The sequence below is a fragment of the Cyrtonyx montezumae genome, unplaced genomic scaffold, assembly GCF_038088225.1.
Source record: "Cyrtonyx montezumae isolate F1298 unplaced genomic scaffold, pur_monq_1.0 scaffold_0, whole genome shotgun sequence".
NCBI lineage: Eukaryota > Metazoa > Chordata > Aves > Galliformes > Odontophoridae > Cyrtonyx > Cyrtonyx montezumae.
In genome coordinates, this window is record NW_027071824.1 from 4226651 (window position 1) to 4298739 (window position 72089).

At 38.7% G+C, this 72089-nt stretch overlaps 1 protein-coding gene across 2 annotated transcripts; it reads right to left on the minus strand.

The window, feature by feature from the left end:
* Positions 1-11290: 11290 nt before the first annotated feature.
* Positions 11291-53718, minus strand: CNIH3 (cornichon family AMPA receptor auxiliary protein 3). Of its 2 annotated transcripts, XM_065743416.1 has the most exons (6): positions 53638-53718; positions 27492-27560; positions 26284-26331; positions 14969-15081; positions 12823-12966; positions 11291-11958 (listed from the first exon to the last, which is right to left on the minus strand). In XM_065743416.1, exons 1-6 carry the CDS (start codon positions 53716-53718, stop codon positions 11931-11933), a joined length of 483 nt encoding a protein of 160 aa, XP_065599488.1. In that variant the 3' UTR covers positions 11291-11930. The 2 variants fall into 2 exon arrangements, with proteins under 2 accessions (XP_065599488.1, XP_065599566.1); XM_065743494.1 differs by lacking the exon at positions 26284-26331.
* Positions 53719-72089: the final 18371 nt, after the last annotated feature.

The following is a 72089-nucleotide window of genomic DNA, read 5'->3' on the forward strand; positions in this document are numbered from 1 at the left end:
TAAACCAGCAGAACATCCCAAATTCATTTTATAAGGTGAAAAATGAAAGCAAACTGTGCAGTTTGAGACAAGCTGATACATTTAGCCCAAAGCCTGGTTTAGAATGAAGCACTGGCATTGTATTCACATCCCTGTCAGCTGCTGCTATTTCTTCACAAGGGGTCACTTGATGAATAATCTGAGAGATTCCTGAACCTTCCAAGTGGAATTTTGAGTTCCTCTAGAGACCTATACAAAATTTGAACATCCTCTTCGACCCAGAAGGGAATCTAAGCTTTTTTATTCTAGAATTCTCACTTGGTGAATACCAGCATCAGTACATTGCCATGATACCAAACCAGTATTAATTCTGGGACCACCTGCAATAGTCAGATCTCACATGGAAGAAGTGCATCTATTTCAGGAGAAGGAAAAAATAATTAAGGAATGGGATGATCCCCTTAAATTGCATGGTATAAAAAATTTAAGAGTGCGTTGCATTGACATGGAAAGTTTTGAGGAAGTCCATAATTTCCTTGTGTGAGAACTGAGTCTGCAAAACAGACTGTTCCCTGATAAAAAATTCATCATTGTCCTTATGAAACATCAGCAGTACTATTCTGTACCCTTTTCCATATGAATTAAATACTTGTATTATTCCATTATTAATGTTTTAGACATATATCATTATTTCAGTGTGAATTTGATTTATGGATTCTTTCTTATTTGTGAAGGTGTCAGCAAAATGGGTAAAGCCTATCAGAATTGGCACTGAGGTAATTCCTCCTGTTGCTCAGTCTCTTCCATTCTCTAACCAAGTCAGGCTCCGTCGAGGTCAGTGCCAAAACAATAATGATAATACGAAGCTCAGGGAAGAGCAGCACCTCCCTCCCATCTCTGAATTGTTATTTTGCCCAACATTCTTCCACGCACAAGTTTCTCCCTGGTAGAGGAAGACATTGTGCGCTCCTTGTTACATTTGAAATCAGAGAGGATCCCAAAAGGCTGGGAATTCTGTGCTGCAACTCTCGTGTTCTTTCCAGTATACAAACACAATGCAACAGCAGCTGTCCCCATAGATAGCTCATTGGACTTGTTAAGCTTGACAAAAACAAGTCAAAATGTAAGCTGGTGTGGAACACTCAGCTGTTTGCTCAGGGCCTGAATGAGTCTGAAACAATAAAAATAGCAAATACAAATTGGTTGCTACAATAAAAATAGCAAATACAACTACCAGCAGCTTTCCAGAGAACAGCACATAACCAAGCAGCTTAGGCTTAGAAACTGATTGAACAGTGAAAGGAAATCAATTGGAAAACAACTTCACACTTTATCTACGTTACACAGTATGGAATTTCTAAGTAAACTTGATTTAAAAACAGATACCAAATGATCTGAATTCAGTTCTGATAGCAACAGGCTCCTACAATGCTTCTAATTACAAATAGGACAGCTCTGTTTGGACACTGAAGTCAGCAGATCAGCTTCAGGATCATACTCACCACCATCACTTTGCCCTAGTACTCCAGGTAACTGCAAGTTCCCCAGGCTCTGTACTCAGAAGCATGCTTTCTTGCAACTCAGAAACATATATAAAAAGACAGAACACATTTATTTTTTGTTTTAAATTCCTCTTCCCACTCACCTGTTCTCTCATTAAGTGGTCTTTTGCCTCTGTCCCATCATTTTTTTCTTGATTATCTGTCTGCTTTCCTTGACATCTTGATTCTTTCCTCCTAATTGCAGAGCACTGACCTTGCATTTATTTACACCTTAATCATCAGGTGCTCTTTAATTCAGACTCTCACTAAATGTCTGTGGGATGTGCTCATTATAGCACTACACAAGGCCAAGCACCTAACAAGCCCCTTTTTATACAATAGTAATTCACTCTCCCCATACATCATATTTACAGGAACTGTACAGCTGCATTTTGATATGTTGTTAACATAGAGTGTAAGCTAGAACTACTATTCTGACATAGCATTTACTAATTATTAGTATATAGTTAACAGTACTATTTCTCTAATAAAAAAACAAACATATTCTTAATTTTTGTTTAATTTTCCTTTGCTTTCATTTACAGTGTAAGAAAATAGCCAGGTTCGTGCAGCACTTGAAATCTTTTCTTACCCTTCTCCCTCCTGGAAGCCATCACTCAGTCTGGGATAAGAAGCACAACATCTGCATTAGCATTCAGCATGCATTGCGACAATGACTGACCGTCTCAAGAGGTTTTAGTAGAGACAGCAACTCTCTATTACAATCAACTAACAAAATTCTAGAGCTTGTAAACAAATAAAACCAAAAATTCAGTTGGAATAAAAGATTAGATGTTTGAGTATGTTTAAAATATGTTTATATATATATATATTTTTTTTTTAAATAGGAGTTGCAACTAATGCTTCAGGGATATTAACTTCAATCAGCAGAGGCTTATGCTAATCTCCTTCTGTACGAGGCCAAGATGAGACTTAACACACCAGATGGATCATAACACATCTATCAGCACTCTGATAGTTGTTCCTCTAAGGCTGTGGCCACTGTTGGAATTAGGTCACTCAGCCAGGTATGAACAGCTGGATCTGATCACCTACTGCTAAGATCATATCAGGTATTTGATAGGAATTGGGGTTGCTGAAGATCCATGTCTATTATAAAAGAGGCAAGACACAGAGCAGCTACCTTTTCCATACCTCAGTTTCCTGCAATTCTGCCACTGAAATGCTTGTTGAGAAGGAATTTCAAACAAGCCTTTTAGAAGTCACTGCAGTCCAGAAATACTGCTTCCTCTTCTCATATACTGTAATCCTGTAAGAAATAATGCTTAGACCTGCTGCAATATGAACCATCCGAACACAGAGATAACAAAAGAGCACTTTGTTCATTATATTAAGAGACAATAATTCAGTTTGCTTCTAGATAGCTTGTCTCTGCTTGTACATATGCAGGAACATGAAGTTAAAAAACAAAGCACCAAAAAGCTTAAAAACGGGGAATAAAAAGGATATAGAAAAAACCTTAACAGTTCATCCCATACTATCTCAGAAAATATAACCAGACCTGTAATAAATAAATAAATGGTGACTATTTCAGAACTCAGGAACCTAGAATGGAGATACAAAGTGGACAGTTCAAAGATTACATAAACTGTAGTGCAGGAAACAAGGGTTAAATCTATCCACTTTGCAGAAGTTTGGTATTTTTAATATACAATCTTCCCAGGTGGTTTTACTTCCCATACATACTTAAACCAGTGCACCCCCCTGCCTGAGTATACACACTGCTGTTTTACATCTGGCTTTTATCTATAAAAACATATCATCCTTTGCCAAACAGAGGTGACTTCTATGCTTCTCATCCAGTTATTAGATTTGTTCTACTGCAGATAAACACATTCAAATATTCTATTCTTTTATATAATATGTTTCGGAATAAAAAGGATTTATATCAAATTAGCTGATTTGTATTTGTACCTAGTTAAAACCAAATGAAGATGTTTGCCTTACCAAATAAATGCCCACAGGCAGACAGACATTGTAGGTACAGCCAGTGCCACCACTTCAGCCTGAGCTTGCACTGCATGTGCTCTCACTGCAGCACTGCAAGGTCAGTAAAAGGGAATGGCAGTTGTGTGATGAAGGCAGAAGATGAAAGGCGGTAGCAAAGAGCTATTAGAAGGGTGCAACATGCTAGAGTGGGCTGCATTTTGATTTTCTTTATTCTTTACGTTTGATCGCTTTCCAGCAGCATTGAGTTACAGCCTTACAGAGGGTAAAGAGCTGAAGTTTGTCAGCTAGCCCTAAGGCTCAGCAACATACCAGGTCAGCCATTGATCTTGGCGACAGTGGAACAAATGCATTTTGACTAATTCTACTGAATTCAGTTGCTTCCTCCCATGAGGAAAAGAAGTATTAATTATTTACATTATAATACCATCTAGTCCTGTAATTGACAAATCCAGCTGTGCAATGCTTGGCATTACTTAGAGAAAAGAGCAGCTCCATCTCACAGAAGTTCACAATCTAAATTGACAAACTAGACAATATGAGGGAGAAAAGGAGCGATATCTTCTCCGCTTAGAGATGACGAGCTGAGAGCCAAAGTGCCTGCCCAAAGTGACAAAAGAAGTCTGTGGAACAGGACAGAACTAAACTCTCACTTTCTCAGATCTGATACCTGACCCATGAAAACTTATTAAAAACAAAAAACCACATCAACAAAAACACCTGGTTTTGCCTTATTTTTATTTCCAGTAACATAAAGTACCTGAGCAACACATCAACTATTTTCTGCATTAACTGCCTCCCTGGGTGCTTCCAAGGCAAGCTGCTCCCAAAACAGCATGCTTTGCTTCATAAGGCTTTAGCATACAGAGCATCAATCACAGAATCACTCAAGAGCATGTGTTGGAAGGGACCTTAAAGCCCACCCAGCCCCACCCCAGCCGTGGGGCAGGGCTGACCCCCACCAGCTCAGGTTGCTCAGGACCCCATCCAACCTGGCCTGGAGTGCCTCCAGGGATGGGGCACCACAGCTTCTCTGGGCAAATATTCTGTGACAATTAAGTGTCAAAGTCATTCAGGAGCTTTTAAAAGTTTTATTCTCAGGGTAGAGAAGTTCATAATTTGAAACAATTTCTGGTTCAGTGGGTGGTTTGTATATTTGTGGTCATGTGAGAACAGGATCTGAATACTTGAATGAACAGAACAATGGTACACCTGGTTCCAGCTGCTATCTCTAATTGCAGGCCCCTGTAGTCATTTCAGAGCAAAGTAGGAAATACTTCATAACTGATAAGCTGGACAAAGAGTATACAGACTGCTGACCTGAATTCATGGACCGTTAAATGTCTCCTGAAATATTCAGGTTTGTATCTCTTCTACAGTTTTACTTTAAACAAGAATTTCCATAGTTAAATATATCTATAGAAGGGGACAGTTTCACTTGGAACAATACTATTTGGTCTCCTAGTACTTGTACGTTTTGTGGCAATACTTTCACCAATTAGGAAGCAGTTGATATTTCTTTTCACATGTTTCAGCTTTGTCTCTCAAGTTTCTTTCAGCGCTCCCATTGTTTTTGACGTTACGAGAAAAGATAAGTAAGAACCCTCCTCCTCCAGATATTTTATATAGCTTTATAATTCATTTATGTCCTGGCCAGCCATCCACTCAGCAAAGAAACAGCAGGAATGCTGAAAGTCAGACCTGAGGAGAAACCCATTTCGAAGAGATGGATTTAGTACACTTGAAAATGTACTAAAACACACCTTACAAAAGGACGGTAGGAAGGTTTTCAAAACCAATGTAGAGTCACTGTTTATTAGGCATAGAAAATAAATTTTCCTTACAGACAAAACAAACAAAAAAAGAACAAAGAAACAACAAATCACCTCAAAACAGCAAAACCTGAACCTCAAAAGCAAACAGGTCAGGGAAAATTGCTTTTGCCTTAAGGTATTTTTCAACTTGGTGACCAGTGTGTGCTTGTAAAGACAAGGTAGATCAACATCATTGGCTACAAATGGCAAAGAGTTCTGGACTGTGATGTCCTTATCTTCTAAAAGAACAAGTAATTCAAAGTGACAAAGGGAATGTCATCTGCTCTTTAGTAAGTGTGCCTACATGACAAGATTTCTTGGTGGCTGTGAAGACGTAACCAAACTCATATTTCCCCATATTGCAGAAATCTTCTCAACAGTGGCTGGATTCAAGCACTTAAAAGTCCAGAGACTCATAATAAGACCTAGAAATCACATTTAAACAGCAAAGCTATCTAGATCCTTGCTAAAGAATCAGTTATACTTGCTATATTATGTATTTGCATTTCTTTATTATCATTATTGTCTTAACATATTTATATTTGCCACATTGCGTCAGGTAAGGCCTAAAAATTCTTGTTTCAAAAGAAATAAATGTATGGATTGCTAAAGCTGCAATAAACAGCTCAATCTGCACCTCTAGTAACTCTGCTCTATCAATAACTCTGAAATAGTAATTATTTGAATTAACTATGGTCAAAATTTGCATTTCCATTAATGGTGGCAGCCTGATTACCTCACGTCTTGTGATTTATATTGTTTTATAAACTAAGCAAAATGGAAGTACTATATTGCAGCCAGGGCAGAAATTCGAGTGTGAGCTATCCTGCAAGACTACACTTCAGCTGCATAAACCTTGGCAAGGTTTGTAGGAACTATGTTTTCCTGGCAGTGTTTCATGCCAACGATCAGTATTTGGAAATCTGCTTAATAAGACTCAACTATCACAACACCAGGACCTTCAGATCTTTTCACAATAGTGATATTAGAGATATTTCATGGGGAAAAAAAAAAAAACAACAGCTATTCAAGCTTTGGACAAAATAAGTACTACTGGCTCTTAACATTTTGTTCTACTTCCATAATGTATGACCTATATACAATACTAGAAAAAATATTTTTAAACGGTACTTCATTTCCCCCACAGCTTTACTGAGAGTCTGACTACCCAGAAACTCATAGAACTAGGCCACAGAGCTATGCTTTCTCTTGCATGAGAAGCTGGCCACCAACTTATGTGTAAGAAAATCACTAATTGTATAAGCACTTAAAAATATTTATAGAACAGCAGCTTATTAATTTGCAGCACAGTATCATCTGCAGCTAATAGCTTCATTGCTGAGATGTATCACTGAAATCATTAGAATTTTGTCATAGCATACTCACACATTATCTAGGAGGAAAAAATAAAAGGGGGGTGGGGTGGGGTGGGAGGGAACACTGTCTTTCAGAGCAGAATTTTCCCTCCTTCCCACCTACAATTGCATTCCTGTGCAGAATAAATCAGAATAACGTGTTCATGATTAATGAATGATGAAAAATTATTAAATAACTCACCAGAAGAGGAATGGATTCAGATCACTGATGTGAAGCTTGGTGCTGCACTGATGGTAGACAGATAGTAACTGCTAAACAAAGATACTGTATTTTATTTTGACCTTTTTAAGTCCTGTTCTGTTCATAGTAATACAAGGTTTATCTAATGCCCAATAACATCCATGACCAACTGAAGTTATTTTGTTAAATTTTTTCCTTCCTATTTTTAATTTCCATTGTCATCTTGGTGGGAATTGTGCAGTGCTGAGAGGTACTCACATGAAATAAGAGACAAAAGTTCCATTAACTCCTTTGAAGCCAGATTTTTACCTAGTTGGTCTAACAGTCAGTGTCAGACTGGCACTGAAACATCCCTCTTACCCCTTTGAAGTGCATGTTCTTCTTCCATTAATATAATTAAAGCAAATGGATGTGACATCAAGATCTAAAAGACAAGATCTTTACCAGCAAAACTTCAGGGAGTTTCTAATGTGGATCTATTTCCCACTTAGCTCTAGAGCAATACAATCCTAAGTCCTTTGGAAATGAGGGAAAATCTCTGCTAAATTAAAGGACTTTGGACCATGCCCCATAGAATTGATATTATTTCAGTAACTGTGTGAAGACAGAAAGGAGGAAGAAAAGCAGAGTGCTAATATCCATACTAATGAATGAGCCAGTGTGATCCCACAGCAGTGTCAGATCATCGCAACCTCCATACAGTTTCTGTAGGAAGGTGTAGGTTGAATAACTTTCTTCAATTTTCAGTGCCTAAGTGCAAAAGGAAGCGTATGGCCCCAGGAACAGACAGAAAAACATTTATGACACTTTAAGTGCAGTTAATTACTTGTAGGCGGAGCATCCTGCTATCAGCATTGACTTACTGCATTTGAAACTGAAACAGAAAACATAGCAGCAGTGACTTCTTTCAGCATCACCGCGGTCATCTGGTATAAATAGGAAAAGAGAAGCACAGAGCAGCTTCTCCCCGACAGGAATTCTTTCCATCATTGCCAGGAGAAGGCAGATACAGGCTGGCATGCTGTGCAGCCACCCTCTCAGCTTCTTCAGGTTTTTTCCATTCACATTTTGTTTTTCCACCTCCTACCTTTTTCCTTTAAATATATTCAGCATTCATGAAAAGAAAAAGTATTATATGTGTGGAAAGAGTTCACAAGGTAGGTAGCACCATTCTCACTTTACAGATGGTACAAAGAAAATGAATGTGTGTGCTCACTGCACATCTCTTCAAGGGAGCAAGGGAAATAATGTGATTCCTTATGACCATTGTGGGGTTCACCTCTATCACCAGAGCATGTGAGAGAAGAAAACTGTTGCTCCTAAGCAACAGTATTTACTTTTTCAGGAGAAGAGGCAGGAAGCAAGAAGGCTTGAGGAAGAAATGTGCAACCTCCAGTCACCAAGAAGGGAACTGGTGACAAAAAGAGTGGCAGAGATTGCTTCCTACTGAAGTGTTACATGAGAAAGAGAAGATCTTGTAACTGAAAATCTCAGCACTTTCTCTGCTCTTCACTACTGTCTATGCAGATCCACTTGACTGGTTTTGGTCAAAGTATGCATTGCTCATGTTTAACAGCAAGATAGCCAGGTACCAAGAGAGCAACCTGTACCTTCTCCTTATCATTCTTCCTTCCTCTTTTCACACTTTCTCTCATAACCTATCTGGCAAGTTTAACAGGGAAAATGGAAAATCTGGTTATGAAGTCATCCACAATGCATGGATATAACTGTTCAGCAGAAGGCCCTTAGCCACGACACAAAAGAATACAGGATAAATTTATGGACCTTTTTGAGCAACGATTGATTTTCCATTACAAAATTATTAAAATCAACAAACAAAATCCATTGTGAGAAAATTATTAATCTGGACACAAGTATGAACGTGGAATTGAAGTACACCTGCCACAGCAGACACAACATATAATGGTGTAGCCCAAGCCTGCAGCCACGTGCTGTTGGTCTGCTGGGACAATCCAGCAAGATACTGCAACACATCTGGGCAACAACACCAGGCAAGGAAAATATCAAGGACTGTATCTTTTTCCATTGTCTGTGAGATCCACAGTATTAGCAGCTTCATGATACTGTCAGACGTCTTAGACACTGCTCTTGAGTTCTGGGCTGGAGGTACATCTGAAACATCCTCCAATTAATGCCTTGAACAAGTTTTGTAAGTTACTTCAACTCAGCAGGAGGTTAACTAAATTCTAGGAAAGGAAAAGTATCCTCAATTAAAAAGTTTTTTTTCCCCACAGACTCTGATTTTTCTATAATAGAAACAAATTTTTATTGAAAACAGTGGAATTACATTTTGAATAAGGATTATTGGTAAGAACTGAGAAAGCCAGCTTTCATCATCCACTCATAGCAAGGATAAATTATGGTAAGACAGACTCTAGTATACTCTGAATGGCTGTCATCATCCACTCTCAAGAAAGATTAATTTGGACAGAAAGACAGCAAATAAATCCTTTAAAGACAACACAGAAAATGGAGAGCTTTACTACAGCAGGATGGAAGAAGAGACAGGTCACCTCTAACAGCATGGAAGCTGAAAAGAACTTGTGCCTTTTCCTGAAAGACCTGATCAGAACTTCACCCATTCAGTCACACGAAAACCTGCCAGGATTTTTCATGAAACAGACCTCAAACCACTGGTCTAGAATGTTGGAAACTGGAATTTTGTTTTTTCCACCTCTGTTGCACCCTGGGAGATGTGGAAAGATTCAATCACCTCCTCAGAGTTTTATGAGGTAGCAAGATGCCTAGAAGTTGACAGCAGAGTTGATTTTCTCCTGTGGGGGTAGCTTCTATACTTCTGTAGAATGAGGTTTTTTCAGCTAGTACATGCAGAAGAAATCCAGTAACAGATCATCTTCATCTTTTTATGGATTAAGCATTAATTATACCATAACAGCTGTCAGAGTTAGCTCTGTAATCACTCAAAGTTCCTGAGCTTGAGTACACTCCAAAAAAATACATCCATACCAACTGCAAGGTCAAAGTGACTTGAAGAGAAGTTCAGACACTTCTGTAACATGTGCAATACAAACTTATGAACCATCAGGCAGAAATTACTTTCCCAGGTAACCTGATGTGGCAGCCTTGTGTGCTTCTACAAGTGGGAATGCTAGGTTGTAAGAATTTAAATTGTACAATGCAAGAATAATGATTATGTCTGTACTGCTAAAGTGTAGAATATCAGAGCAAGGCAGAACTTCATCTAAATATTATTATAATGACCTCAGTATACCTTTTACAGAAGCCAGTTAGCACACCTCTAAGCACTTCTCTATTTCGTCACAGGCCAAGAGCTGCCAGTTAGCATGCACCAATTGTGCTCTGCAGGTTAAGAGGATTTAATTTTGTCAATGTAGGCTGATCAAACCAGAAAAAGCTTTGGCACTGTACAAAACGCACTAACTCCAGCTCAGTTTTTACTTTGCCAGACATGAGATTACTGCATGCAGCCACTGCTTCTCCAACATGCTCTAAAATAGGGTTTATTAGCACAGGAGGAGTGCTCGGTGTGAGACTAGAGCTCTCTTTCTGATGTCTTGTGCCTTTAGTCCTTAGGAACAACCCCTTGGCTCTCAGTATCTAGACTAAATTTGGCAGGGTCAACAATGGGCCAGAGCTAGCGAGACCAGTTGTGAACAAGTTGTTTCCATACAGAACTCTCTGTGCTGCTCTCTCAGCATCTGTGCCAAAACCATACCACCTTAGCTCATTCACAGTGCAGGACCTGATCTTTATGCTGGTACTAGTCTCCTGAGCTTCCTACTGCCCACAGCACCAGTGACTGCTTTGGAATACCTTAGTGACTCTGAGGGAGTCAGCCCTGGTTTGTTAGTTTCCATGCTGAAATACATTTAGCTGCAGTTCTGAGCAGATGTTGCTTTTGACCTGGTAAATCAAACAGATTTATTATAAAATATGAATAGATTGTGACAGCTTACATAGATGTGTATTTGTATATCTTCATATATACATATATACAACTCACATATATATAAAATTAAATATTAATTATGTGATAAAATAATACAAATCTTAAATAATAAAAAAACTAACAACTTAAATACCCTCTTCATATGGAACAGAAACAATTTGTGACTTAGTTTTAGCATAAATTCAGCAGCAGAAATAAAATTGTACTATAGAATGCAATGTGGTCCAGTATTTCATTGTCCAGAATTCTAATGAATATAATATCTATATTACAATCCTCTTTAACTTATCAGTAGCTCTTATCAGTCTTTTTTGCAGTCAGAGGAACACTGCTCTAGTATGTGCTTGATATGGTTAGGCCAATCCCAATGTATTTATACTTATCACTATGTTATCAATGCATCACAAATGAAGTACAGAGACACACTGGAAATTTGTCTACAGTAACAACATGTCATTAAAAAACAGAACACCGCAAATTCTAAATTATTTTGTTGTCATTATTAAAGATGTTGGGGGGGGGAGAGGAAGCCACAGAAAACAATTCCCCAAGATCCAACACCCCTGTTTGATGTCACATGAACACCCCTGCAGAACAGTCACACCTCTTGTCTGAACCCCAGTTAGTGCTCATTTTCATGATGTATTGTGTAAATGTTCCTGCTGTTTATGATAATCTTGTCCTCTGCTTCCTCAGAACAGAAAAATCATTTAAAAATTAAAAAAAAAAAATTTTGCTCCCTGGAAGACAGTAGGGACTACAGTTGATGATGAATCCATTTAGCTGAGCAGCATTATCTTTGAAGAAAACAGTTCTGCAAATCAGTCTACTCAGTTGCATTTTTTTTGTTTTGTTTTTTTTTTGTTTCCCTTGGGTTTTGAAAGTCACTTACTGCAACACACAGAGATAGGAGATGAACACAGTTAACTCAGCCATTCTTCACGTTACTCTGCTTCTGTTCAATGTCTGTCACATAGTCTATTTACTTCTTGGGTTCAAAGTCTTGCTCTTTTTAATTTTCATTTACTTATTTATCTTTTAATCATGCATCACTCAGCTCACTCCTCCTTGCACCTCCACAGCTTTTGTTGTTTTCAGTCTTTAATGATGATCTTTTAGTTAAGAGCTCACCAAAGTGTAGATCATGCTGAATGAAAAGAAAGACACAATATGAAAGTATCCTTTTGAGGCATAAAGAACACTTTGATTTTTATAACTCTTTACTGTCTGCTCCTCAGGTCTGAAAGTAATGGCCAATGCCTTCCTTTGCATTCTTCCTGTCTCTCTAAAGTATCTTAATTATGGTGGATTCAAGATGGGTATCAAAAAGAATTCAAGAAATATAAAATTCATTAGTGATATCCTACCGCACCACAAGCTGTGTTTGAGCTTATTAAAGTGTGCTCTGATGTCTGAATTTCAACAGTGAAGAAACAAAACCATTTTGCTTTAGCACGTTTGATCTTTACAACTTCAACCAGCAGCTCTCAGCACGGCAAGCAAGGTTTACCATGAAACTACATATTTTCCTTCCTTTGGAGAAAAACCCATACAGTAGAAGAAATAAAATGCAGACAATCAGCTAGCATGAATCCATACATATTAAGTACAACTCTAAAAAATGAGAAAATTGCAGTATATTATCACTGCCCCATTTTACTGGGATTCTAGTTCTTAAAATACCCAGGAAAGCACAGCAGAAGTACTCTTTTAGTTAGGACCAGGCAGCAGACCTTGGCTTATGGCCACATTTTAGACTGAAGGAAAGCAGGGCTCAGCACAGTAGTTAAATTCCAGCAGAAATGCTTAGACAAATGCTTAATAATCTACATGTAATGAAGTGTCCACAGATTTAAGCACGTGCTGCTGTAAGTGGCTTTGCTTCCCTGAATCAAGATCAGAAGCGGTTTTGTAAGGAAACATGCACATTTGTTCCAGTCATTCCTAAATGAAATTTCACATGTTAAATGAGAAACAGCTACTATTCCCTCAGTAAAATTACCAGACTTACCAGTAAAGATAGTAGAAGAAAGAAAGGAGATAGAAAGCTAGCTTACACCAGGCCTCTTTTTGACAGTAACTCAAGGTATCTGCATTCATGACTGCAGGTGGATCATAAGCAAGTTCTGAACTATCTGCTGGGCAGCGAAAATACCTGAAAGAGAAGAACTTTAGAATAACTCCATAACATGCTGTATTAGATACGTGCTGCTATATACTGTCCTGGTCACCTTGTAAGAAAACATGGTATAGGAGAAATTTACCTCTCTTTTTCAAGCCTCACTTTCTAGACATGATTAAGTCAGAACACTAGTCTAGACTTATTGCAGAACCAAGCAATTCATGAATGTGAAATTTGTGCTCTATTAAATCTTTAGATTGAAACATTCCCTCTGCCTATGTAGTTCTTTCTGGCTTACTCACCAATAACTTGCATATTGTAAGTGGCAATATGTAGTGGTCTGTGATCACAGCATGGTGGAAGAATTACTGGGATTTTAACTGCATCTACACAACTGATTTCAGATATGATGAGAGGGGACAGTCTCAACCAGTTGATAGCTCAGTTTCTTCAACTCTGACAAGGAAAACTGCAATGGTATAACATAAGAATTGGCTGACTAGTGTTTTCTACACATAGCACTGCACAGAAATTTAGATGATAAATTTTTATCAGAAAATGTTTTCCTTCTTACAAAGGAGAAATTTCTTATTATTTTCACTAGAGACTGGATATTTGAGAAAACTACAGTGAAAGATTTTTTTGGCATAGGAACTTTAGTCTTAGTTACTCTGCAGCTTCATTGGGATGATAACTTTATGCAATTATCTTCCTATGGTTTTATGTAGTAATTTATACAATGAACTCAAGAGCAGCAAACAATATGTAGTAATTATAACAATACATAGGGAGAACCACAGAAACATATCCTCATCATTATTTCAATTATGACCATTTCCACTGTTTGTTTTTCCCTACTTTTCAGACCAGGATTATTGTCACACTTCAGTCATTATCCTTTGAAAGACAGCATTGTAAAACACTATGATTTTTATTATACCCAACAAAAAAGCACTCATAGCTTCACCTCATTAAACTTACTGAGAACTATGCTGTCACTCTAACTTCTGGATAATATAAATCTACCACATGATGTTGCTTTACTACCAAGTTTTGCAGAAAACAGAGTTAAAGAGCTATATTTAAATATTTTTTTAATCTTTTTAATTTGTAGTTAAGGTACTAGCAGTGCTTTTTTTTTTTTTTTTTTACAGAATTCTTCAAGCTACTTCACAACAGAAGCTTCTTGCTACTGTATGTATCTTTGTAACACAGAGAGAACCTGACAGACAAAAATCAACTGTGCTTTTCCAAACCTGGTGGGAATGAAAAACTAGGGAAAGACTGCAGACTGACAAAGAGAAAAATGAATGCCTCTTGGCTATCTTGAGAGGTGCCAGATCCTCTACTAGAATTCAGAGGAAAGTGCACTGCCAGCAGCTTCAGTCCAGAAAACGTTAAATCTGCTGCACAGCAGCTCCTATACAATCAACTCTTCAAGTGCTTGGGTGAGTACAAATGTAGCAGAGATCCAGATCTGAAAAACTCTGGAGAAGAGGCTGCTCAGGGAGGTGGTGGAACCATCATCCACAGAGGTGCTCAAGAACTGTGGCACTGAGGGACATGATTAGTGGGCATGGTGGAGATGGGTTGGTGGCTGGACACGATGATCTTAGTTGTCTTTTCCAACATTCATGATTCTGATATTAACTACCTGACTGCTCCTAGCCTGTACAGCATTTGGTTCTTCACCTTCAGACTCCTGGCCACTTCTCTTCAAATTTTCGTTTGGGTGAGGAGATTCCATCTTGCACTTGGAATATTCCAAGTGGTTATTTAAACCTGGCTACCTAAATGAGACTATTTGAAGCCACGTTTATGTATTATAGGCTTTCTTCCTCCTGAAACACTAAAAAAAAAAAACCAACTAAAAAAAATAGAATAAAACTTTTCAAACTTTTCCTCTCGAAACTTGGGTCTTAGCTGCTTTTAGGGCTTTCTTTTGTTGCTGTGCTTCATACTTCATACAATTTGCATGGCTGATGAGTTGGCACATATGACTAACAGGCAGTTAGTATATAAAAGATGGGCTTACCTCCAGAAGTGATAAAAAAGCAGAGGAACATTTAATCCCAGTGTGAGCCATTCCTGAGCACACAAAAACATTATGCAGAAAAGGCTATGGATGGAATACTCTGGCAACACCAGCTGAAAGGAACAGAAGTAACAGATATCAGTAAAATATCCTTGTGACTTCAGTCACTGATTTTTCAGAAGACAAATCATCTCTGGAAATCTGCAACACATCTGTCCCCAGATATACCTCAGGAGAGGGACAACAAAGAAGAAAGCAATGAGCACAAGGCACGGAGCCGTCCCAGTTCTGATCCTGGCTGTACACTGTTTTTTTTATATGTTACATACACCCTAAATATATTAAATCCGTTACTAAGTTAGCTTTTTGAGCTAAAATCTCCAAGACTTGAAACTCACACTCTTGGTAAATCCATGGCTTCTCACTCTGCTTGTTGCAGACCAGGATGATCCTTTCTATTAAAAGAGAGAGTGAGTAGGCAGCTGGGAAAAACAGAAATTTATGTGATGTTGATTCAGAATGGTTACTTCTAAAGGCTCTTTTTTATCCCCCATTCTTAGCTTATCTTCTCTCATTTTCTTATGCCTGTTCTCAGAAAGCTATTTCTTGCCTTCATTCAAAGAATAAAAGAATTTAATTCCAGTATATTATATTTCTCGAAACCAGACAATCCCACACACAGTTCATCTGCATCCCTTGCTGTGTCTCCAAGTCACATCAAGCAGAGTTAAAAGTAAATGAATAAATAAAATAAGCATTTGAGGGACTTCCTTTGATGCCAGTTCATCTTCATCAGTCAAATATTTCAAGTGAATCCTGTTTATGAAAGCAGTGAGAAGTCTACTACAGCTACTCCCTGCTCCTACCTGCTCCCATACAGCTGTGCTGCAGTGAATTCCATAGTTTTAGGGCTTCTTCCACTTCACAAGGTATGTATTTTTTCACTTTCATATCTGTAAGTCTATGCGCTCAATCTAAGGATTATCAAAATCATACCTTATGTGAATGACAACTCATGGTACCATTGCATAGCACAGATTCCAGATGGCAGTTATTTATCACTGCTGGATATATATATTTTTTTTTCTTTCATTTTTAGAATGTGATTTAGAACATGACTATAACCTTTACAAAGAGAATGATTCATCCTCATCACAAATTACAGACAAGAAAGGTCTTAATGATGAATAGCTACCAACTAAGCATCACAGCACTTTCAAGTGTATTACATTAATTATCACGTATTTGATTTCTGCTTCTAACACAGTTCACAAAAATCAGCAAAAAGACAACGCTGCTGCCTGATAACAACTGAGAAGGAAACCCAAGGTGGAAATTTATAAAGGAGATTTAAAAACAAACAAATTCAGCAGTGAAGCTAGAAAGGGAACATGGGAAGCTTCAGATTCCCTCTCCAGTCACAGTTTCTAGTGTCTACTAGGTCTACCTCAGCTTGTAATAGAATAACAGATGGGTCATCTTGTCTCTTCACCTTTTTCTTGGAGTAATATTTTTGCATCAGCATAAAAGAATGCAGGATCAATTCTGATCACACTTTCCAAAGAGAATTCATGGAAAGAAGCAAACAAACATCATCCTGTAAACAAATTACAGTTTATATCCAAATGATTTAGCCAAGAGACTAAATCTAAAAGTAAGTGAGGGAAGTAAAAGTGTAAAGGGAGTAACAGCAAGGCTTGAGAGGAATAATAAACTGAATAACTGAACAACTAGAAAAACAAAATGTAACACTGCCTCTGTTCCTGGCTGGAATAATCACCTTGCAGTCCCCTGAAACCAACGGAGACTCCAACACATTTCATCAAATACAGGACTGGGTTCCTGGAGGGAAGAAAGCTAGTTCAGGAACTAGCAACCATCAATCCTTGTCATTGCTGCCAAGCTACTCCATTGCAAAGGTAACTTCTGTGATATGGAGAGTTGTGCAACAGGAATCAAGCTAGGATCTTTAATTCATTTCTGGGACAGTGCATAAAGCTGTCAGATGGCAATCATTTTAGGATATAAACAGAATGCTTCTATTTTGAACCAGGAACACTCTGATTCAGATAATGAACTCTGCTTTCCGACACAGATCAAGAAGAAGTCTAGAGATGGTTACAGAATACAGAGCTGGAGGAGAAGCTGGCAAAGAAGCATAGCTTTTGAGAGCTGTAATTGGGTCACTTTGAGTCCCAAACTAATGAATGGCATTGCAAACATACCACAAGAAATTCTGCTGGCTGATGTTTACCTGTGGAAAACCACAAAAAAGCCTGAAAAGGAAGTCAAAGTTTCTAGATCAAAGTGATACTAATCAGAAACATCTCTTGCTATAATGTAAGCCCAGGAAAGAAACTACTTTATCTTTGTATGTATACTCTGATAGGTACATTTAAGTTAATACACGTACCAGCAAACATTCAAAGTGTTTTTTCATAAACCATTTGCATTTCAAATGTGAAATCTTTGCTAGGTATCATTATCATCCCACCATTAAAATTCAGTACACTCTAATACAAAGTAGTACACACATACATACATGTAGATAATTTCACTCTTATAGTTTCTAAACAAATAAAACAGCCTTTCTGCATGTAGACAGCAAGGTTTGGCTGAACTGAAGCATGGGAAAACAAGCACTGAAGCTAACTAAGAACCTGCCAGCAGCTTCTGTGTGCTTATTGGACTACAAAGTCATCTGAAATCAACTGTATCTCACATAAAGCTCAGTCCTTTATTCAGTTGCTTTTAATCAGCTTCCTCTTCCCTGATCGCATCCTGTTGTTCTTTTACAAAGGTCCCATCTTTTCCTGTTAGTACTTTTCCTCCTTACTGTGCTTATTACACATGATTACCTTCTTCTCAAATGTAGTTTTCCTCTTACAGAACATTATATTGTTTTCAAATGGAATGACTCTCACAGCTGGGCTCACCAGTGAACATGTACATGAAATACCTTTCTGAAACCAGAACAGGGAAGATATAGAAGAATGAAAAGCAATCTCCTTTCATCAATGCTATTAAATTCTCTTAAAAAAAGTAATGTAACAAGATAATCAAACTGTTTTCCCAGTCGCTGTTAAGTCACTAAACTGTCAAGAACTCATGTCCCTGTCAAGTACTTTGTTTAGGTGCAATACTCCTGAGTACAAGATAATAATAGTAATTCTTACAGAATCAGTTATTTTCCCTCAAGAAATCACCTTGGATGTAGCCCAGACCCCATTCTTTAACAACGAATGTGGCACTTAACCCATAAATAGGCAACCACCAGATACAGCAGTGCTGCATTAGCACAGCAGTTAATGCTGCTGCACCTGCTGCTAGCAAAGGATGTCTGCAGTTTGTCACTAAGGTGATCACTACACTGCTTTTTCCATAATATCCCTCACTAAAGCTGACACACAGGGAAGGAGGGGAGGGAGACATACCCAAGGTGTGAGAATGAAAGAGTTATTTTAATTACACTTTGAAGTTCACCCTAGTAGAGCCTTCCAGAACTAACCCAGCTTACTGAGGAGTATCAGCCACTGAGTTTAAGACATTATGAGATCCTTTGGAGCTGATTATTTAGTATCTCTGAAATCCTGCTAATTGAACAATGAAAAGAATCAGAAGCGTGGCATAAGCAAGTGAAAAAGAGAAAGGACAAGCAAACAGAAAAACTGCACTAGCATTTTAAGTTACTCAAAACCGTATAATTCAAACTGCTACAAGTATTCAGCAGTTTGCTATGTCGTATGAAACTAGCTGAAAAGAAAATGACTGGAAAATACGTTTCTGATCATATAAAGAACACCTGCAGTTGAACCAAAAAAATCACATCTATGTCTTTACATTTTATCAGGGGACAGCAATGTTGCACACACACAAGACAGTATCACGGACCAAACATAGAGCACAAATCAAAGAAAGGATTAAACACCTGTGCTTTCAGCTTTCCCCTTTTCTGGACCACAATGACACGAAGCAGTACAAAACATATGGTTCCAGAAAGGAAGTGTCCTTATAATATACTACTGGAATTTGTTTCAACAGTATCGAGTGAATACAAACAGAAGTCGCTCCACAGCACAAACAGCAGACAGTGAAACGAGTAACACAAAGAACCTAATTATCATTCTCACAAAGCACTCCATAACCATCTGTAACACAATACAGATCCAGTATTAGAATACCTGATCTTCTACAGCCTTTTCATTTTGAGTACTGAACAGATCTCTATTAAGGCCCATCATTTTAATTCTCATTACCTCATTTCTATCTTCTGTAACATAGAGATAATTATATTTTAAATCTAAGATTCTAATAGAGCCAGTTTATGACTGGCATATTTAAATTGCATATTACAAATAATAACTTTAACAACAGTGACAGAGGAAGATCAGGTCTTCATGGCTCATTTATCAAGAATGTCAATAAGATTTCTGTTCGGCAGAGCCTACAAGAGGTCATAAAATAATAATATTAATAAAAGGCTTCTCCACTGAGCACAGCCTGCAGGGTATCAACACCATTCAAAAAGTGCCTTATCCTTGGGTGGTACCTCATTAAGGCAGCAGCACTGTGATCTCAGAAGCAATCTCTTCACAACCTTTATTTATTTATGTTAATTCAGAACCAGTAACAAAAGCTGAGTTTGCATCCCTGGAGCTTGAACCTCTAATTTTTCCCAATACTGATATGGAATAGTCTTGCCCTACCACTCTCTTGTGTCCCAAACATAACCAGAGAGGAGCTGGATTATTCAAGAGCTCTTTCCATCACTGTCTGTTTCCTAGGACTGGTGAGAATGACAATTAGTACCACAGCTGCTCATTAGGGTCTAGAAAACCTGCATTGTGTTTCCCAGGCAAGTTGTTGGATGCAGAAATCTCGGTGACCAGTAAAACAAAGCTCAGCCATCTGTATAGTACAGGAAGGGCCCTTGGGCTTTCTCTCTGGGGTCTGCTTAAGACTGATGGCTTCATAAATATCAAAAACTAAGTGTTCACTAAAGGGCTACTTGCATATCTGGAGTTTAAAGGCTGTCAGTCTGAGGATGCAGTTTTGATACAATGCAGAACTGGTATAGCTGATTCCTGTCCTGCTATTCTAACAGGTTTTTGGAAACTTCAGCATTTGAGTGCAAGGTAGGACATTTAAATCCCACCAGAAACCATTTCCATTCATATAACAGATGCAATGTAAAATAATTTCACTCTATTTTTAGATATTGTATTGTTTTTTCGTAATAAGATGGAGGCAGTATAGGATCCAATCCTGACTTAAATCCACAATGAAAATTCTGCTAAACATAACAGCAACATTTGATTTAACCCCAGTTCCTTTAGTTTCATTAAAATGCAAATATATATTTTATTGCATACCAAATTAAAGCAAATACAGTCCATTAGCAAGTCAAATTTTGCCAATATCTTCAACACAGCTCTGAGGAGCAGATACATAAATTACATTACCCCAAGCAACTGAGAATTCTCATCTCAAGAGCGCATTACAGTTACTCATATGTATATTTTTTGTTGTGTCTCCAGGCTTATTCACTGCTTCTTGTGGTGTTCTGAGAATAAGGCCATATCCTCCAGAATAGCACTGGAGGGAAGCTGAACTGTAATGCAAAAGGTTGTCTTACAGGGTGATATTTCACTGTTTTGATTATTGAATAAACATTTAAAATATGAATTTAATGGCAAAATGCAGCTCATTAAACTGATATAGTCTTATATGTAAATATTTTCATGAGTAATAATATTATAAATAATAAACATGCATATCTCCTTCCTTTCCATTTCCATCAGGCATCACACTGGCAAATCTTACTTCCTCCCTGGAGTAAAAAAGAGGGTTAAGGACCAAACTGTGGCTGAGTCACAAGCTTGAACTCTTTAGGCTTGCAATAATTTCACAGCTTTCCTTATCTTTCACTGCTGCTATAAACACCTGCACAGGCACAGCAAGATACAGCTTTCCATGAAGCAAACAGATGTCTTTAGGAAATGATTCCTAAAAATAACAATTGTGATGTTCCAACTTTTGAGAATGCTGAACTCAGGAACTTGTGAGTTTGACTAAAAATAGTGCTGGTACAATGCACATAATAAGAGAATGCCACAGTGCATGTAACAAATGAATGTCAGTAGTGAATGGATTGCCTGCCAGAAATACTATACTTCCTATAAGTTCTTAAGTCCCATAAGTTCCCTTTCCCAAGTACCACACTCTATTCTAAGTCCTTTAAGATGCCACGATTAGCACGTTAACCAAAGCTGCAGTTTCATTTATTCATCAGCCTACATGAGGAAACACAAACAAAAAACACAAACTTCAACAGCGGTATTGTATGTTGACCGGTGTATGTAGAATAGGAGAAAAAAATAGAGAACAATTGTGACAATTGTTTCATCTATTATCAAATAGACAGGATCTATCATCTCAGACAAGAGCAAGTGACATCCTTTCAGTGCTTCAAGTCTTGGTAACTTCTTGTCTCTGGTGGTTCCTTTAGAGCAACAGTTGCAAACTGTTTCCAAAATTAATTGGAAGAAAGCACAACATGAATCCATTGAGTTAACAGAAGGTCTCATTCAAATTAATAAAATTTTAGTCTAAAGTCAAGTTCTGAAAGAAGTAGTTATTGAAGGAAACCTGACCTATGTTTGCTACAGAGTCATGGAGTCTGATTTATTGTAACTCTGAGCAAAGACACTTGAAAGCAGGAAAATAATCCAGGCACACTATTACAGAATTGCCTGGGAAACCTTTTGATTTAGTTTGATCATCTAAACATAGCTCTAATACACATTTGTGCAATGTTTTCTAAATTTTGTGCATTTTCTTATTCCTCAAGATGTTAAGAAAAGACTCATATAAACACATCCTCTTTGACTCAGAAATTAAAAATTTGCTTCACGTATTCAGCAGATTATAATGAAGTTGAGAACAGATAACTAGAAATTGATTGAACAGAACACAAAAGGCAGGATTCCTTAACTGTTATTTACATTTGACTCTGATTTCTGCAGTCATTTTTTTTTTTTTTTTTTTACATGTATTGCAGTCTTCATTTGGGCCTGCTTTTAAATTAATTTCCAGACTTGAGAAACGTGTTTTGCTTTACACTGTAAGAAAGGACTGATGCTGTTCTAGGGCACAGGAATGTAAGAGAAGCCCTCTTCAGTTCCCTTCAAATCCTATCTTCAAGATTTTTTTAATAATTATTATTATGTGGTATATAGAAGTAGACTGCAAGCCAAACAGTCTAGTAAAACAGAGAAAATAAAGGCAAGAGGATAAGGAATACCTTTAAGTAACTATGAGCCTGAGCACAATTTGTATAAGCACATCAATGCCTTACTTGGAAATGAAGATAAACAACACAACTACTGAAATGTACAATGGAAAGACAAAAGGGTTTGTGGTCAATTCCTTTTGAGTAATTATGAAAGTGAGATACTCACAATAAAAAGTGTGATGAGATGCCCTGTCTTTAGCCAAGCAATATTTATGACAGTACTTTTGTATAAAGTAAAAACATTGCCAGCTGTCTGGTCTCAATTCTACCATCATTTTTGCAAAACTACTACAGCTACTGTAGTCTCAATAACAGATCCTGAATTTAAACTTCTAAAGAAAGAAGGATTACTGAACTGTTTCATATTCATATATTATGTCAGTTAATTGAAGGTTTAGACCTTAATAAAACTAGAGATGAAATTGAGATAGATCAAAAGGCATCCCTGCTTCTTGGAAACACGTACCATTCACCTCCCTCTGTGAGGGTCTTCTCTCACTAATGAGAGAACTGACTCAGCTCAATACAGTATTTTTTTTACACTTGCAGTTTCATGGATTTTATGCTTAATTTACCTTAGCTCAAATGATTCCACTACAGTAGGAAAATGAATAGAAGTCTTTTATCTAATTTCCCTCTCAGGTACTGCAAGTTTCATGGATCAGAAATCACTTTTCAGATTAATGGTGTTTAAAAACAAATATTGGCTAATAATTTGAGAAAGGTCATTTACATTGTTAGCCAGCGAATGGCATGAGGAAATTCAAGTCTGAAATACATTCACTGAGAATGAAGCAAGTTTAATCAACTCTATTCCTTAGTAACAATTTATCAGCTTAAATCAAGTATTTCAGATGCTGTCACTTATAACTCTAATCACAAGTTAATTTAAATTTCCCTAAAGGTAAAGCAATGATATTACAATGCTTGATTAATGAAAGAGACCATGTTTTAATGTAGGAAATAATTGTCCTTAGTGTTAAAATAAGTAATTACAAGAGAAATCAACCATGTAGCTAGATCATTTGAAATACACCTGCAATTATAATTATACAATAATGCTGCCTTCGTTAATCAAATATGTTTTAATAACCTCACAAAATTTTTGAATGGTTTTAAACTGAAGGAGGGGAGTCTTATATTAGATGTCAGGGGGAAGTTTTTCATGGAGAGGGTGGTAAGGTGCTGGCACAGCTGCCCAGAGAGGTTGAGGATGCCCCATGCCTGGTGGTATTCAAGGCCAGATTGGATGGGGCCCTAGACGACCTGAGGTGGTACTAGCAGTTGGCAACCCTGCCTGCAGCATGGGTTGGTGAAACTGAATGATCTTTGATGTCCCTTCCAACCCAAATCATTCCACAATTCAATGACTTAATCACAAAATCATTTTGTGGATATATGGCATGCCCCGTTATCTCACTAGCAGGGCTAATGAGCCCTAAAATCCTGTACTGATGGTTGTACTCAATTATTTTGAAGGTCTTTTCCAACCTAAAGAATTCTACGATTTTGTTCTGCTAATGGTACTGCTTAATGGTACACTATCCAAGACAGCTCATTCACAACTAGTTGGTGCATCTCTGTGCAGCACTGTAGGGCAACATGTAATCATATCCTTAGAGAAACAAAGGCAATTTAGGAAAAAAAAGACAGCGCAGATACAGACTCCACAGCATTCAGCAATACCAGTATATGTCTGCATGAACGATGTAACACTTGTTTGAAACACTAATGTCTGGTCAATTAAACATTCTACAATTTAGATCACATGCATATAAACAGAAATATACAGTACAAACCCTTTTAAACACATACTTGAACAAAATGAGGTATCTGCATCCTCCTCACTTTGTGCTGGTTTCAGAAAGTAAGTCCTTCCTGTCACATACTTCAGAACAGAAGAGATATAACCATGGCTCTCCAACAGCTGGGAAACACAGAACTAATTCTAGCTCTCTAGCACCATAAAAGCATGGACACATCTCTACATGTGTGTATACATGCCAGCACCATATAAACACGCTCCTTAAATTATTTCTGATATGAAAACATTTTCCCCAAAGCAAATGTCTGAAAACATATGGGTGCTGAAGGATTCCATCCGTCATACTACTTTGAAATATATAACTAAATTATACAGTATTTGGTGACATATCATGTACCTGGTCACAGTTTGTTGATAACCTTTTCCATGTATTTTGGAGATAAAACCAAAAATCCTTCCTTAAAAACACTCTGCTCATTAGGACCACTCATACTGGGTTCTATATGCTACTCTATCATTTCCAAAAAGCAGGCTATAATGAAACAGCAGTTTTACAATCTGCCTATAATCTCTTTTAAAAACAGATTTACAACAGATTTTTATCATTAAGTTCTAAAGCCATAAATAGTAACATAGCACTATATTTGAAGCCATTTGAAATAATTATCCAACTTAATGACTTTGGGAAATGGATACGTTGCTGTTTCGTAGAAGGAGAAACAGATAGAAACCCAATAGAATGTTATAATGATGGACATATTTAGTGCTTGCTGATAACAACTTAACTGCCATTTTCCTGTATTTATACAACTGACACTCAATTCCTCAGTTTTTCCAGAATTTTTTTCAACAGTGAATCCCTTACGCTACACAGACTAAAGCTATTTTTAGCAAGTGTCAGCTTTAACCACTACAAATCTCTGTAGTTATTCCACCTTCTTCTTGCATATCACCTCTCAGTTAGAACAAGTGCATCCCTGAAGAACTTTGAATAGGCTGAATTAACAAACCATTTAAGTGAAGCAGAAGCAAGCCAATCCCTTATGAATACAGTCTGTAATTAGCCAAAATGCTCAGTCTTGTTGTTCACAAGACTGAGGCTCAATAAAAATTAAACACTTGTGTAGACAAAGCACTCTTATGGGGCTTACATATATTAATACATTATCACTCACCGGTTGCTTTATGTCAGATAAATAGGGACATAGCTTGAAAATGGCTTGCTATCAATTTGACAAAATGGAAAGCTATTGGTGATGAGTGTTGTTTCTTCTTGTCGTAGCCCCAGTGTCTTAACCATGCTAAATTAGTACTCGATTGTGGTTCTTAACAGCCATATGCTCATCATTGCGACAAGCAGGAATGACTCAAGTTCTGCCTGACCTCAGAATGACAATTCATAGATTCTGTGTGGTCACAGTTAGATTTCTGGATCATCCAAAGCAAATAAACCTTAGCACTGTTTTTCACCACACCTCTAAGGGTGGGGTCATCAGCTTATGAAAAAACACATGGATTTAATTCTTACCTTGATTAGGGGATGCAGTCCCTATTTCAATTATGACCATTTTTAAGCAAAAATGCAGAATAATTTAAGTGGCTCCATTACAACTCTGGTGGACTTATAGAAAATTTGAATATATAGAGTAAAATATTTTGCAGTGATGATTATTTTGACTTTATTAGTACAGAGTCAGGAGAACAATGAGTGCTAATGAGAGACTTCTTTCAAGCTACAGAGGAAATGTGCAATCCTACAGCTTATCAGCTCATTCAATTTCCTCAGAAACTAAGGCATCAGTATTTGCTTGGTTGAGTTAAAATAATTGTTCTATCAACTTTTGTACTCAGTCAATTAAAAAACTTATTAAATACATATCTAATAAAATGTTTAATTTATCAAAAAGCACGAACTATTCAAAAATTGTATTACAATGCTATGATCAGATAATAGGGTTATTAACATCTCAAGCTGCAACTGCAAAATAATTCACCACCTTCCAAAAGCATGTTCCAAAATGAATGGGCAGATGTTCTGAAACTTCAGTTCTCATTCAGAAACCCTCTACTTAGGTTAACTTTATATAATCTATTCTTAAGGTCATCATGAATTCTACCTCTACAGTAGAACTCAGCCTTTCAGTTGAGAGTGAGGAACATTAAAAAAAGAAAATGAATGCAGATAATAACTCAGCAGCTTTAATTTAATTTTTTTTTCTCATAAAATTAATAAATCCCAGGCTAGTTTATGCTCACCTTTCGTAGGAGGAAGCAAATACGTTCAATATTTCTCAGTCGCTCTCTCTGTCAAGAAAAAGTGGGGAAAGAGGTAGAAGATTAGCTGGTGCTATAAATTAAAGGTGTTACAAGTATAGCGGGTCAAAATTATAATTACTAGCTTTAGAGATGAAACATTATTCATCGGAACCAATAGTATTCACTTCTGATATACTACTTGTAAGTAAAACTGCTCATTTCCAAGTCCCAATATATTATTTTCTCTGTTACTGGGTGTAGCAGTAAAAACAGGGGTTTCAAGTCCACATTAGCTGTGATTCAGAGCCTCAAGTCAGTATTCATTACTCTAATCACTAGTGTCAATCTACACCACAGATACTTGGCCTTGCATTTTCAGGTACCTGAATTTTGGCCTCAAGACACCTTTGAATGGGAAAAATAACTGCAAAGTTCATGTGGCAGCTCTCCTATCACTAGTAGAGTACCTGAGCAACACGTGATATCAAAATTTAACTTCTGCAAATTCAGCATCTCTTGTAAATCCCAGCAGGTTTACTGGGGCAAGTTCTGCTGTCAGTTATGGTGATAGCATGTTTAATTGGAATCAGCTAAACCACTTTGGATTACAGATGAAAAAAAGAATTGTCTTCTGCTTAATCTGGGATGCATTTTGGATCATTAAGTAAAACTGAGTTTACAGTCTCATAGTGACATTTAAACTTTCACATAACAAATGCAACAGAATGTGTTATTTATTCTTCAAGCACAGGAGAACTTACAGCCCAGCTATGGGACAGGCACATCTAGGAATGCACCTCTTATTAAATCCCTTCAAAGATACTGACTGATTTTTACAGACAGTATTGGAAAAGGTCATCAAGCCATGCTTGAAAGCAGAGTAAGTAAATGGTTTTAAAAAGGAAAACTGGTGTCATAGAACCAAAAGATCAAAGACAGTTTTAGCATCACATTATGTATTTTTAGGTTTTGAACTTCCACATAATTTTCCCACCTCTTTCAACAAAGAGGAAAGCTATCAGGATGAAGAGCCACCATCTGGTTTCCTAAGTCTAGTCCAATACATCAGTTATACATCAGTTCATCAAACTACAGCTGACTTCACAACAGGCTCCACGTTCCCCTCCACACTCATACTTTGACATGTTGCTCAGCATATCTCCTCCTGTTTAGTAGCTGTTGCTTAGCACACCACTGGTTGTACTCACTGCGTGGGCTGGGTTGCACTGATCTATTGGGCTTTTGAAGTCTGTCCGGAGCTCATCAAAGGCAATTATCTGAAAAACATTTTTTTCAAACACTGTAATGAATGTTCAAACAAATGCTTATTTTTTCTATTAGCAGCTAGTTAGAAGCATGGCCTCATTGCCTTCCTTTCCTCTTCATCCTGAGAAAATATGGGAACATAACTTTCTAATACACTCCTTTCAGATCTAATCCATTAAAACAAAACATGGGGTACTCCTACATATGAAACCTAGAATCCATTAATCTCTTTGTCGTTCTGTAAAACCACATCTGCAGCTTTTCCAGCATGTCTACTTTTTCTGTTTCTGCCCTTAGATCAGCTAGACTTCGTTCTCAAACTCCAGCAGGAGTTTGGTGTTCTCAGATACCAATAATGGTGAGAAATCTTTTGCTCAGGTCCTTTAGTTTCATCCACCAGCTGATGGATCAGCTGGTAATTACTGCCCACTTTTACAGCACAGCATAAAAGTGCCCATAAAATAATAATATGTGATAATGTTTTCTTGGAAATGAAACAGCTGTAACTGCCCTCAGCATATTTCATTTAAAGAGCTCCAAGAATGTTCTTAGTGTTACGACTGTATTTTATGAATACCGTATTTTATTAATACCTCTACTAGCTACACTCAAGGAACAGAAGCTCTGTGTGACAGGCACCACATAAAACACACAATAAAACAGTGATTCCTCTTCATCAATTTACAATAAAAGAAACCTTTTGTATCCAGCAAGAAGACAAGGTAGCAGTCAGGTAATTGGTATACAAGTGCACCTGCCATTCCAAGACATGTTCAAGGAGTAACCAAGTGGCACTCAGCACAGATCTGCGGTAGAGTTAACACACATTCAGGTAGGACATGCAGCAACAAAAAGTCCGAAAATAAGCTGCCCATGATTCACATCACAATCTGCTAAGAGGTCTCAGGATAAAGCCCAGAATTACACACATCTAACCAGCACCCTAATGCTCCATTCATAATGCTGGAGCACATGTAAAAATCAAAAGCGGGGCAATTTATAGGAATCCTACGGAATTCCATTTATTAAAATATGACAAGTCAAAGTGCCAGAATAAACCTGAAGAATGATAAAGCACAATTATAAGTGAAGCATTTCTCCCCATTAATGTAATATCTCTGCAAGTCAAGAAAAAGATCAGCAACAAACTGTTTAGACCTAGGTGAAGGGGCAATAGCAGAGACTGTGAGAAGGTCATAATACAGCCATGAGGAATTAGGCTTATTATAATTGTATACTTAACATTTCTGGAGCAGTTGTTCATTTACTCAAGCTGGTCCAATTGTGAGGAAGGTAACGAACATGCAGCTCAGATGCTTGTGTTTGTAATCAGGTATCAATGTGGGCACTGCATAACAGGAGAAGGATGATTTGTCACAGGCAAGGGAGTGCCTCTGTTCATTTCTGCCACAGATTTACTTTGGGATCCCGTTCATCTCTCCCCTGAGTTCTCTTTGCCTCACTGCACCAGTACTTACAGATATCATTTTAAGACAGAAAAGCATTAGGAGACTTGAATGACAACTCTTTTTAATGTACCATGGAAACAGGAGTTGAAAATACAGAGATGAGCTCAAAATTTCCTTGAAACAAAGAAATAAATAAACCCTGAGTGAATTTGCTGTGCTTTCCCATTTGGTAGTCAGTAACCACAAGGAGTTTGAGAAAATAGTGAAATGCCAGTGTGCAGAGAGCCAGTTCATGGTTCCCCATTCGTTGCAGGGAGTTGGACCAGGCAGCATTTAAAGGTCCCTTCCAATTCAAATGATGCTATGATTCTTCATTATGAAGAAAGACTGATGTAGTTCTCCATGTTGTTGTCTCAGAAACACTGGAATCATGAGGTGGACCATATTCCACCAGGAGTGCAAAAGAAGCTTCAGAGCTTCACTGAATTCAGAGGTTTGATGATAACCCTGGAACACATTGAGATGCAGAAGTAGGTCACTTTGGAAGACAGAGCCATAAAGGCAGGGCTTTGTTGAGCTGGCCTTACTTAACACAGTAGTCTTGGAGAAATCCTAAATGACAGTTTGTAAAAGAAATTAGCTTCAAATATACTATATTTTTAGATTTCTTCCTCTCCCTCTCTCTCCCCTCCTATCTCCATAGACAAACCCCTGCTCTTTATTTGCTAGCAAGCAATTCATTATTTTCTTGTTATGGCTCTATAATACCTAAATGCACTAAAATGAATCTGAAACTATTAAGCATATGGCTTTCACCAAATCAATAATTCTAAATACAACAGACTATCAGGCAAAACTCTTGGGATGATGCCTGCAAATCATGACAATTTTAAGACATTTCTATTACACCTGTCATAAACAGACTGAGAATTTGTATCAAGCACTCAGAACTAGAGGAAAGTTTCTCCAGCAAAAGTTTCAGTCTCTCCCTGGAAAGAGGCAGACAAAAATAAATCCTCTTCAATTCTTAATGTTTTATTTCCACTATAGTTTATAGTTTGTTAAATCCAAAGGAATAGAAATCCAGTGATCACGTGAAGATATCTTCTTTCATTAATGAAAAAAAGTGCATTCCTATTTCTCAGCCACAATGAAATGCTGTAAAATGCAATGTTAGGCAAAATCACAACTAGAAGGGATGTAAAGCTCTCTTCTCTGTTTGAGTTTTTCCGTTGCTTTCTTTTCTAATCATCTAATTCTAAAGCTGCAGATAGGAAATAATGGAAGCAAAACTCTAGTTCCTTAAGATTGGTGTCTGCACACAATACAGTATGCAACTGTACAACAAGCCATATTGCATTACTGCATCCAAGGTGGGCTGTGCTGCTGAGTGGTTTACATAATCAATTAGTAAACATCTTCCTCTTCCATAACTAACCTTGTATAGAAGTTCAACTCCAATCACACAATACCCTAGAGCACTGCCATTTAACCCTACAGAAGAACAAATAATTAATTAATTACCATCATTAAGTATTTCACAGGAGGTGCAGAGTTCTGGACATACTCCAAAAATACAGTCTGCCGCCCAATTATTCATACTTCTCAGTTCGATGCAGTGTAGCTACCTGCTTCTCATACAGCAGCCTATCTGAGATGCTTAGTGCTATGGAACAGCATTTGGGTGCATCTGAGGTCCATCTCACTTCAGAAATCACCACATTTATCAGTACTGTGACTGATCATTCAAAGGAAAGCAATGAAATAGATCCCCGTCAGGGATCGCCATCACTTAGCCTTTGTAAAGGGATGTGTTTTAGAAACTGTTCAGTGTCTTTCAGTCTTCCAACCTGATTTGATCCAGTGGCATAATTCAGACATACATACACATGAACACGATCCCATCTCTGCAAATGCCAGACAATCAACACACTGTTTTCAAAGGAAAACAGACAGAGAGCCTAACAGACAGACACGTGGATGGCATGTTGGAAGCATACACCAGGAACTGATCTTAAACAGAGAAGAAATTTACCTATTTTAGTAAATATTGCTTTTGAACACAGCTTGACAGGATAAGCATCATTTCTTTTTCTTTTTTTTCCCCATGTTTAGCAAAGATTTTAATTATTAATACAAAAGGAGCAATGGATGTTGACTCACCCTCTGACTAGGAAAATCTTCCCTGATTCCACACCGCAAAACATTGCAGGAAGCTTGCCCTAGCACTGCCCTATCTGCACTTGTGGGTGTTACCAGTCTAAAACTAAAGGTTTATAAAATTAATGGTTGCATTCTCTGGTGATTCACATAATCTGCCAAGTCTCAAAGGCCCAAGTGTAAGTCATAAAAGCATTTGCCCAGTTTAAACATGCACTGAACACATGAGATTGGGATGACGCCATAGCTTCAATACACCTACAACTGCAATCAGATTTACAAAACGTGCATTAATTATCTGCACTCTGTGCTCATCTCACTAGACAACAACAGCTTTGAATAATTAGGTACTCAAATAGACCAAACCTGAACTTCGTCTTCTTTCATTTATCCCCACAAACTGAAAATTTCACCTATTAATGGCAGGAATTAATTATAACCTCCTAATGTTAGGGAAGGCTTTTTGTTTCTAAACCACTGAGCTCTTAAGGAAATAGATTTTAATAGAGAACGTGGCATTTCAGAGTGGTGGGTGGGGTTACTGTGCATTTGAATTCAGTGACAACAGAGAAGTTGGATGTTATTGCTTATTGGTATCTTAGAAAAATAATAATATACGTAAAGCAGAACTTGGTGACAACCACACTAAGCACAGAACAGAAAAGCAACGCTTAACATATGTTTTCTTGCCTCTATCCTGCCAATCCTGTCACAAAGAAACTGTTGTTAATGGCTCATCTAAACATTTGTCTCCCCCTCTGCTCTCATGCACAACTCCCACAGCACCCACACAGGCAGCTCCTGGCTGTCTGCAAGTCAGCACACGGGCAGAAGGTGGACAGGCTTAGGAGCACACTGTGCTTACATTCATTTCATGCCTGCTCGTCAGCTGCTGAATAGACATCTTTATCGTGTTTGGGAAATAGCATTGAACATTAATCATGTTTGAACTACTCTGATGCAAACTGAGTGAGTTACTTCAATGGATTTTGTTGACCAGAAGCTACAAGACAAAGTGTGTGAGAGAGCATCAGCCAGCTAAGAATACAGAAGGAGCTGAAACAGCAGACACATCGCTTGGTATGACAGAGCACAGGAAACTTGCAGAGATATACATACACAGTGGTGACAGGGACAAAGTGACAGACTGAGACAACACTTCCTGCCAACCAAATCTTATTGTGATGCAAAATGAAACCAAACAAGAAACTTTGCTCTAAGGATGGTGAACGTGGTGGGTTTCCCTCTCCTTCCATTTGAAGTGATCTGGATCAGGCTACCAAGCAATGTAAATATTAGAAGGAAAACTCTTCAAAGGGCTTCCTCTGAATCAAAACCTCCCATGTTACCTCCACGGAGAAAGCTCATTTGAGCTTAGCAGCAGCTGGTCAAAGTACTTTCATAATTCTTGCAATACTCTATAAATCAGAAGAAATGTAAACTATACTATAATGATTAATTCTATAGTCTTGAATATGGTCCAGAGACATCCAGTAACACAGCTGTCCTGTAACACTGCTTCTTGAGCACTGTCTTCCTCCCCCTCACCAGGACCACTTTTTGTGTACGTCAGCACTCACGGCATCACAGATGAGTGAAACCAGGTGAGTCAACTTGACAATCATCTTTAAAAAAAACAACATGAAGAGCTGATACTAGGCTAGGAGAGAAAAATAAATAAATCCAACATCACTGGGAAAAAAAATTGAGATACTACTGGCTCCTCTTTTCTGACATACTGGAGTACAGCTGAGAGCAATTCAGCCTATGCAGTTCACTAGCACAGGAAAAGGTGAGGAATGCAGGTTGCTCTTTCACAGCAGATATTTTCTTTATTTGCCAGTGCCTGCATGTACCATTTATTTGTTTTTACCAACTACCACTAAACATCAAATGGCCTGGGGTTGTTATGGTCTGAAAACTGAGAGCTGGCTGCTCAGAGGATACAGTGTTCAGCTCTCATTTCTTACTGCATCGTAACAAATCAGTGTCTTCATACCAACTCTTAGTTGCCCAGCTTTCACACTTGTGTTACAGCAGGATCATTACTTTAGAACACTTGGAGCTGGGTAGGCATGCAGCAAAAAGGCAATTCCCAGACTCCATTCTCAAGTTATTCTCTGCCTTCAGAAGAGAGGACAATGTAGGCTGCTACTTCCCAAGTTAATTCAGGAAAAATGGAATAAGCTAACTACAGAGGCCAATGCTATACAGCATCTTCATGTATGCTGAAATGAAGCTGAGAACGATCTCTGTCATTCTGAGTCTTGAGATCAACTTTCACACTTCCCAGAAATCCTCCAGACTTGCACCACTCTCTGCTTTACGCTTCTTAAAAAGGTAATTTTTCTGTTCTTATTTCATACATCGTAAATTCATCATTTATTGTGTTACTCATGCACTTAACACTAGTGATCTGTACTCAGTATGGCAGCTGTGCTCAAAGAGCATGAAGATTTTTTTGGAAACCCTCAGAACTGCTTTTAGTTCAGGTCCACAAGTTCAGTCTATGATCCAAAGGAAGCACACAGAATTATTAATCGAGGTTACAACCGTACCTATAGTAAGCTTACTATTTCAGCAAGCCAGACACTGAAGCACAGTGACTTTAAAATGCTGGAGTTGTGCAGTATCACAAGCATACAAAACGTTTTCCTCACATGCCCCTCTAGAGATACCTTTTGCTTTATTGCAGATCTTTTAACTCTGAGAAAAGTTCTTCACAAAACAAACTGCTTTGTTTACCAGAGATATAAAATACGCTATCGCAAAGCTTCCTAATATTGCATGCTTTAAGGCTGGGGAGCATACAGCTGCTGTGCAACTAGGAATATCATGGGAACACAGAATCATTAGGTTTGGAAAAGACCTGTAAGATCACTTAGTCCAACCACCAATTAGATTATGTGGCATAGTTCAACATTATATCATTGTATTTGTTTTAATAAAACACACTGCTTATAGAGACTGAAACATCTTATCTTACCTTCTAGACCAAAGTGTCTCTTGTTTGTACTATAATGAAACAGTAATGATAATAGATACTGTATTACCGTTTAACTCTCAAAATGGAATCCAGGAAGAAGTACCAAAGGGGACACCCTGGGCTGCCAAGTATAGTCCCTTATTCGTACCAACTCAAGTGATCCAAGTGATGAATATACCAAGATTATTTTGAAAAGAAGGCGGACAGTTTCCCCTCTTAGTGTTCCATTTGGAAGACCATTTCCAAATCTGCTGTGAAACCGGGAACCTGCTCCTAAATTAAATTTGTTCACAGATAACACAAACCATGTATGCTATTGCCAAGACTACTTCATTACAACAGCTACTTAATAAAATGAGAAAGTTTTATTTTGCAGGAACTTGCAGTTGGCATGACTCCAAAGCCATTTGTCATCAGTTCAGCAGAAAACTCCATCCCAATTCCTGCTAGCTAACATTCATACAAACCCACATATACACACACAAATCCTGTGCATTCCAGCCCTTGAACAAGGATTAACAACAGAGTTAAATGATGCTGGGACTGTATCTCTTTTTCAAGTTTTTCCTTAAATGAATGGCTTAACTCCTGGATACCTGGAACATTTTATCTCGACACCTGCCAGCAGAAGGTAAATTTAACCAACACCTTCTTTTGAAAAACTAAAAACAGAAATTTCTTGCCAAATTTCTGTCGTAGCCTTTATACACAAGTTACATGCCTGATTATCTCAGAATTTATTAACCCCTCATTTCTAAGCAGGTTGATAAGAAGGAAAGTCCTTCCAAGCAGGAGAAAAGTGCTGTGAGATGTGTGGTACCATAATAATGAGCAGCAGTAAACTACAAAATAGTGAAATAAATTTCCTTTTTCAGGCTTCATATGGCACCCTGTAGGTGAGAGGACATCACACTTCCCCATCTCCATTTGGACTGATGGCTCCAAAAAGAACCAGTGGCTGAATGCCAAGGAGAAGTCTATAACACAGAAGCACAGCAGGAATTTAATCTGAAGATGATGTGGCAGTCAGGAAAATCCTCCCTATGAGCCAAGCTGTGGCCAAAGAGATAAGAAAACCTGCTTGCTGCTACCCGTATGATTGCACCTTCACAGTTTTAGTTTGATTGAGAACCATTTGAGTGGGGAGAGCTGGCACAGCTCTGCTCGCTGTCCCTCCAATCAAAGCCACACTGCAGGAATTTACATAAAGCAGGTGCAGGAACTGTCTCAAAAGTCAGTGTAGTTTTTGAATTAGTAATGGAATTCAGTACATCATCCAGAAATTGGAATGAGTTTCATACCGGCAGATAACACCACTGCTATTTATGGACTTCAATATCCCTTATAGAAGGATAAAGACACCCAAAGACATGCTGAAGTATGATTCTTTAGACAGCAGCTCAGAGTCAGGAAGACTGTTTAGAAAGCCCTTCAGGCCAAATGCCTACAGTGTTCATACTGCAGGGTTTGTACTTCAGACATGGAACTTATGAATGAAGCTAATGAGTATTGTCCGCATGGTTCACATCATGAGCTTTCAGAGTTCAGCTGCCAGTGCTATGCACAGATGATGCACCTACCTGTGTCTTTTTGTAGCAGGCACAATTATACAGCACATGTGCAGTTCAAACCTGCATGTCCTAAAAAAGTTCTAGGAAAACCAAAATAATAAATCATTAAGCTTAAATATTACTAATGCTGTAATTTCAGATACGTATATTATCCTCATAGGTTAAATATTCAACTTCAACTTTCATTACTAAACAAACCTTTAATCCTTTCCTATCAAGGACAGCCTTCCATCCCTCCTCCCCCTCTACTTGACTGTTTTTGACTGTTTATCTCTGAAGCTCAGCAAGTGTTCTGATATTTGTAACAGCACTTCTTCATGAGCCACATGGGTATTTCAGTCAGTGTTTCAGTATTACCTCCTAAGTTCCCTGCCTTTCTTCACAGGATCTCAGCCACAAACCTGCTTGATATTTCAGGTGGCCACACTGAGATGTATTTGCATCTTAAATTTTCTTTCATGTGAGTCTTAATATCTCTCTGAAAGTTGGAATTATACAACCAATGAAGCAAGGACAGGACAAAGCAAAAAAATGTGGAGTGATCTTTGCATCATTAAGCATAATTACGGTGGAAAACACCCTCCTGACTTTCTGCTATTATGAAGAGCTTTTCTTTCCTCTAACAGAGAGTGACAGACTGCAGTTTCTTAAAATGATTATTCAAAATTGCAGGAATGGATGGGTAACTTCTCTCAAAAGCCAAATCAGTTAACCTTTTTTTTTCCTCCCCGAATTTTATTCTTTACTTGAATCCTTTCATTAATCATCTTTTATATTTATTTTCCTTTTCATCATACCTGCCTACACAATTCAGTCATTTCCTAGACCATATATCTGAAATGCTGATTTTGATCAGAGTTTTAACACTACAGCAACACAGAGTGCAGAGAGGAAAGCAAGATGGGAGGTATTTAAAGTAAACAATAGTAGTTAATTATGCCGTGCATTTAAAAAACTTCCTTCAAGATGAGGAAGACCTTGACAAACATATCGCTTCTATGTTTTATACCAGGGAAAACCAAAGCTCAAGAGTTAAATGAATTGCAGAAAACATTGCAGAATACAGAGAGCCCCCCAAATTTCTGCACCATACTAAATGTTTGGGGAAACAAAGAATACTGTCAGCAGACTGATAGCACATGAGAAGCAAAACTACGTATTTCTGTCTGATTATTATACTGTCGTTCATCCCTGGAGCAGAGCATTGCTTTAAGCAGTGCCTTTCTGGATTAAGATTGCAAATGGTTCTAAACCACTCAAGGGTAGAAAATTGTTCTATCTGTCAGATTTCACAGTAATAATTGTATGGCATTTCTCTGCTCTACTTAACTTGAATTTCTTATGCTGCTACTATTAAACAACTCTCCACATTGCTAATGCAAACATAGCTCTCATGGCTCCATCCAGGGCTGCACAAACAGCTGAGCAACTGGTTTTCAATTCCTACTGAAGTTCTGTTTGCAAGGTGGTATTACAGTTAGGCCAATGCAATGTAAACTTTTAAGCTCTAACTGGAAGTTTAAGATAGCTTAACAGTCATCTTACTTGTCATGGTTTTATGATTTTTTGGTACTGGTATTCCACATCATAACATCATGTAGTGCATTTAGAGTTAAAGAGTTAATGTTCCAGCTCCATGGATCATCAATAGTTCCAGGTATACCTGTCTCAGAAGAGAAGAAGAACTCCATTCCCCAGAGGACTTTGCGATGCTTTGCGTTCTTACGTGTTTACGCTCAGAGGGAAAGATAAAAACTGTCTGCGGTCACGGGACACTCTCTTTCCTTTGGGATCGACTCAGCAGTGGGTGCTTGCTGCCGTCTCGCCTTCAGCGTTAGCGTAAGGCCTTCAGTTTATCGGACACTCTCTCTTGCTCATTTTATTTGATTTATTAGATTTAATTCCAATTATATTGTATTATATTGTGTTATTTTGCTTTCTGATATCTTATTTAGTAAATTAGCTTTCCTCCTCAGATCGTTGCCGCTGTTTTGTTCCTAGGCCCATCTCCCTTTTCCCTTCTCCCTTTCCCCCTTCCCCTTTCCTGGGGCGTGGGTCCGTGGGTCCCCCGCACCAATCGTCACGGAACCGGGCCGAACCTGCCCGTAAACCGTTGACATTTTTGGCGCCCAACGTGGGGCAAAACCAGCTGCCTTAGCCGAGCAGAGACATACTTTTAGAGTGAATCTCTGTCTCTCGTTAGCAGGCTTATCTGTACTGCAGGTGCTGTACGGCAAAACACGACCTTGAAGTCTGGGCGTACTGCCAGTTGTCCTGGGATATTTGTAAACTTTTTTGGTACTGCCAGCTAGTTTTAGAAAAGAAAAAAAATGCTTTCTCTTTTTAAACTGGTCTTAAAGGGACTGCATTTCATCGGTTTTTCCCTTGTAATGCTCAGAACGTACTGGGACTTAATTAAGTTTGCCAGTCTGATCCACGGAGCTTGGTCTCTATATGATAAACTAAAAACACTGATGGACATACCTATCTGGCTTCTGTATATGATGTGGCATTCAGTTCCAGAGGGAGTAACTCCAGATGAAGTTGCTAACTCTATGGAACTTGTGATTTTTAAACAGACTCCTGGCCACTCCTTTGAATTCATTATGCGTTTTCTGAACGCCCATCCAATGCTTGTTATGATTGTGGTGTCAGTCTCCCTGAATGTACTTTTACTCAGTATTTGTATTTATAATATTTTGAGAAAACCCTCCCTAGAGCCAGAGAATACTGACTGGCAGGGAGTTTGGAGGGACTTAGGAGAGACTTTAGAGAGATGGGCATCACCGGTGTCATGGAACTTTTCTCCTGAACACCTGCAAGATCCTGAGAACTTAAGCAGATATTTGAGACAGGGATGTTGCGGCTCAAACAGATCTGAGGAGGCCCAAATTATTTGGGGTCTGGCTTATGCTTACCGGGCCTTATTCAATACTATCCCAGAGAGGCATAGAGTTTCTGAAATAGAGCGAGAGAGTCTCCGAGCCGAAAGGGACAGTCTCCTGATCCAGAAAGAGAGTCTTTTAGCTGACAATCAGACTCTCCAGTCCAATCTAGATGCTCTCCAGGCTGAGAGAGACATTCTCCAGACTGAGAAAGATGCCCTCCAGTCTCAACAAGGAGCTCTCCAATCCGAGAGAGACGCCCTCCAATCCGAGAGAGATGCCCTCCAATCCGAGAGAGATGCCCTCCAGACTGAGAAAGACACCCTCCAGTCTCAACAAGAAGCCCTCCAGACTGAGAGAGGAGCCCTCCAACCTAAAAGAGACACCCTCCAGTTTGAGCGAGACACCCTCCTGTCTGAACGGTACTCCTTCAGAACTGAGAGAGGTACCTACCAGCCACAATAGCCCCTGCCCCCCAGCCAGGTGGGGGAAAGGGATAATAGAGTGTATTGGACTGTGTGGATTCGATGGCCTGGCACATCAGAACCACAAAAATATAAGGCCCTGGTGGACACTGGTGCACAGTGCACTCTAATGCCCTTGAGTCACCAAGGGACAGATTTAATCTATATTTCTGGGGTGACTGGGGGTTCCCAAGAGTTGACCATGTTGGAGGCTGAAATAAGCCTCACTGGTAAAGACTGGCAAAAACATTCTATTGTGACTGGCCCAGGGGCTCCATGTATACTTGGTATTGATTACCTCAAAAGGGGATATTTTAAGGATCCCAAAGGGTATCGATGGGCCTTTGGAATAGCTGCTGTGGACGCAGACAACGTTAAGCAGCTGTCTGCTTTGCCTGGCCTATCAGAAGATCCGTCTGTGGTGGGGTTGCTCCACGTGGAGGAGCAACAGGTACCAATTGCTACAAAAACGGTGCACAGACGGCAGTACCGAACCAACAGGGATTCCTTGCTCCCCATTCATAACCTGATCCGTCAGCTAGAGAGCCAGGGAGTGATCAGCAAAACTCACTCACCTTTTAACAGCCCCATATGGCCGGTGCGTAAAGCCAGTGGAGAATGGAGGCTGACGGTAGATTACCGTGGCCTGAATGAAGTCACACCCCCACTGAGTGCTGCTGTGCCAGACATGCTACAACTCCAGTACGAACTGGAGTCAAAAGCAGCCAAGTGGTATGCCACCATTGACATTGCTAATGCCTTCTTCTCAATTCCTTTGGCCACAGAATGCAGGCCACAGTTTGCCTTCACCTGGAGGGGCGTTCAATACACCTGGAACCGTTTGCCCCAGGGGTGGAAGCACAGCCCAACCATTTGTCATGGATTGGTCCAAACTGCATTGGAACAGGGCGGTGCTCCTGAGCACTTACAATACATTGATGATATCATTGTGTGGGGCAATACAGCAGGAGAAGTTTTTGAGAAAGGAGAGAGAATAATCCAGATCCTTCTGCAAGCTGGCTTTGCTATCAAGCGAAGCAAAGTGAAAGGGCCTGCACAGGAAATTCAGTTCCTAGGTATAAAGTGGCAAGATGGACGTCGTCACATCCCTACAGATGTGATTAACAAAATCACTGCCATGTCTCCACCCACTAGTAAGACGGAGACCCAAGCTTTTTTGGGTGTAGTGGGCTTTTGGAGAATGCATGTTCCAAACTACAGTCTCATTGTGAGCCCTCTCTATCGGGTGACGCGGAAGAAGAATGATTTTGTGTGGGGCCCTGAGCAGCAGCAGGCTTTTGAGCAAATTAAGCAGGAGATAGCCCGTGCCGTGGCCCTGGGGCCAGTGCGGACGGGACAGGATGTAAAGAACATCCTCTACACTGCTGCTGGAAAGGAAGGCCCCACTTGGAGTTTGTGGCAAAGAGCTCCTGGAGAGACCCGAGGCCGACCCCTTGGATTCTGGAGTCGGGCGTACAGGGGGTCTGAGGAGCGCTACACTCCAACTGAGAAGGAGATCTTAGCCGCGTACGAGGGGGTTCGAGCTGCTTCCGAAGTAATCGGTACTGAAGCGCAGCTCCTTCTGGCACCTCGATTGCCAGTGCTGAACTGGATGTTCAAAGGAAAGGTTCCCTCCACCCATCATGCTACTGATGCCACTTGGAGCAAGTGGATTGCGCTGATTACACAGCGAGCTCGGATGGGGAACCTCAGTCATCCAGGAATCCTAGAAGTGATCATGGACTGGCCTGAAGGTAAAAAGTTTGGAACAACACCAGCAGAGGAGGTATCACGTGCCAAAGAGGCCCCACCATATAATGAACTACCAGACAATGAAAAGAGATATGCCCTGTTCACAGATGGATCCTGTCGCATTGTGGGTAAGCACCGCAGATGGAAATCTGCTGTGTGGAGCCCCACACGACGAGTTGCAGAGGCCACTGAAGGAAAAGGAGAATCAAGTCAATTTGCAGAGGTAAAAGCTGTCCAGCTGGCCTTAGATATTGCTGAACGAGAGAGGTGGCCAGTGCTTTATCTTTACACTGACTCATGGATGGTGGCAAATGCTTTATGGGGGTGGTTACAGCAATGGGAACAAAATGGTTGGCAACGGAGGGGTAAACCTATTTGGGCTGCTGAACTGTGGAGAGACATTGCTGCCCGAATAAAGAATATGGCTGTAAAGGTGCGCCATGTAGATGCTCATGTTCCTAAGAGCCGGGCAACTGAGGAACAACAAAATAACCATCAGGTAGATCGAGCTGCCAAAGTTAAGGTGGCTCAAGCAGACTTGGACTGGCAACACAAGAGTGAATTATTTTTAGCTCGATGGGCCCATGAGACCTCTGGCCATCAAGGAAGAGATGTAACATATAAATGGGCTAGAGACCGAGGGGTGGACTTAACTATGGATGCTATTGCACAGGTTATCCATGACTGTGATACATGCGCCACAATTAAACAAGCTAAGAGAATGAAACCTCTTTGGGGGGAAGGGCGATGGCAAAAGTATAAATATGGGGAGGCGTGGCAGGTTGATTATATCACCTTGCCACGATCTCGCAGTGGTAAGCGTTATGTGCTCACCATGGTGGAAGCAACCACTGGGTGGCTTGAAACATATGCAGTACCCCATGCTACTGCCCGAAACACCATCTTAGGGCTCGAGAAACAAGTCCTATGGCGACATGGCACTCCAGAGAGAATTGAGTCCGATAATGGGACTCATTTCAAAAATTCTCCTGTAAATACTTGGGCCAAAGATCATGGCATTGAGTGGATTTATCATATCCCCTATCACGCACCAGCTTCTGGTAAAATTGAAAGGTACAATGGGTTGTTAAAAACCATGTTGAAAGCAATGGGTGGCGGAACATTTAAGCACTGGGAGAAGCATTTGGCAGAAGCCACCTGGTTGGTCAACACTCGAGGATCCATCAATCGCGATGGTCCTGCCCAATCCAGATCTCTACCTACTGTAGAGGGAGATAAGGTCCCTGTAGTACATGTGAAGAACATGTTGGGAAAAGCAATTTGGGTCCTTCCAGCTTCTGGAAAGGGTAAACCTCTCCGTGGAACTGTTTTTGCTCAGGGACCTGGGTCCACTTGGTGGGTGATGCAGAAGAATGGGGATGTTCAATGTGTACCACAAGGGAATTTGATGTTGGGGGAGTGTGGTCAGTAATTCCATGTATATACATATATATGTTGTGTGTGTATTTAATGCGTGTTAATCATTGTTCTTCTATACATATATATCAAACATGATGTAATGATGTGGAATAAGGGGTGGAATGTCATGGTTTTATGATTTTTTGGTACTGGTATTCCACATCATAACATCATGTAGTGCATTTAGAGTTAAAGAGTTAATGTTCCAGCTCCATGGATCATCAATAGTTCCAGGTATACCTGTCTCAGAAGAGAAGAAGAACTCCATTCCCCAGAGGACTTTGCGATGCTTTGCGTTCTTACGTGTTTACGCTCAGAGGGAAAGATAAAAACTGTCTGCGGTCACGGGACACTCTCTTTCCTTTGGGATCGACTCAGCAGTGGGTGCTTGCTGCCGTCTCGCCTTCAGCGTTAGCGTAAGGCCTTCAGTTTATCGGACACTCTCTCTTGCTCATTTTATTTGATTTATTAGATTTAATTCCAATTATATTGTATTATATTGTGTTATTTTGCTTTCTGATATCTTATTTAGTAAATTAGCTTTCCTCCTCAGATCGTTGCCGCTGTTTTGTTCCTAGGCCCATCTCCCTTTTCCCTTCTCCCTTTCCCCCTTCCCCTTTCCTGGGGCGTGGGTCCGTGGGTCCCCCGCACCAATCGTCACGGAACCGGGCCGAACCTGCCCGTAAACCGTTGACATTACTGTAACTTCTCAACAGACACTAAACCTTTTCCACTAGAAATCGCAATCTGCAAAATTAAATACACGCATTAGTGATTCCACAAACAATTCAAAAGGCTTCCCTTTCTACCTATGGAATTGTAGAGGCATAACTATACTACTCTAGTTAAATAATGATAAAAATCCACATAAAGGTGGCTCTCTTGCCCAGAACATGCATGCAGATGTAGTAGTCTGCACTGGTGTAGCTAATTCACTGTAATCCCCTGCATATACGAAAACTACACAGACAGACAAAAACAGTAGTGTTGCTTCAGCTGTGCCAAGTCAGATTTCCAAGCGTGAAGAGAAGTGCGGAAGAAACCATTAAGAATAACCATTTGGCAGACACCTGGAAGTCTATGTATTAGCACAAGAATGAAAACTCTATCCACATCCTGAAAGAGACAGAGATTTACCTTCAGCAATATAACCATACTGCACAGAGTTTCAAGTATTTTGAATGGAAAGTTACTATCTCAGTGTGTTACTGGTTGCTATTATTGTAGCAATCCCAACAGAAACTTCGGAAAAAAAAGAAAAAGAAAAACAACCTGATTTCTGCATGTAAAAAGTTCACTTCTTGTTTTGACAAAACCACAGGAAAAAAAAAAAAAAAAAAAACCTCAGCAGTTGCAAAATTCTGTTGGGAGCACGATGTTCCCAGAAGGCTGATCTGACAAGCATCTATTGACAGTTTTCTATGACTGTTATGAAAGAAGTGTTTTAAAGTCATCTCATCCAATTGCAAGGAGAAACAATTTTAAACAGGCAACAACAGGATTCTGGACACAGATTTCACTTTTTCCACCACATTCACTGAAATACGTTCCCCCGTTATCCTGAAGCTGAGATGTGCCAACACTCAGTCAGGAGGGAGAAAGAAGTTCAACCTTTTCCCCCAGGTACAGAGCTCAGAGATGACCTACAATCATGCCACAGCTTCACACCCACTCTCTGGCTTTCAGTTCAGACTGGCTGAAATCCAGACAGGAAAAAAAATCAGCTTTGCACATATAAATTGCAGTTCGTTATGAGGAGGAAGACAAGCAAGCAAGCTGTACAGATGACATGATGTTAACACAGTTGTACGAAGCCTGTTAATAAACAGGGTGATAGTTCTGCTCCCTGCAGCTAGAACACATTTCAGAATAGACCTCAGGTGGAGGAGTTTTTAAGGTAGGTGTACTGCTTCACTACAGTGAAACAGTTCAGAAAGCAGCAGCATTATGTGAATGAAGAACAACCCTTGATATGTTTCAAGGGACAAAATGTATTGATAATAATATCAAGCAAAAATAGAATACCAAAGCAGAACTTCTTAACTAGGCAGCAAAAAACAATGAATATACCACATTGTTCTGAGCAGAAAATAAGCTTACATATACACATAGCTGGAGATGCGTTACTCAAGTGTATTTACATTCAGCATTGCTGAGGAGATTCTTCTGCCACCATAGACTTAAAAATCATGTCTTCTATCTCTCACAAGAGCACCTGAACTCATGTCTTGAAACATTTTTTTGGAAATGGGGTCAATTCCATCACCATTAACTTGTTACAGTGCATAAAGACATTTCATTGAAGGGTTTATTGAGGCAAAAGACCTACCCTCACTTCCCTATACAGGAAGCTTATGAAACAAGACTATTTCACCCAGCAGGACACCCATTTCCAGAGACTCACCGTGGTGAAGGTGATGCCTATCATCAGGATTTGATGACCAAGTCCAAAGAGCCCCAAATCTGAGCACCTTTGTAGGCTCTGGGAGACACAGTTTGACTCTGCAGCAAAGGGAGCTGAACATAAATCTCCCACACTTGCTGTACTTTCAGTGTAAGCACTCTGCCAATGTTCTGCTCTGCATATGTTCTCCTCTTGCTACATGAAAATTGAGCATTTCACATGGATTCATGAAAAATCAGGCTTTTCCATTTAAGTAACAAGATCAAAACCTTTTAAACGTTGGAGTTCCTAACTACTTCTGATTCCTCAGCTCAGCCAAAACCCAAAGAGCAGTTACTCACAGAGCAGCAGTGACAACAAACTGACATGTCTTATCAACAATGCTGTCCCTTCTTAGCAAGGCACTAAGTTGATGTGACAGACAAGTCTGTTCAGAAAAACCATCTGTATAAGTGTGTATTCCTAGTCATGACCACACATTCATCAAGCTAACAGAGGGCAACCTAGCAAAGGTCATACACTCATGCCTCTCTTTTTTTTCCTCTATATGGAAAGGTTTCAAACAAAGACCAGATTCTGAGACAAGCTCAAAAAATATGCATAAATTTAGGCCAAAGCATCATCCCTAATCTCTATTGCTTCAGTGGGCCAAGGGCAAATTATGGGTGCTTAGATTCAAGCTTTTGAGCTGAGGTGCTGACATATGACTTATTGCTCCAATTCAGGTAATGGTCAGTGCAGCTGAACTGGCTTGCAGAACTCTCAAACAACACCAGTGAAAAGAAAATGATGCCCAGGAGAGACTGGAGAACACTACTAAAAGGAGATTACTGCTCTGTTCTTGCTTCTCTATATACCAATTGTCACACCAAGTAAGTGCAATGAGAAATGAAACAGTGAGGAGGTATTGCTCATTACCTCTATGTCACTGATTCATTACTAGAAATTTGTATATTTTCTACTTGTATAGTCACATTCTTTACTACCCAGCTTTCCCCACATCAAGCCAGGAACAGGGCTTGTTTGGGCATGTGAAAAGCCTGATGCCCAAGGGTAAACTCAGAGGAAGAGTGGTGGCATCATCACACTGGACTGGCAGTGGGTTAATCCTGGCTGGAAACCATGTAACAAGAGGAAGTATTATCTCCCTGATTTTTCCTCAAAATTACATATTATTTGTCATCTACCTCACCTTAAGTGTGATGCACTTGCATGCCATGATTCCATTTGCTTTCTTTCTCTAATCAGACCTCCAGTATGGGGGATACAGATGCAAAAAGACACACACTTCAGAGCCTCAAAGCTGTCTTCGTCAATTATTCTCAAAAAGAATGGGAGTACATTTTCTATTAGTTAACAACATAACGAAAAGCTAGGAACAAACAGGATGCTTCTGCAGAATAATTTCAATGATAGTGAATAAATGGGGAAATACATAAAAATAAATACAATTAGAAAAAATAACTACTTCCAAGGAGGAGGTAATAGAATGATATCAAAATAAGATCTTTTTCCAGTATCAGTAAGACAAAAGTCATCAATGAAAGTCTAGTCAGTTGGTTAGTGCTATCCCTAGCAAGTTTCCAATCTTATAATCACACCACAACCTTCTCTACTTCTTAATTTCCAAAGAATCCTACATATTGTTACAAATCATTATTTTTGACATTTTTAATTTGTTTCATGCACTCTTTTTTTTTTTCCAGTCAGTTCTCTCCTCAACACTGTCTATTCACAGTGTAAATTTGATGTTTAGGAGAGATACCTTCCCCCACTCCTTATGTTGAGTTCTCTTCCATTTCACCACAGGTTTCACATTGCTGCTGTCATCTTTTTCCTCACTTGCATTCCCCATTCCTACCAGGAGTGATTTATCCACGTTCCCCAAACCCCACAAAACACAGATCTGCACCTGGGTTTTGCCACTAATAAATCTGTCCAAGCATGTCATGTTTTACAGCATACTCATGCAGAAGACTTATTACACAGGCTGTCCAAAAACATTCACCATCTGAACTCAACCATAGCTTCTGGATTCAGCCAGCCTTCTCTTCTCAAATAATTGTCCCCCAAGCAAGAATTCTGCATTTTCAATCCTGCTTATTTTTAAACATTTACTCATAATATACTTCTTATGTCTCATTTGATCTTTGTATCTTTCTCCCCGGAGTCATGATTCCCTTAACCCCACTTTCCGTTTCCACGAGGTTTTTCCTACCCATTACCCATTGAGAAATGTGGTAATATCAATGCTGTCTCAGAAAGGAGCCTACTACAGAGTGGCAGGAAGAAATACTGGCCCATCTGTGTTTTCTGCCTCCAGCCAGCACAGCTGGATCAAGGGGCAAGGCAATAGAAAAGGAAGTTCTCCTGTGGGTGGCATCAGGCAAGGATGACAATGCTCAGAATCTCCCCTAACGTTCTTTCTGATAAAGAACTTGAAAGAAGAAACTCCAGTGCACAAACACACACACACACACACACAACTATCAGGAACATATCTGTGACTGCAAAGATAAGTCAAGGTGAAGCAATACATCAGCAGTGCAGTTGTGTGTGCAGAAGGCAAGGGCTTCCCCTTGCTTCTGTAGCCCCCTTGCATGCTACAGCCAGTAAGAAGGATCAGTCAGAGCAAAATAATCCAACAGCAGCACTTTTATCATGCCTCCACTGTTCACCTACATTCCTATGAAACTGATTGTTTTAATTACAAGAGCATGATTAAGGATAAAGAAAGATTTCAGCACAGCTCCAAACAGACCTGACACTCAAGTGATCAGAAAATCAATTTTCTAAAGGGTGTAATAGTGTTTAGGCAATACTACGAGCAGATCAACTCTGAAGCACACACAATCAAATCAATCTTCATGGAACCTTGTTACGCTGGCTTATAAATGCCCATTTACGTGGTGATACAAATAACCATTTAGCACGAACTCTTAACATGATAAAATAATAATGCTGCAGAAGATTGACTAAACAATTGAGCACTTGAAACAGTGACTCATAGCATAAAGATGGCTGGCATTTCAATGCATATTGAAAAATCAAATGACATTTCTTCAACAAAAAAAAGAAAAAAGTAAATGTGAGGCATTGTTGACAGAAGCATTGTAGAGAAACTGTTATTGGAGAGCTACTAAGACTCTTACTAATTCTCACCATTTTACTGCAGATCTTCTCAGTATTTTAAACTCCATTACCCCAGTAACGTGCTTAGTTCAGACTTCCAGCCATATTACAAAATAAAGATCTGATTGCTTGTATACGACAGAACTCCCAAAAGCTTAGAAAAACAAAAGGACCCCAAACCAACCCAGAGATACTTCCTGACCTACTGCACAGGTGAGGAGCTACAGGCAGCATTCTATAGGACAGCTCCTTGAAGGGGCTTTTTTTTTTTTTCCTCCTATCTCCCTCTTATTCTACTGCACCTACCCTTTTTATCAAAACAGTAGGAGCAAGTTCAGCAATCCTGCACTATCTTGAATAGAAAACTTACTTCTACTGTGAAAGTTCTGTGAATTTTCAGTGTCTTTTAATATAACTTTTCACAATGACATCCCTAAAATAAATTCTTGCTTTATACAGTAATATTTTTCTCAAAGGGAAATGGATAAAATTAGGTGGACCCTTGTCCTGCTGCCACAAGGCACTTTGATGTTCCTTAGAGTTTTCAAGGACACACAGTGTGACACGAAGGAGATGCTGTGTCCCAGAAGAAAAAAAAATCTGTATCCAAACCAGGGTAATATGGAAAAGATGGACAGACTACAAGGTGAAAAACCGACTGTACCACGAGGATGAAAGACAGCAGTCACTGGTTTGGAGACTGCCTGATAACTAGTTTAGAGTGGAGTGCTTCAGTGATCTTACTGGTCTATGTCTTGTTTTACATCTTCATCAATGACTTGAAAGACAAGACAGAGCATGTTTGAAGGTGATATCAGGAGGTACCACTGCCATTAAACACAGCTATTGGAGTGGGGATCCAATTACTGAGTTTCTTTTAGCAGGATTAGGATATTTCTGAAGGTATAATTACTACCCAAGGAACACAGGAACCATCCTGCTAATAAAACTGCATCTTACCTGCTGCATGGCATTATGGCCATGAATTGAGCACTTATAATGAAATTTTCAACAGTGGAACACCATAATAATTTTGTAAATAAAATAGTATTGGATACTCCTCTGCCTTTCCCTCGTGAACTGAACTCTGTCCTGAGACTTTAGGTGACTATCTTGTTGCAGAGTGAAAATATAACAACACTTGTTTCATATGAGAAAGCTACCTGGTTTCCACAGAAAGTTGATGCCTTCCCAAAAGCACCAACCTACAAGAAATAAGTCCCTCAGTATCTTCAGTTTTTTATTTACTGAGACCACTGTATTGCCTGGTGGAGTCACCTCTAGCTGTCAGCAGCAGCAGCGATTACAAATGAATTCCATGCCAGATACAGAAAGGAAGAGGAATGGGTCAAAGAGGAGTCTCTACATTCTCATGCTGAGTATCCTCTACTTCCTGAAAACATTTTGACAGAAGGGCAGTTATCCTGGGAGAGGCAAAGAAAGCGAACAAATCAATTAAGCCAGAAGCCTGAGTGTTGGGTTTTAAGGGTGATTTAACATATTTGGTGGATGAATATACAAATATACATAATAAGAGCTATAAACTCATGCCTCAGACTCAATCAGAGGGTTGTACTCACAGTCTAATGCAATACGACAGCTGTGTTGCCTTGCTTATTAACAAGCAAAGCAGTTGAAATGAAGTACTACAAATATGATACTTACCAGTGTAGAGATAAAATCTTATTAAGTAGATTCTTCAACTAATCTTATGATTAAAAAAAAAAGATTCAACAACTAAATATTGTTGAAACAGTTCTCTGCACATTTCTGAAGGAGGCATGAGAATCCACATAATAATTTCTTGCACATAGATAATGGAGTCGCTGTGAGTTGTGATACAAACAGTGGCAATCATTTACAATTTAAAACCTTTCTCCAAATAAATCTCATCATGACCATCCAAGCATAGAGAGAGAGACAATCCAATCTTTTTACAGCTTTTAAGTCCATGGAAAAGACAGACTTCTATCATTCTTAAATCATTTGTAATTTATTATTTAAGCATGGCAAGGTAACTGCACTTAAATTTATTTTTCAGTATATAAAATTCATTGGGTTAAGCTGCCTGTTTTGCCTAGCCTGATATCTGTCCATCAGCATTAATGTGACAAACTTCCAAGAGAAAAGTTGTAAGGGAACTGTCAGGCTCTGTTATAGCCAGGCCAGGAAGAGTGGAAACATCAGACATTCCTTAAGCTGTCATGACTATGAAACCTTCAGGGACAATGTGCTCAGCCACTCAGATAGAGAAGAAAAATATCTTCAAGAAATATGGATAACATAACAACAACGTTTATGTTCCCACTCCTAAAACTTTCATCTGCTTCTATTTTTAATTACATGATTAAACAATATTCTCAGAAAATTCAGTTAATGAATCATTAAAGTACAGAACTGAACTTCAAAAAACTGAAAGAATATTCAAGCTCAATCGAGTTGGTAAGGAAACTACTTTTATTTCAAGGCAGGCTCTTAAAGAAGGTTAAACTGAGGTGGCCAGGAGCCTTTACTAAAGAAGAATCCAGGTCTAACTAGGTTACAGCTCCGTAAACCAGATCCAGACAGAAGAGCCAGCTATCCTCCAAACCAGTTATGGAAACAATAAAGCACTGAAACACAGAGAGAACTGATGGAGTAGCAGGCAGTTTGAGTGTTTGAGATGTTTGTTCAACTTAACTTGCTATCAACTCAAGCTTTAAATGATTCTCTTGAGAGAATTCTACTTATCTTTAAAACTAAGGCTATTCAATTTATCAAAAATTAGGGTAGGAATTTTATGAGAAAGCCTAGTGAGAGAAACTGAAGATTCACTAGATTCCTATACACAACTCATATAGAGGTTTCAATTTTTATTTTTACTTAAACTACTGTAAATTGAGTACTAATAAAATACAGTCTACATCAGAAGGAGAAGGCAGAGAACAACAATAGAGCTGGCAAGCAGTTGTTGGACACAGTGATCTTAGAGGTCTTTTCCAACCTTAATGATTCTACACTGAAGTAACGATCGTTGATTTCAGCACACACTGCTCTTGCCAACACACAGTTGCTCCTAGATTCAACTGAATTCACAGTTACACTGAAGTATTCCATAAGCCCAGGTGATTTGGTACAACTGCCTAGGCAAACCCTATTCATTATTCCACAGGCATAATAATCCCAAACATTTCTGGCAATCCTGAAGTACTACTCGTTACTAAGCAATTGCACACATTCATAGATATGCTGGTATGAGCTTGAAAACAGATGCCCCATCTCATACATTATTTTCTTTTAAACAACATCTTTCATACTTATGATTTTTTTTCTTTTGCGTTTTTTGACACTCTGAAAAGCTCTTCAGTAGTGCTTTCCTTAAAACAACAAATCTGAAAGCAGATATTTCAAGTAATTTAATGTAATTTAATATATGAAGAAAGGGAAGGAATCTCTTACATCTAGTCACATTACCCAAATACAAAGTATTTGAACCAAGCAATTGCACTGTGGGAGTTTGTAAAAATACATCATGTATTAAAGGACAACAAATAAACCACAATTTGGTCACCTTCAGTCAACTTCAGTTCAGATATACCTGAAATCAAGGGAGCTATACAGAAAGAATGCAGATTGTCATATCTCACTGGGAGTTCAGAAAGATCTGACATGGCTCAGCCAAACACGAACAGGAAGCTAAATCTTGGTTCAGAATAGTTCAGAATGGAGTAAAACAGATTATGTAATTACAATGCTTTTTAATAAAAACAAAGCAGGGGATATAAACCCTGTACATAGTTAAAACAAATGTGTGCTTTTTTTTCCTTGACAGACAACAGTGACCACTGAATGGCAGGAAACACCATTATTAAGTGCACCAGAAGTCTGAAGGAGTTTTTGCAGTTCATTCTAAACTCCTTTCAATACTCTGACCAGCTTCACTCCGGCTGTCCTGAAGAGCACAGAGCACAGGAAAGAGAGACTTCAACTTAAAGGAAGGGCATCAGAAGAGTTTAGTTTCCAAAAATGAACATCCTCATTCTACACTGTTTTGTTTTTGTTTCACAGTTTTTACTGGACCTGCTACACCAATATTAATGAAAATTATAAATCTTATGTAATCCATCTGACTTCTGAGCAGAGAAGAAAAAAAAAAGATTCCATTTGAGTCACTGTTAATTCATTTCAAAACAGCCCGAACTTCAGACTGATTTGGGCTGGAACAGCACAAAGTCAAATGTTCCCATTTGTTACGGACCTTTAAAGTAATGTACAAGATGTATACACAGATTCACTCTTTGAACATTGGAAATCATCCAGTGTGATGGGATGCTCTGATTAATCAACCATTTATTTTTAGGAGGCAAACATCAAAAATAAAATACAATAAAATAAAATGCATTTTAGCAGGTAAACATAACTCTTAAAATCACCTCGACCCTCATGAAAATATATTTGAAATACAGCAAATATGGTGAAAAAGAAAATATGGGTTGCAGTGAAGGAGCAGAAGCTTTGTTTCTCAGTAAGATGTTCACAATGAGATGTTCAAGGTAAAAGAAATTCCTACGATGCAATATTTATGCTCAATGTCAGGCTATATTTCAGAAGAAGTAAGAAATTGAATTATAACAGTTTTTATAGAAAAGACAATAAATAAATCCTGTTTTTTGTACGTATGGGTAATGTTTAAAAGTTTGTTCCAGCAATGTGTTCAGTTTGCTATTCTATGACCTTCACAAGCCATGCATTTCAATACATCTATTTATAACTGTACCAATTCTTGCTCTACTACAGTAGAGCACTGTTTCCCAGTCATTTTCAAATTCAATCCCTCAATAATTTTTAAACATATGTAAGAAACTAGCACGTTAAAAATGAGCCTATTGACAGTAGCTTTCCTTTCTTAGTTGGCTCTTCTGAGCCACTAGAAAGAACGGGCTGCTTTCCATGGATTTACAGATTAAAAGATGGTAAACGTTTCACCAAGACTAAATTCAAAGGAACTATGCTGATTTATGGAAGAATCATAGAATCGTTTGAGTTGGAAGAGACCATTTAAGGCCACCTAGTCCAACTGCCCTGCAACAAAAAGGGACACCTACAGCTCCATCAGGTGCTCAGAGCCCCATCCAGCCTGACCTTGAGTGCCTCCAGGAGCCACCCACTACCTCTTTGAGCAACCTGTGCCAGTGCCTCACCACTCTCAATGTAAAGAACTTCTTCCTTACATCCAATCTAACTCTCCCCTCTCTTAGTTTGAAACCGTTCCCCCTTATCCTATCACAACAGACCTTGCTAAAAATCTCTCCCCATCTTTCTAATAAGCCCCCTTTAGATATAATTTGCTCCATTTGCTAGACAGACTATGCATCTTCAGGCAACAACTTCTATCTGGGAAGAAGGCAACTGCTGGAACATGATAACAGACTTCAAACGCATGAAAATTATTAAAATTGTGTACATAATGATTAAAAATAAACAGTTTGTAGCAAGTAATTTAGCACAAAAAACATTTTTCAACCGAAGTAAGTTTGAAAAAATCTATAAATTCACTCTTTTGGGGACCTTATGGTTTGTGGAAGCTGAGAGAACACGAGTGAGTAATCACTGCAACTGTACTCCATTCCTCCCAGAGAGCAGAGGCTGACTGCTAGAGATCCTTCCCAGCCTCGCAGCGCTTGACATCACCGTTAGTTTTTTTGTCATTTCGTTAATAACAAAAGCCTTGTAACCGCACCATTAACAACTCAGAGTAATTAGACCTCAGAGACCACTCCGCGGAGGGAATTCTATTTCTACCTCTGACGCGCTGATGCAAAACTCAGCCAGCAGCTTTACTCTAGTTTGAATAAAAAAGAAATTCCGTCTCTCGCTTTTTTAATCCTACAAACACCGCCGCAAACGGACGTCCCCGCCGTACTCACATGCCAGATGGCGAAGAAGATGAGCGCGGCGCAGAGGACGAGCGACAGCATGTAGCAGAAAGCAGCGAAGGTGAAAGCCATGGCGAGGGGAGCCCCGGCGATCCCAGCGGGGAAACGGGCACCCGGGACAACCAGGGAGGGGAGGAAAAGCCGCCCAGCCCCGGCAGAGCCCTCCACCTGCTGCTGGGAGGGGGAGCCGCTCTGCCCTCCCCCGTGAGGGCGGCGGAGCCTGCGGCGGGGGGTGGGTTCGGCACAGGTCCCCCCACCGGTGGGGCGGGGTCTTCTGTCACGACCGCTCGTTTCTCACTGAAGTCCTGTCACGACAGCGTGAGGTTGGGCTGGTACTGAGGTCGGCTTGCTGAATAAATAATACCTTGTCCAAACTTGAAGCCCAGCGCCGAGGAGACATCGCTTCCCCTGGAGAAAGGTGGCAGAAACTGCCCAGGAGCAAATGAACTGCAGCTGAGGCTCAGCAGAGCAGCGCCCTTACATCCCTTCACACACCATGAAAGGGTATTGGAGGTTAGAGTAAACAAAGATAAACCCATCTGAGTGACTCATTTTGGGAAACCACAGTTTGGGAACCTACTTCCAGGTATTTGCAATGTCCAAATTGCTGAAGTATGTGTTTAAGACTGGGAAGGAAAAGTAAGCCCCTTGATGATTGGTTGATGATTTAATTCAGAAGGACAGAACACAGCCAATAGTGCTGATCTTAACTGTCATACAAAGATGCAGTACATTCATTGTAATTCTTTCACCTTTCACATTGTTTTTTACCTGAAATCCTGCAGAGCATACACTTGAGAAAGTAAACAGTTTATTCATCATAGAATCATAGAATGACCTGGGTTGAAAAGGACCTCAAAGTCCATCCAGCTTCAATCAAGCATGGGCAGGGTCACCAGACACTAGACCAGGCTGCCCCAGAGCCACATCCAGCCTTGCCTTGAACACCTCCAGGGATGGGGCATCCACAACCTCTCTGGGCAAAACCACACATTTTGAAAAAAGCTGTTAATGGGCTAAGGAGCAGGTATTTGGATTTTGTTGTTTGTTTAATTTTGTCATAGTTACTGTAATACCTGGATATACATCACCTATGTTAAGACACATCACAGAACAACTGTGGCTTCCAGGAAAGCCAAAATAAAACATTTCCTTCTGGAGCACTTATGAGTATATATGCATACATATATTTATGCATATAAATATATAGTTATTATCATTAAAGAAATGGAAACAATCATTTTATTTCAGTTTGGACTCTAAAGGGTAAATATTTTCCTGTCTGCCTTTTATCTTCTTTACATTTCAACTATATATTTGGAGCTGTTCGAAGAACACATAGGCAAAATATGCTTTTCATTTTTTGCAAGGGAAAAGTCCCATAGCCAAATACTTCCAGTATCACACAATCTTTCTGGTATTCATTTCAAAACAAGCATTTCCCAATAGACTTATTTCCAGTCATTTTTAGTGACTGTCTCATTGCAGAAATTTCCAATACAAAGTTAAAGGGAAAACTATCAAGTTGCTTTTGTATGTTTATATCCTACCAACTTCTTTCTATACAACGTGAGGATATCTTAAGTGCCCTGAGTGGTGAAAAATGGTGTAAAGATTTAGCCTTCACTCAGTACCTCTCTGAAATTGGTCTAGGCTATACTGTAATCATTAAAAATGTCTTCCTTATCTCCATCTCATCAGAAACTCATTACAGCTTTCTGTGGCATGAAGACGTCGCAACGGGCAGCTGTACCACTGTCATTTCTGAACCGAATTACTGCAAATCACTCAAACTGAGGCAAAAGGTGAAAATAATACAGACATGCTCAATCCTTTTCTCACTGGCTTAAGCCCTGAGAGCACAGCAGGAACATCAAACTGTATTTTGGTGCCTCATTCGCTTCTAAGGTCTTGGACTTAGCTTTCAAATAAGCTGATGGATCTGATCCTAGCTGCATGAGAAATTGCAGTCCAACACCCAGCTGTGCTCCTTCGATGTAATGGATACCAAAGAGATCTGAATGGATGGTATAAGAGCTGAGGATGCTGCATCACCAGCTGATGGGATCTGGAATAAAGTACAGAATATTATCAACTTTGAAATTCTTTTCAAAACTGTTATTTTAGCACTTCCCAAATAAACAAAATGGCATCCACGTGTCTAGACACACCTGGGTTTCATTAGAGCTAATGGAAATAGAATTCCTAGAGGTTCTGCAGAAGTCCAGTAGGAAATGCACTAATCCTTGGCCTCTGGTGACCAGCAGCTTACTTCAGCAGTCTAAGTCTCAGATTTGGCACCTCATCTTCCCTCCCACTGTCTTCATAATGTCACGAATGCTTTTGCTCCCTTCAGGTGGAATATTCACATCCCTCTCCCAAATCAAATTCTGTCCTCATTCTCCTGCACACATCTGTACCATGGGAATGCAGGAATGCAGCAGCAATATTTCTTCAGAATACAGAATCTTGAAGATGACGTTCAGACCAAGTGGAAAGTAAGAGACAAAGTAAACTCATGTTCAGACTGATAAAAAGTAAAAGAAAAAGAAAAAAAGGCTCATATTTTCTTCTCTCGAACCAGTTGATGTTTTCTTTCACATGCATTTGATGGAGGGGTCACACAAGTCTTTACATGAGCTGGTTTTGTAGGGCTCTATGCCGTAATACAAACAGATGTCTACTTCCATGTCAGATGCCATTTTTTCATGCTGCCCCTCTGCTGCCATCTGTCCCACAGCAGCAAAACATAGTGGGATATCAGTGGGAAGGTTTCACCACTACTGCCATACCATCAACTTCCTCCTTCAAAGTCATGGACCAACATAATAAAATAGGAGGTGTTATTTTCAAAGCAGCCCTGGTAGTTTTAAATTTAATATATTACTGAATGCATATTGGAGTAAGAGCCATTTATTAATTATACAAGAGGTTTGTCTCATTAGATTGAGTACATTTTAAAAATACGACTGACTATCTTTGGTGAACTTTTATTAATACTAAATAATTAACAATGTTTACATAAAATTTGCTCTCCTTGGGTTTCACTGTTAATACCCTGCAGAGATTAATTTAGGCATTTTGTACTATTATGCATTATTATTTCAGATTATCTGCAGATTTCAGGTGAAATGACTTCATTTGTTTCTGGTCTGCTCATTTTCAAAAGGTTATCTTTGCAGTCGTAAAGGTAAGTGACATTTACTTAATGATGTCTTTATTTCAAGCACCTAGGAATATGATAGTTCACAAACACAATGACAATAATCTCATCCTACTGCCAGGAGAATTAATTCTCTACTCCAGTCCTTTGGAATTTCAAAGATTCCTGGCAGGTAATGATCTCCACACTTATTAAAATCCATAGAAGTCTTTCCACATAGCAAAAGAAGATTTCAGAATGGTTCAAGTTATCCAAAGACCATTCCTGACAACAGCAGAACTCATGTTAATCACACGAAAGCTACCTCCTTCCAGATGTGAATTCCTTCTAACATATGGAGAAAGCAGGAGCCTCCCATAAGAATTTTCAGCACCAGTAAAATACTATTTGTTTCTTTTTTTTCTGTGAACCATTTGCTGAACCGTTCAAGAACTTCAGATTGCAGAGGAAGCCCATCACACACGTGGAAGCCCATGGAGGAACAAAATGTATTATCTCAACATGAAATATCTGGAACAGACTTAATTGCATTTGATGCCGTCTATTTGCCTCTAACCAATACCTGAAAGATTTACACATGCAGTTCTTGCTAACCGTTATTAATTCTGCTTAGGTTTAATGTAATTTAGATTTGGGTTGGGAGAGAGGGACCTCTACCTTTAATGCTTCTGACTATTCCTTCAGAGCCGAAAATGGAATGAGACATTTTATGAGAAAATGAATTTTGAGAAACCCTTCACCAGTCCCTGAAGATCTTTCATACTTACTATGCTACTAAGACAATCTGAGCAAAATAGAGGTGCTTCTTTTTTTCCCCAGACACTGAAATTCTGGGCCAAATTATTTTGTTTTTAATGGTGTACAGTTTTTTTCCCCTCACATGACTGGAAATATTCTGCTAATCTACGAGACTTGCTGGCTGCTCCTACCAATTGCAGACCCTATAAGATTTAATTTCATGGCTCCATCACTATAAACAGAGAAGCCAGAACCAAGCCAGAGAGGTTGTGAATGTCCCCTCCCTGGAGGCATTCAAGGCCAGGCTGAATGGGGCTGTGAGCAACCTGGAGTAGTGGGAGGTGTCTCTGCCTGTAGCAGGGGGTTGGAACTTGGTAATTTTAAAGCTCCCTTCCAACCCAAATCACTCTATGATTCCTTGATTCTAACCAAGTCAGACGTGATGTATTTCAATAATTCTCCTTCTCAGAAGCAAATTACATTCTCTTACATCAAATGATATGTTCTTTCTCTTCATCTCCTTACACTGAGACTACTATTGCTCTACTGCATTATCAGCCCCACTATCCGGAAAACAAGAATCTGTGTTGCAAACCAAGGCCTGGTGTGTTTGCTATAAAGAATTTTCAGTATTTCACCAAAATGACATATGTGTCCTAACTGAATTCATGGTGTTATTCATTCGTGCATGCATAGATGAGCAGCTTCAGTATGGTCTGCATAAGTAACAGTGTTGACTAATGAATACATAAACATTAAATTATGACTGTACATATTCTTTTTTAAGTGTGTTCACTTTTGACACAGGTTAATGAGAGGTGGGTGCATCCACACCATGAAAGGGAGGAGAGGCTGTTCAGACATGAGCAGCACACACAGCAGAGGCAGTATTACAAATGGGCTGTCTGCCATCAGCTCAGGACCTTTACAGCCCTTCACCGTTGTCCTCTGTATCCACTAGTTTAGTATCAGTTTTTACAGCTCACATTTTGAAGATGAAAAAACGTCAGTGGTACCAAGTGCTGTACTATTAGTGTATTGAAATAAAAAGCTCTTACTGAAATGCTGAGTTTAGTTAAAGTGTGTCCAAATGAACACCCTAAGTTCTTGCAACTTTGAAACATACTCATCAAGTTATGACAGAAAGAAAAATAAAAGCCCATAAATGGGGATTTTTTTAAACTGTTGGAAGCTACACTTATGATGTAGCACTGTAACACTCAGAATTTTTAATCAGTTCAGCCAAAGTCCCTTATGAAAACTGTTTTAGTATTTAACAACAGCAGCTGAATAGTTGATACTGTAAATTGGAAAAATACCAGAAGAAAAGGTTGGAGGTGGCAACGGGGGAGTGGGAATGTGTAGTAAGAAGTCTCACGAGAATGGCAGTGCTGAAAGATCATTACAGTTCTAAAAATACATCTTCAATACATTGAGAAAAAGTGATTCTTTGTGATTTATCTGTCTCATAGAAGAAGAGAACAGAAAAGATTGGAAATCTTGAAGTTTTCATGTGATTTATGACACAAATTCTCTTCATTTCAGTTCCCTTTTTTTCTCTTTCTGTTGTTTTGAAAAGCATGTTTGCCTAGAGCACAAGATCAAAAAATAAATGTTTGGGTTTAGATCTTCAGCAAAAATTCAGAATGTTGTCTAAAACACTTATTTTAACTCTAGGAATCACTACAAGAAACAGATTGTGATGTAACCAATACAGAAGAATCTTCCCTCAACTTGCTTATTTTTTTTAATGAAAAACCTTGTCATTCAGAGTTTTTTGCCAAGTTTTTTGCCAAGTTCTGCATATATCGCATCATTAATCAGAAAAGGACAAGATACACTTTCTTCTGTTAAACCAATCATCACTTTTATTTCTGAGATAAAAATGGCTGAACAGTAACAGGTGTCAGATCCATTTTCTCCTGATGGAGCTATCTTGTGTTGTTTTTTAAAGACTTGACTTGTCACTCAGAACTCTGAAGTAGTTGGTCATTGGAAGATCAATGAAACACAAGCCTTAGAGATTGCTAGAGAAATGGAAGATCTAAATGTGAACTTCACTATTCATTACTTGGGAAGAGATAAATGACTCATGTCAACTTCATAAAGTTAAACAGCCCTTAAGAAACTAACATGACTCATAAATACAGTGCAAAATAATACAAAAAAAAAAAAAAGACAAAATCTGTTCCTCGATTCAATGCTCTTAGTTCTTCTACAGAGAAACTAAGATTTCTTCTTGAACCAGTAGTAACTTTGCATTTACATAACTGCCCTGACAACAGCCAGACAAGCAATTAAGAATAGTAGATGCTACTATCACTGTTTCTTGATGATCAAGTTACAGAAGTAGTTGATCTATAATGTGAAATAGCACATAATAGAAATGAGCCTTTTTTTCCACCTAACAAATGATGTAAGGATTTCCTTTCATTGCAATTCAAGCAACACTAAATATCAAACTGGCTTTCACATGGTTATCTAATAAAACACATTATTTTTGCAAATATCTAGGTGGGGGGTTATTTTCTTAAGCATTCATTTTAGTGACATTAATTCTGTATCTATCGAAACAATCATGATGAGCAATATTACTCTGTTAAGCAGAGCTAATGAAGTTGGCAGACTTGAGCATGAAACAAAAGCAAAGTACTGACATTTGCAACTTGTGTTAATGACCCATTAGTTAATGTTGTCAGTAACATGTATATATGGATGCTGCCTTCTGAAAAGTAGATTAAGCAGCCATGTATCCTAACTTATTCTAGGGCTATTTCACATGAAATTTTCAAATTTAGGTTTAGAAAGAAGGGTTTGATTGGTGTTTTTATGTGACTATAGGGTTATGCTGGGAAAACAAATGTTCTTGCAATTCACAATTCACAGTAAAAATGGAAGGATTTTGCACTTGGGGTTCTGTAGGGTTCTATCTCAGGTCTAACACTATTCAAAACTCCCATTAATACTTTGGATAACACGATGGAGAGTATTATTAAATACAATTCAGCAAGCAACTGCAGAAGATTTCTTAACTGCCTGTGAAAGGGGAGGAGGCAAACTTAGAATCATAATGATGAGTTAAAGACTCATCATTGAAAAGTATAAGCAATTCAACAAAGGCAAACGAGAAGTACTGCATTTAGGTAGAAATAAATACACAATATTATGGGCTGAAGTAATCAGATGGCAGCCCTCAAAAAAAAAATAGCTGCATATTTTATCACAAAATGAGCACGTGTCAATAACTTTAATCTGGCATAAAAACAGAGATTGTACTGGGGGGTGTAAGCCAAGATGTGAAGTAACGCCACTTTAGAATATTGTGCTTGCAGAAACCATGTGGATCAGTTGAATACAAGTCAGGGGATACTAGGGACATAAAATACACGACCTCTGAGGTAAGACTGAAAGAACTGAGCTTATTTCACTAAAGAAAACACAGAAGACATGCATGACAATTGCATTCAAATGCATAAAGGAGTACAGAGTGTGGAAATATAACACAACATTCCTTGTTCCCTATGCATATAATGAAATGTGACCTTCTAAAGTGGAGTAGCAAAGGAAGGGCAGTTGAATGGTCTACCCGGCTTCCTGCAAGGACTTTGGTTTGGTCTCACACCACACCTTTTTCTCTTCCAACCCAAGCCATTCTACGATTCTGTGAAATGCAACGGTCTCGTGTTACAAAAAATGTTTAAATTAGAAATCAGGAAGAGTTTTCTATTGGTAAATATGATGAAATAATGGAATAGATTTCCCTACAGAGACCAGTTCCATGAATTGGAATATTGCAAAAGTAATTTTCACAAAGTTATGTCAAGCATTTTGGTATACTTTCTAACCTTGTTACCTATGTTACGATTTAAAAATATTTTCAGTTTGGGATAGAATGTTCTAATTTATATTAATTAAATAACTAAGGGAAAGACCCATTAGCTTATTTCACACAATGATCATTGTAGAAATATTGAACAGAAGAATTATCAGAGTCATCAACAAATGAAATATGTAGCAACCACATTACAGTAGGAATCACACTCAGGTTGAACAGCAGGTTATAAGACATCTATGAAACAATTTTTGGAAAAATCAATAGCCACCTTCAATTGTATGTTCTGTTTTTCCTCAAATCAAGGAAGTAACATAATAGATGGGCATAAGGGCATAATAAATATTACAATATTGTGTAGGCTTCAAAACAGAATGTGAATAGGAAAAAAACCTCTCTTTTTGCATCTTCTAAGAAATGTAGGAATAGTAGGAAAACACATAATTTTGCTTTTATTTAAGAACCTTGCAACTTCTAGAATTATGCTCTGTGACATCTATTTAATACCCAGTTGTGACGGTAAATCTAACAAAGAAAGATACTCAGCATCTATGTGTTGCACAGTCTATTTAAACCAGAAAACTTCAAGCAATGCAATTACTTTGTCCTATTCCCTCCATTTACTTAATGATGTTTTATATGGAAGATGCATTCTCACCAAATTTCATGTGTACTGCAACTAAGGTCTAAGACTGAATGATTATCTACACTTCAGTTAAAAATAACAAAGCTGAGAATCATTATCTTACCTAGCACAGTCTAAATTGTTTCTCACAGTTATTCAAGGTTCTTCAAAAGGTTTGTTGTAATTTAGGGAAGCACAGTATCTTAAATCATTTTAAAAGTGTATGTCTATTCCCTCAACAAAGAGAAAACCTATCTATTTTTAGGATCCAATATTCAAACTGCTTCTTCTGGTATTATCCCCTTTGGGTAGGGTAGTTAAAATCATACAGAAGATTAAACCCCGCTGCCAAACAGAACCCTCTGGGTCAATATGTATGAAGGGTCAAATTCTATTCACACAGGCAGTAAAGAAAAATCCTAATTTCTCCTGGAATTGTACATGCCATGCAGGAACAGGGAAAGGCAGTGGAGTAAACAAACAGCAGGGGATGGCACAGCCTTAAAATTTAATACTATGGCAGGCAACCACACTGCACAACCACATTTAGAAATACTGTGTGATACTCCGAAGCTCACATTGCCTACTGAGAATATAAGCTCAATTGAGTGATTTCTCCTATCTGCCTTAAGATTTTATTCTAGACATAGGAGATTTTTTAATGACTAGGAAGAATTGAGAAGAGACAGAACTGTAAATCTTTGAGGACTGTAACAGTGTGCAACAGAAGCCTGGATATGGTCATTCTGCTTGGAGGAATCTGGCTCCAGCTTTGCTCTGCTTATATTAACTTTTATTTCAGTATTTTCTTACTGCTTGGCATTATGTTATGAATGGACTAGAGAGGGAGAAGTGGGAGAAATACAGAAGATCAAAGGTAACAGGAATAGAGTAGAATTAGGATGTGCACAAGCACAGACCAGATGAGTAAGTGTCAGCAGCTGAACACAAAGCATTAAAGTCTTGTTGTGCAGAGAGTGAGTTGTTGATATGCAAGGGTACAGCTTACGTTGTTCAAGTTTTGGTCATCTGACAACAAGTTTGGCATAGCTTGTACTGAGGTCTGTCCCTTGCCCTGCACCATTATGGCAGCCCAACCCACCCCCTCAGCACCAACTGAATATGGGTGCACTGTCTGGGCTGAAACCAGGGCATGGGGAGTACGCAGTGCAAGGCTAACTCAAATCATGGTAATTTTAAACACTTTGATATATAGTCTAAACAGTACTGTGAGCAGCAGAAAATATGTAGCTGTGCTTTTCATTTTTGATAAAAGAATTAGAGAACAGGCTTCAAGAAAAAAATCTTTTGGTTTTTTTTTTGTATATTTGCAATTCCATTTTCATTCAATGTAAAATGGAATATATCCCTCACTTCACAATCATGCCTTATTCATATAATTGCTTTTGGCATTATGCACATCTATGAACAACTGTTGTCAAGGATGAGGCACAGGAAAAGTAGAATTTCCTAAATAATTTCTAACATTCACCTTGAGAACTCACTATGAGTTGCAACTACTGCCATTGAACCATGTCAAACTTCCCACTAGTTTGTTTGGTTTTTCTTCCTCTCTTTTTAAATTCTGTTTCAATAAAAATATTTAAAATTAATAAAAAAAATTTATTACAGATTATCTGTAGTATGTATTTTATGAGGGCTGCTCCAAAAGTAATGCCTCTTGTTTTCTTATGATGGCCCACAATATCAGAGGTGGATGTTAATGGGGTTGCAGTAGAGAATGAACCTTCCCACCCATATTCCATTACATTTTGTTGCTGTGTGACAGATGGCAGCAGAGGAGTAGTCTGACAGAATGGCATCTGACATGGAAATGTATATGAAGAAATGATGTGGAACTGAATTTGTCCATGCTGAAAAAATAGCACTCACTGACATTCATTACTGCTTGATGGACATTTATAGAGACCAGTGAACGTGAGCACACAGAGGCAGTGAGTGGTGCATTTCAGCAGTGGCAACAGTGACAGTGGCTCCCCTCCACTGGTGCACGTTTTGATGAGTGTGGCGTGCAGGATCTTGTTCATCACTGGTGAAAATGCCCAGTTAATGGTGGTAACCATGTGGAAAAACAATATTTTGTAGCTGAGAATTTTCTCTATCAAGCAGGGTTAATGTGCTCACTGTATCTCTTGTAGTATCTGCCCTGTATCTGTTTATTTCCACAGAAATAAATAGGAGGCATTACTTTCAGAGCAATCTACATATAGGTGTACAATTCCTCTTCACTCAGTGTGGCCCAAATCAAAAGGTTGGACACATGTGGGTTAGCAGATAGGTGACAAACTGGAAAAAATACACTACTCAGTTAGGTGTGCACCTAATTAGGTGCACTCTTCAAGTAAGTAAATGGTTTTATGAGCATTTCCCAATTAAAAGATTTCTCAAAATGTTTGCCAGAATGCTATGTTACTTGTCTGTACATATTTTCTAATTAATGATTCAATCCTGAAACATTTTCAATGTACAAAGAATATGTATGTATTAAATACGCAAAAAATATATCTACTTTTCTGAGTATGCCTGTAGATGTTTAATGAGTGCGATCCACTCACATTAAAGAAGGATTTTGAATTAGATCAATATCTCATAGTACACATTTCAAATACTCAAACAAACATTTGGGAATATATTTTGCATTTCATTTGTATTCTTAGAAGATTTTTTTTTTCCCCCCCAAAAAAAAGTTGTAAGAAATTCCAATACAAGTGCCCTCTCAAATTTAGTATCAGCCAGAGCACCTTTCTGGGTGTGATCTTGAGTCTACAGCACTAAAGTAGGGAAAGGAATCAGGTGATGGTGATGGAGTGACAACTGACAGGTAGGAGGTCTGCTTACGCCCAAGATTTCCACATTTGTGGAAATTCAGCTCTTTCACCACTGTGGTTCCTGAGAAGCTAAGAGATGTCTTAAAAATCTTTGCCTTCGAAAGAAGTTCTAGGGGTGAAACAGTCCATACACACAGGAATTTCAATGGTATTAGCAGTTTAGTGAATGCTGTCATTTAAATAGAATTATGCAGATATGGTGCCCCCTGCTGTCTCTTCTTCTATTGTCAGAGGGATGATGAAAAGTGTCGGTGATGAGCTACACAAAAGGTCCCCACAGGGCAAATTAAGAAAGCCATGCACAAAGACACATTGAAGCTGGAACAGGAGACCATGTGTTGCTTGGGTGAAATTTCCAGGAGTTTCAAAGAGCACCACAAGGAACAGCACAGAAGTCTTCAGCTTCAGCTGAAGTAGTGTACTAAAGTAGATGTCATGACCTAAAATGGGACAGCCCACTGAGCGTCACCGGGTCCTAACCTTCCCTCCTGCTACTCATTGCCAGTCCACTCATGTTGTTAGCACCAGCAACCATCTGGTGGCACACAGGCCTTGCTTAACTTCCAGACTCAATTAAAAACTAAACTCTTGATTTTTTTCCAGGTCTGGTGTTCTGCTGGATCAGTTTATTTTGTGATGTAAGAAAGGGGAGGAACGTACCTGTTGGCAGCAATATAGTCTTAGATTGGCTTTGGTTAATCATGAAACTTCTGACCTAAATCAAATAAAGGTGTGAGGTGCCAACAGGTGCAATGATTTGTCCAAAGTAATACAGCACATTTCTAGCAGAGCTGGCTGAAATCCCATAGTGATCAATGGTTTAGATTTTATATCTCTAGCATTTCATATTTCTCCATTGGTTTCTTCCTACTTTCCCTGTACTTCTGGGACAGTACACAGTGTAAGAGACGATGAAGCAAAGTTACAGTGCCTCACTGGAGACTGCAGAGCAGCAGACAAGACTTTCTGAGGGAGAATGTCCACTTATTTTCTATTTTCAGTCAACTACTGGTTAACAATCAATTACTCTGTGTGCTTATTCTCAAAGATTTCTCTTTAAACAGTATTGTTCAGTAAAGCTACAGCAATTATTCATTCAATTTATTACTTATTGCCTTTGGTATCTGTGCTTGAAAAGGAAAAAGAAAAAAAAAGGCATAAAAATAGCTTAGAGAAGGGATAGTCCGGCCGTGCTGACACAGGCATTTCAGTGCCTATATTCCCTGGCAGCTTCAACTCTGGCACTATTTACAATTCACAAGATCCTTTCTTGATTAATAATGATCGTTCCAAAGTTCTGTCAAAGGCATGTATTGTGTTTTCTCATTTGTGTTTTGTAAGCTCACATCTGAACCAAACACTGCACTGCTCCAACCAAGTTTGTTTACAGCTCTGAGTTAATATTCACTCTTATTCATGGCACAGTGACTAAGACTTGTTCTGAACACTAGGTGAGGTGCCTTTTGGCAAAATAGTGGCACAGAAAACATTGGTGATAAGGCAACACTACCCTGTGCTTCAGGTGAATGTGTGGCAGAGAACACATCACAATTTCACACTTCAGGTGTATTAGAAAACTTTTCAGACTGATTTTGACACTACAAGTCATGGCATGTTCTGGAAGAGCTTTCTGTTGAACAAGATGAAATTTCTGACATTTTCATGCTCTGAGAGTGTTTGGAGCTTCAAGAAAAAAAAGAATTTATCCATCTCCTCTGACATTTGTTTATATATACCATTACTAAAAATACATTTTCAACTTTTGAACTCTTGTGACTTAGTGAGATGGTACAATATGTATTACATCTGTTGTTGCAGTATTTAAACAAACGTAATTTAAAAGATCTTGCACACTCCTTGCAACCAGAAATCCCATTTTACATTTTACATGTAATATTTTTACAATTCAATATTCAAAACAGCAGAAGGCAGGAGTTTGACCTGGAAATTGTTACGTCTTGCATTCTGATACAAAATCAGGTTGCTTGATCCATCCTTAGTACTTGTTATTTACTCCATGAACTGTCTGCAGGGGCTGAGTCCAACATTTACATCTATCTCCCTGGACTGTTGTGCAAGTCACCGGCCTGTCCTCTTCTCACCCCTTTTCAGAGTGAAACATCCACATGCAGCGTTGTGCAAGAAGCAGATTAAGAGGGTGGACCCACTTGTTTTGATCTGACAGAGCTGTGGCTCACCCTGCTCTCAGCTCTAGGACTGCTCCTGCAGTCACCTTCCAGCTTCCTTTTCTCAGTCCTAAGCTCTCTTCTTTCACCCCTTTTATCCCCTCTCTGGATGATACAATAAATGTGTGCATTCAGCAGACATCAGTTGCAGCACACTGGTTTGTCATAGAAGGCCAGTGTGGAAGAGGAGCACATGAGGAGTTTTGAGGCAGACAGCTGTAGTATCACTAGGCCTCAAGGCACCAGCTAATCAGAAAGAGTACACCTTTATTGGAAGAAAGTGTATTTTATGATATTTTCTGTGTGCAACTGAAACATTTGGCTTCGCTGCAACATCAGAGAGGTATTATCAGCCACTGACCTGCTACATCACAGTAATTAGTAAGAGTTACCAGGAGATTCTCCTTCTGGGCACTGTCAGACTTGGTATGCAGAAAGGGTTACATGTATCACCACTCATGTTCTCCAAAACACATAAACTAAGGTAAATAACCAACACACATCGGACTTCATGTTTCTCTCCGCATACTTTTTTTCCTGTAACTCAAGTAGTGGAACATACATCTGCCAGCTAGCACATAATCTGTATGTTCTTTAACCCAAAAATGTTAACTTGCACAGTGAAAGTTGCATTTTTCTCTTCATAGGATAAGAAAGCACTTTTAGAATAACAGATGCAGAACTGGGCTTGAGGAAAAACAAAAACAACTACTTCTTAACATAAACAAAAGATCTTACCCTCATCGCTCTTGTTGGAAATCCTGCCTGGAATAGCAAACTGCCTGAGGCTTTGTTTATGCTAGCTAGTAAAAAGAGCTGTAAATGAAGTAGAAGACAAAACTGTTTTCTAACATGATTTGTCCCATCTATGACAATTAAAATCAATTTTTTTTAGGTGAAAAATCAACAACAGTGAATGAAGAGATAATAAAACAAACAGAAAAAACAGGTCAAAATGAACTACCTGTAATATGAATGGAAGAAAATCTTAGAGATATAATATAATTTAATATGATATGATATAATATATATATAATATAATAGAACATGGCTTATCTACAGCCCAAAGCCAGCATTCAAGAGGTTTGAATATAAAATGAGCAGCAGTGGTGTGCTAAGCAAAAACAAATTTTGATAGCAAATATCCCTACTTTAGAATTAGTTTGAAGAACAAAAGATCCATTCACCATCTGCTTCTGGACACTAAACCAGAACTGTGCCAACTGGATGTATGTATTATAAATCAGTAAGCATCAGCATATATTCTTGTTAGAACAACATTATGTCACATTCCTTTATTCTTGTCAGAAGCTGGAAGACAAAATCACTCTGCCTTTTATTAATAGTGCTGTTGAGAACACCAGGTGATAATCTTAGTCTATGTAATACACTATGAATTTTTATAAAGCATTATTTCATTTTCCTGTATTGCTCTCTTCTAGCTGTTTCCATCTGTTGTTGCTTGTGTATGTCTAACTGTAAGCGTTTGAGAAAAGGGACTAACATTTCTTTGTGTGCTCATAAACACAGAACAGTGAGGTAGGAAACCAGGGCTGCTAATTGTTACTGAAATCCAAGTAATGACATGCAAAAAAATCTCAATTTTTCCTTTTAAGCTCCAACACATGGTGTCATTTTATGGCATTTTTTGTCTCTAGTTCAGTATTTAACCATTCTGGTTACAGTTAAGCATTTTATTTCAACTGATCCCATTAAATGTAAAACATTTGTGTTCATCACTGATGAAAAAACGGTGAAAAATTTAATACTGACAGACTATCCTACCGCTCCCTTTTTGGCCACAGTTCTTCTGCACATAAACTGGATTGGGTAGAGGTGAATAACTGGTGAGAACTCAGATGTCATCCAAATCCTGAATGTAGATAGGACACATGCACTCCAGGAGCTGAAAAACACTTCTGAGGCACACACTGTAGACTTAGCTAATGCAGCCAAGAAGAAGGCCCTAGGCAATAACTGACTTTCCAGTCTAATCTTCAGTTGTATAACTGGGTGCCTCCTGACGTTGCTTCTCTTGCTATGTAATTCTTCCTGCCTGCAAGGAGAAGCTTCCAAACAACATTCCCAAACAACAGATGTAACAATATATGTAGCAAACGTGATGGTTGGTTCACTGTAATTAGATATTACAAATTTTCATAGTATTACTTTATTTAAAACATGTCACTAAGAGTTAATGCTTTATGTTCAGCAATCCATAAATAATAGAATTGAATCTCTCATTTACCAGATACATGGGAACAAATCTGTATCCAGTGCTCTGCAGTAAGACACAGCACATAAAATAATACTATGGTGTGGTATATAAATATGTATTCTACACAGAATAAATGGCATAAATGATTGGAATTGAATGCTTCCTAGACTAATATTAATTACATCTTGTACCTTTATGAACATGTAGACTGAAATATTTATCACCCATTCACACAAGCAATTTGCTCTAAGTCACACAATGAGTCAGTGGTTAACAAAGGAGGGAAAACAAAGTCCCATTTTCTTCCCAGGTTCTGCACTAGTTTCTTGCCAATGAGAATTAAAAGCCATTTAATATTTTACTAAACAGCTTTCCAAAAGTCATCCAGTGCATTGTATCTGAGATGTAATTTAAGCTTCACGAGATATTAAAAAGCTTTCTAAGAGTAAATGCAAATATTTATATGCTAAATATAGTAAAGCAAAAACTAAGTAGATGAAAATCTTACAACTCCTAAAATGGTTTATTTTTGCTATATGTACATACTAGTGAGGAAGAGTACTACTCTTAAAAGGATAAATGCATTGTGCAAATTTCAGTATGTTGTGTAGCCTTTGGGTTCACTAGTCATTCTGTACTACATTTTTATGGTTCTTTCAATGACCACTGGGTGTCACAGTTATCAACAGTAAACTCTACACTTGGAGGACTTCTCTACTATAAAAAGACTCAAAATAGAGTCTTACTTTAAGAGACAATACAATTTACTCATAATATTAATAACTATCCCCATTCCAAGACTAGAAGATGGTAAACTCACTAAAATTAAAAATTCATTTGAGTTAATACGGTGTTCTTCCTGAAAATATAGCAAGATAGAAATTTGTATTTTAAATTTAGTCTAGCGATAAGATCCTATCATATAGCATATTTGTGAATTATTTCCTCTGATGGAGTGGAATGAGAAAATCCTGGACTTTGTGAGCTTGATGAGTGATTTTCATTTCAAAAATTCAGTGATAAGAGAATCATTTTTTCCTCTCCATTTTTAGGAAGTCTGATCACTGAAAGAAAGCTTATCTGTTTTAGCAGTGTACATAACAGTACAGTCTTGTGGTTCAGGTCTCAACTCTAAGAACCACTCAAGAAGCAAAAGAATGTGAGCTTTCATATTTTTTAATTTAAAAGTAAGTTTGTGTGCTTTAACACAGAAAACATGCCTCCATTGTGATCAATGTTTATTCAAGGTTGCAGACCACAGTTTCAAATAAGGTGAACTGCTTCACGTCTTTGTTCGCTTGTCAGCTTCAAAGGGACAAACCAGAGTTATCCTCACCAAGAACCCTGCTGGATGAGGAATGTACATGCTGGGTGGTTTCACCCATCATTGTGTAGACCTTATACTTGGAGTACAGGAGAGCTGCTTCCTATATCCAAAGAGTAGGCAGCACTGTGGGCAACATTTAAAGTAGATTATTTTCAAATATACAGACTAACATGCTTCATAATTTAAACCATCTAAGCTTCAGTGCAGGCTCCATACTCTCTCAGTGAATACTATCAAGAAGGGCTCATGTGGCTGTGGACACTCAGGTACAAATACGGTGGATGCCCAAAGTGTGCCAGAACAAGCAGGTCTGGAGGCATCAGTGTCTACAGGAGGCTTGGGAAGTGCCAGCAATGTGTGTGCTGAGGAATATTGGTCTGGAGTGGGTGATGAGATCAGTCAGAAACTCATGCTTGGAATCAGTTTGTACAACAGAGTTTTGGGCATCTTTCACAAGACCCATAACCTTTTGAGTTTTCTCATTTCCAATTTTTTTTATTTTTATTTTTTTTACCTATCTCTTATTTCAGAAATTGTGAGAGCTCAAAAAGAAAGCAGAGAACTAATTTAATTCCTGAAAATCAGGCTCAACAGAAGCAGCTGGCTGCAGTTCGGGTGAGAGGTTCAAGATATAGGCTAAGACATGGGCAGGTGAGACTGAAATGCCAAACAAGCGTTGTCATAAGAAATGAGTAGCAAATGGCAGGCATCAGCCTCTCTCTTTTGCAGTGTGTTTGTGGGCTTAGATTGTTTTAAGCAAATCTTCCTCCCCTGACCAGCATTTGCAACTTGTAGCTCTGTACTGCTCCTTCTCAGACATTCAATCCCTGATTGCTGAAACAACTGTCTCAGCAAGAAGCATATTTTTTCTTATTTTTTCCTTGAGCCTATATTCATCTGAGCCCAAACATACACAAAAAGGCCCACACTGAATTCAGTTAGAAGAATGTAAGCTTTATCTAATGCATAAAAGATGGATGCAGAGAGGAAGAAAATTAAGCTGTTCTTCTTGCCCAGCAGAGCACGATAAGAAGTAATGGGTGTAAACTGCAGGTGGGAGTTTTAGATTAGAAGTTAGAAATGGCTTTTTAAGAGCAGGCATAGTTAAGGACTTGTATAGATTACTTGAAGAATTTGTGAAGGGTTTAAAAACAGGTAGGATAAACATTTATCAGGAATCATACTGATATATTTGGAAGCAAGTATTGTCCAGTCTTGTTTTCCTGTGATTTTATGATTCAAGAAAGGCTGATGGTCTATCTGCTACCATAGAGAATTCATGAACTAATCTCACAACCTTAAAACATTCCCAACGAAAAAAAAAATCAAGAATATGTATTTTTTCATTAACATAATCCCAATTCTTTCTCTCCTTAATCAAAAAGCCCTCCTACTCTTCAACATATTCAGCTGCAAAGCTGAATACAGCAATTAAAATACTGAAAGCTTTGTACTACAGCACTGACAACTCTGCAGCAAGAAAATAGCAAGCAATCTAAAATCTA

What these genes read in the sequence shown, in the direction of transcription:
- CNIH3 (XM_065743416.1), bottom strand. Translation starts at nt 53,718, where the DNA reads ATGGCTTTCACCTTCGCTGCTTTCTGCTACATGCTGTCGCTCGTCCTC. An exon ending in TCTTCTTCGCCATCTGGCAT is followed by an intron (nt 27,561 to 53,637) that starts GTGAGTACGGCG and finishes AATGTTTTTCAG; the next exon opens with ATAATTGCCTTTGATGAGCT. An exon ending in TTCTTCTACTATCTTTACTG is followed by an intron (nt 11,959 to 12,822) that starts GTAAGTCTGGTA and finishes CTTTTCATTCAG; the next exon opens with CATGATCTACACTTTGGTGA.